The sequence below is a fragment of the Chelon labrosus genome (assembly GCF_963514085.1).
Source record: "Chelon labrosus genome assembly, chromosome: 6".
NCBI lineage: Eukaryota > Metazoa > Chordata > Actinopteri > Mugiliformes > Mugilidae > Chelon > Chelon labrosus.
In genome coordinates this window covers 15429080-15499763 of record NC_140342.1, presented here as the reverse complement: position 1 = coordinate 15499763, position 70684 = coordinate 15429080, and the positions used below count along the sequence as shown (strand labels likewise).

The 70684-nt window shown below is 41.1% G+C and overlaps 6 protein-coding genes across 9 annotated transcripts in view; 1 reads left to right on the top strand and 5 right to left on the bottom strand.

Moving 5' to 3' along the window:
* The window catches only part of foxf2a (forkhead box F2a), a 2601-nt gene extending 553 nt beyond the window's left edge, over positions 1-2048 (bottom strand). Inside the window, exon 1 of the mRNA XM_084546400.1 lies at positions 987-2048. Within this exon, the coding sequence (XP_084402526.1) occupies positions 987-1956 (970 nt within the window). The 5' untranslated portion in view covers positions 1957-2048. The remainder of the gene's footprint in view (positions 1-986) is intronic.
* A 1962-nt stretch (positions 2049-4010) lies between these two features.
* foxq1a (forkhead box Q1a) lies at positions 4011-5737 on the bottom strand. Its single transcript, XM_084546402.1, has one exon. It carries the CDS (start codon positions 5284-5286, stop codon positions 4453-4455), a length of 834 nt encoding a protein of 277 aa, XP_084402528.1. The 5' UTR covers positions 5287-5737; the 3' UTR covers positions 4011-4452.
* Positions 5738-37728: 31991 nt separating this feature from the next.
* On the bottom strand, positions 37729-43967 carry irf4a (interferon regulatory factor 4a). Of its 4 annotated transcripts, none has more exons than XM_084546396.1 (8): positions 43354-43967; positions 42977-43163; positions 42095-42189; positions 41818-41986; positions 41107-41187; positions 40344-40742; positions 38966-39078; positions 37729-38138 (listed from the first exon to the last, which is right to left on the bottom strand). In XM_084546396.1, exons 1-8 carry the CDS (start codon positions 43549-43551, stop codon positions 37989-37991), a joined length of 1392 nt encoding a protein of 463 aa, XP_084402522.1. In that variant the 5' UTR covers positions 43552-43967; the 3' UTR covers positions 37729-37988. The 4 variants fall into 4 exon arrangements, with proteins under 4 accessions (XP_084402522.1, XP_084402523.1, XP_084402524.1 ...); XM_084546397.1 differs by having other exon boundaries at positions 42095-42180; XM_084546398.1 differs by having other exon boundaries at positions 42143-42180.
* Positions 43968-44308: 341 nt separating this feature from the next.
* On the bottom strand, positions 44309-50036 carry dusp22b (dual specificity phosphatase 22b). Its single transcript, XM_084546259.1, has 7 exons — positions 49602-50036; positions 49156-49189; positions 48977-49059; positions 47836-47885; positions 46948-47022; positions 45543-45714; positions 44309-45403 (listed from the first exon to the last, which is right to left on the bottom strand). The coding sequence occupies exons 1-7, from the start codon at positions 49620-49622 to the stop codon at positions 45263-45265; spliced, it is 576 nt and encodes a 191-aa protein (XP_084402385.1). The 5' UTR covers positions 49623-50036; the 3' UTR covers positions 44309-45262.
* A 2424-nt stretch (positions 50037-52460) lies between these two features.
* On the top strand, positions 52461-60180 carry ripk1l (receptor (TNFRSF)-interacting serine-threonine kinase 1, like). Its single transcript, XM_084546050.1, has 11 exons — positions 52461-52516; positions 52849-53014; positions 55622-55778; positions 55939-56076; positions 56187-56418; positions 56552-56701; positions 56999-57075; positions 57178-57262; positions 57384-57983; positions 58100-58243; positions 58839-60180. Exons 2-11 carry the CDS (start codon positions 52851-52853, stop codon positions 59126-59128), a joined length of 2037 nt encoding a protein of 678 aa, XP_084402176.1. The 5' UTR covers positions 52461-52516; positions 52849-52850; the 3' UTR covers positions 59129-60180.
* Positions 60181-64486: 4306 nt separating this feature from the next.
* On the bottom strand, positions 64487-70402 carry opn7a (opsin 7, group member a). Its single transcript, XM_084545911.1, has 5 exons — positions 70167-70402; positions 68734-68896; positions 68283-68410; positions 66454-66788; positions 64487-65393 (listed from the first exon to the last, which is right to left on the bottom strand). Exons 1-5 carry the CDS (start codon positions 70267-70269, stop codon positions 64755-64757), a joined length of 1368 nt encoding a protein of 455 aa, XP_084402037.1. The 5' UTR covers positions 70270-70402; the 3' UTR covers positions 64487-64754.
* Positions 70403-70684: the final 282 nt, after the last annotated feature.

The following is a 70684-nucleotide window of genomic DNA, read 5'->3' as shown; positions in this document are numbered from 1 at the left end:
CGTAAACATTAGTAACTGAGTTTTATATTAATATATCAAGCCTGCAGTTTATCGACATGCAGTTAATAAAAACATTTTTGATCATTCGGTCATTTTTTTTTAATAAAGAGGAGGGGAAAGCAAATATCTTGACGGAATATAATCGACGGATTTATTACTTAACTAAATGTACTTAAACAACTTTGTTAATCATGAATACATTCCTCAGTTATGGTCTATTTATGAAAAAAAAAGTGGAAAATTAAGAGAAAATGGAATCGACTAAGAAAAAGAAAACTGCATAGCCTAACCTTTGACTGTGGGCAATTTTAAATTTGCAATTGCAGTAAAAAAATTAAATAATAAATCTTAAAATTACTAAAATATTTTATTATATTATTAATGTTTATGACAACTGTTAAATTCATTTTCGTCTCTCATCCACGCATTTTGTTGCTACTGTGAATTTTTTTATATATATGTATAAAATCTAGAGGCCTCTAAAAGGCTTCTGTCAAGAGGCAGCCTAATTCAATTTAAAGGCACTAAGCTTTATATGGCACAGAAAAAATGCGCACAACTCACACGCAATGTTTTAATGCATGATTAAAAAGAAGAAATAATTCTATTTTGTTGTTGTTGTTCAAGTGTACTACTCTGATAACTTAAAATTAATTGCTGAGCTTGGCGTTCGGAGGTAGGCCTACATACTTATATGTATTTTACTGAAACAACCGGTTGACATGCTATTCAAAAAATAATTTGCATGTTCTATTCTAAAGCTACTATCAAATTTCTGTAAATCTCTAAAAAGAGTTTCAGTTACGTTTAGCCTGAATGCCTATTTTGCGTTAAGAGCTGTGACATGTTTTTTTGTTTGAGGTTAACCAAGGCCTGAACTGAATCTAGTTAGTCATAATGCAAATAGTAGTAGTAGTAGTAGTAGTAGTAGTAGTAGTAGTATCAGCACAGCTAATTACACAATGCATACATAAGTGAGTCTGTACCTGGGATGTCTGCAGAATCGCGTGCATTGTGGTGCAGGTATCCTTGATCCAGAGAGTACGATGACATCCCCGTGTGCATGGCCGAGGAGTTGGGGCTGCTTGATGCCAGAGACTGCTGTTTGATGTATGAAGACACCCCAGGTGCACTCCAGTGTGAGGCCGCATTTGCATATGGAGACTGGCAGTCCAGAGTGCTCACCATCGCTGGGGGGGACTGAAGGGGACTACTGCTGCTGTCCGGACAGTAGTCTGCGTTAGAGGCAACTTGACATGCAGCCATATACGACGACCCGGAGCTTGATGACATGTGCGAGGCGTGATGCCCTCCACCGAGTCCCTCGAACCCACCAGGGACCGTGTTGCCCATCAAGTCCAAGTTGTAGCTGTTGTGGCATGCTAGTGACCCCGAAGGTGGCTGGAAATCAAAGTTCTGCGGCAGCATGGACGCACCAAACCCGATGCCATTCATCATCCTGTACATTGGTTTCAGAGCTTGGCATTTCCTTCGAAATCCCCGGGGTCTTCGACGAAAGGAGCCCTCCTCGAACATAAACTCACTACCCGGGTCGATGGTCCAGTAGTGCCCCTTGCCGGGTCTTCCCAGACCTTTGGGGAGTTTTATAAAACATTCGTTCAGAGACAGATTGTGTCTGACGGAATTTTTCCAGCCCTGGTATGATCCCCTAAAGAAAGGGAATCGAGCCTGCAGGAACTGATATATTTCGCTAAGAGTGAGCCTCTTGGTCGGAGAGCTTTGAATTGCCATCACAATCAGGGCGATATATGAGTAGGGGGGCTTTTCAGGTCGCCTCAAGCCCGAGTTTCCCTTTTTGCCTTTAGCTGATGCATTATGCGCGCTCTCCATCACTGGCTGTGCGCTCAGCAGAGCTACACTCAGAGCACCGGCCGCTGGGCTGGAGCGCAGAGGATTAGACGGATCCAAATGTTGCTGGGAAATCTCGGTCGTCATGGTTGCGCTTCTTTTTTTTTTTTTTTTCTTTTTTTGGATTCGCACACTGCGGGATCTTTACAACACGTGGGCAAGTCACTTTTCATGCGCTATTAGAGACTTTCTAATATAATATTTAAAGAGGTCAGCGTCTCTTTGCGATGCTCTGGAACCAAGAAACCGCGGTTGCTCCTTCCTCTCTCTGTCCATCGCTGGCAATAATCCCAAAAGAGAGGGGAGATAAAACTCCTCGACTTTGCTTGCGCATATCCACCCGGCCAAACACAACTCGACCACCTATCAGTTCTTAAATCTCTCCCACTGCCCCTCTATCCCCCCAAATCCCTCTAAGAAATCGCCAGGAACTACTCCCTCCCCATCTGGCCTGGATCCAAACTAGAAGCCGGACACGGCGCAGTGGAGTAAGACGAATCTCCTCCCACGAATCACTTTCCAAAGCACCCCTGTCCACACTTGACAACCCAATATTAGGCACGGTTGCCTAAACCATATTGAAAAAAGTGGTAAAGTTTGAACAAATCATGCAAGAATCTGCGCTCACGTGTAGCACAGTCACTGACGGCGCCTGCTGGCTGCTGGTAGCTTTAGACTGTAAAAAAACAAATGTACGACAGGAAAAGTACTGCGTCTTGATTTGTTTAGGATCTGTTCAGGGTTAAGGCTCTGACATGAGAGGAAGCATGCTTTTTCCATCAGAGTGTGCCAACATACCACACACAGCGCGCAAGTGTCGGCATTCCTCTTGTGGCATGGATCACATTCCCCGGAGAAACGAATTTATTAGAAAGGCATATATTCAAATATAAGTTCTAAAAAAAATGAATCACAGAAATACATGTCAATTTAGAGCGAATCGTCACAAGTCAGTTCCCAGCACGCTCTGGCCAGCGTGTCAACAACATCAAACCTGCTGCCCCGCTGCGTCCAGGATGCACAGCTGCTTTAAAAGGAAATTTACTTTCTAGTCTCAGAAGAATAGGCCGACTTGGAGGACATTTCTTCCTATTGTGGATTCGAGTTCAGTCCGTTCAGGATGCGCTGTTTGTGTGAACCCTTTCCTGCGCATGTGTGGTGACAGAGGCGACAGCTATTTGCAGGGCCAGACAGAAAAACATAAATATTGGATGCCCCTATCCGGCAGCAGCGAGTTTCATGGACGCTGGAAAGTAAATACTAATATGGCAATTTCCTTTGGCATGTATAAAATGTAGATACAAATGATCTGACCTATTATTATGTGTTATTATTATGATTATTGTTATGATTATTATGATGATTATTATTATAAGCAGTAGTGGTAGTAGACGCAAAGTTAATAGGTTTAGTATTAGTTTACAAATTGTGTGCAGCCAGGGCCTATAGGGGACACCATCTAGAACAGGGGTGTCAAACTCATTTTAGTTTGGGGGCCACATAAAGCCCAATTTGATCTCAAGCTGGCCGGAGCAGTAAGATAACTGCATAATAACCTATAAGTAAAGACAACTCCAGATTTTTTCCAGTTGTTTTAGTGCAAAGAAGAACAAGTAAATTAGGAGAATGTTTATATTTAGTAAACTATCCTTCAGAAAAAAAAATAAATAAATAAAAAATGAAACGTCTCAAGGAAAATGAGTACAGTTTGGGTACATTGCTGTCTGATGTTTAGTCCAGGGTCTCAGTGTTGTGTTCTCCTACTAAAACAGTGGACATATTAAAGATAGCAGTTGTTTCCATTGAAAAATTGCAGTCTTTTATGTAACTTTCGCAAATTCATTCTGCGGGCCAGATTAGACCATCTGGTGGGCCGCTTTGGGCCCGCGGGCCGTATGTTTGACACCAGTGATCTATAAAAAAGTCATAGAGAAATCTTTAGACATCTTAAAAAGCTGCAATGGCAATTCAGCACATGGTTAGACTTACAAGATGAGGTCTGTGTAGGAGGCCCTTCGTGAACTTTCAACCAATCCGTAGAATTTTGCGAGGTGGAGTCATGCGAACACACGCCCTGAAAAACATTACCCCACTCTAGCTGCGTCCGTAACAGGTGTTCAGACAGGTGTCAGTCTTACACTGCTCCACGACAACCGTCATGACCGCCGCTGTGTAATTCAAGTCATGGCTCACAACAGAAAACGCACACAGTTATCCGCATTAGTTAGTTTTTATTTCACTGTCAAGAGCTTTTGAAACAGACACACAAGGACAAAGTGCACATTTTAACATTTTAACGTCTGTTGAACAAATAAAGTGAATGATCTGATCAGTAACATTCGCAACAAACACATGTCTACCGGAGGATGTTTTAAAGGGAAATAACCAGTGGTACAAAAAAAAAAATAATAGTTTAACAACATGCAACAAAAATACAATATCAAGTCCAAGTTTATTCCCCAAACAGAAGTAAACGGGTTCTATTTGTCTTTGGTGTTCGCTTCTTCCTCTGTATCCATCATCAGTGCACAATGACTTTTTTAAAAATCAAATACCAAATCAGACAGATTCCTTACAGGCTGTCTAAAGCATCCCACAGCCATAGACATTTGCCACATGCGCTGCACGGGAGTCCACATGGTAAGGTGCCTTTGCGTATGGAAATGATGCAGGTGTATTTAAATGATGCATCGTTAGTTCAGAGTACCATGGCCAGGTTACAGTAGGGCGCAGAGGTAAATGTTCCTTGTTTAAGTCTGCCTTGAATGGCTTGCTGAGGATGCTGTCGATAGCAAACGAACTGGTAAACTTGGGACAGGAATCAGTCTTGCTGGCCGGGGCAGACTGATGGACGCGCTGCGGCTCCTCTACGTGCTGGGAAACCTCTTGCTCCATGTTGAACTTTTTGTTGATGCGTTTTCTTCTGCGCCGGAACACCCCATCAGCAAACGTGTATTCGCTGTGAGGATTGAGCATCCAGTAATTGTCCTTTCCCCAAGGTCTAGAGGGGTCCCGGAGCACTTTGAGAAAACAGTCATTCAGAGACAAGTTGTGTCGAACCGAGTTCCTCCAGCCGGTGTAGCTGCCCCTGAAGAACGGAAACTTCTTCATCAGGTAGTCGTTTATTTCCGCCAAAGTCAGCCGTCCCGTTGGAGAATCCCGGATGGCCATGGCGATGAGAGCGATGTATGAAAACGGGGGTTTGGGTCTCCGTGTGTACGGCTTGGATTTGCTGCTGCTGCTGCTGCTGCTGCTGCCGTCCGGAGTAACAGGTGAAGGGCTGTGCGCCACGCAGTCCCCATCCGACCCCAGCTCCTCCTCAGCAGAGAGAAGAGATGGCACATTCCCCTCTGCATCAGTTGGCGCCTCGAAATGCTTCATGGCATAGTGGCTTCCACAAAACACTTCCAGCTTCATGCTTATTCTGGCGTTGAGCACAATCAGTCCTTCAGTCTTAAGCTCTTTGCGTAAAAGTCCGGAACGGTTCGTGCGTCAAGACGCGGAAAAGTACACTGAGGTGAATCCAGAGAAGTGCGTCTTTTTAATCATACCTGCCAGAGCACCGAAGCCCGCCTTACCTATAATCTGAGTGAGCAACAGTTTATACTCACCTCAGGACCAACCCAAGAAGGCGGGGCACGGATTTCAAAAGATTTCAAGCATCACAAAACATCTTCACATTGCGTGCATGGCAGTCTTTAATAAAGCAGTCATCATAATACAAGTTTTCATAACCATATAATGTAGTATTAAGCAGTTAGTAAGAGACGTCGCTTACGCAGCATACCCATTCAGTGCAGCTGCATTCTGACACACCTGGGAGACGTGATCTATCAAACACCTTGGGACCGTTTCACCTGACACAACCAGGGGGCGTAAATTGCCTTTGTATTTCTAAGGTGCGGTGCCTGCAGGTAGTTTCATTTGTTAGGTACAGGAAGCGCCTTTAACGCAGCCAAAAGTATCCTTTTGAGTACACAGATAATTTTTTTAATATCCTCATTATGCTGAAAACAATGGTACTGCACTGCTTGTCTAGGTTTGGGGTGTAATATTTAAACCCTGTGCCTGCAGTGTTCAGACATCCAAGTGCCCTCAGGATCCCTCACATCAAAGCTCTCTGCTTAGGTGTGAACTTTAGATGTCCATGCCAACTTTACAACACAAATAGAAACCAGTGTTATTGTGTCTCTTATACAAATAGCGGGTCCTGTCCTTCCTGCTGCTGCTCTGTGCCAAGACAGTGAATTCCCCAAAGCAAATTACTTGTTATGATTTATGTTGTCTCCAAATTAAGCGTTGCGAGGTTTTGGAGGCCTTTTAGAAGATGGGAAGTCTATTGTGCTGCGATTCCAAGGAAATTGTGGCGCAGTCACGAGGCTAACAGATAAAGTCAATCCTTCATACCTCGCTCAACCGCCTGGTTCTCCTCCCACCCATTCCCCCGGGGTCATCTAGGAAATTATGTTCAACTCATCAAGCCACGTTGTTTAATTGACAGTCTTATCTGCGACAACCAATTCGCTGGCTGTGTCGCAACAGAGTCAACAAATACAGGAAAAATATTATACACCACCTGGAAACCGAGAGCTGACACCACACGCCACGGATGTGTTATCACTCTGTCAAATGGTTCAGCTTTTGTTTATGCAAACTGTAGCGTCGTGTGCGCAGGTTCCACACGTCCGCGCCGGTGGGACTGTTGTGATTTTTCAGGTGGTAATCTGTTTGTGTCGAGTGTGTGACACCAGATCCTGCGGTGGGGCCGCTGTTTTGAGTGGTGTCAAGAGCGGATTGCTGTAAGCTGACCACACAATGACAGGAGCTCAGACGGCATGTGTTCACCCTGTTCACTGCATGCATCAGCCTGTGAGGCCATCGTGCTTCAGTGTGTGTGTGTTCATGCATATATTGTCATCTGCTTGTATAGTCATGGCAATAATATTATTTCATAATTTCAGTTTAGGTTAAAAATGAATTAAAGTGCGCACACAGTATGAAAGAAACACTGTACTTTTAAAGTGTACGATTCACCTAATCAAAGTAATAATTCATTCTGTGATAATAGTTTGTAAACCCTTTGTGTGTATTGTGTACAAGTGTATTTCTGATTATTCTTAGGCTTGCAGGCATACTGACAAAAGCAAACAACCTTATGAATAGTTTAAAATAAAATCTGTCCCTCCCCGCCTCCGTTCAAACCAGTGATATAAGATTTATGAGCGCATTAGATAACTAAATAATGTGCCACCTTCCCTCTGACACTAGATTAGATAACGTCTTTCAGTTTTCAATAGCTACGTTTTTAGCACACATACCTCCAAGCTACGAAAACGGAACACTTCAGCAGTTCGTACACAGGCCAATTAAATCTCCCTCGTCACAGTGAAATTGATTTCGGAGCATGACGCTGTCACCGTAGCTCCGTCGTTCGGCCTTGGATGTATCATCTGTTGATATGTAGGAATGAGGAACACCGTCAAGTACATACCACAGTCAAATTTGATGCCTGATTATACAATGCTACACTGACACTGAGTTCAACAAGTGCAATAAACTCAATGTCTAGATTCAGGAATACAGTATAGTTGCTCGCAGTCAGTTTTTCTATGATTTTGGAAGCTAGAACTCAACTGGGCAGAGTGGCAACTCATGAACAAACATACTCGCTACCCTGTGATTTTCAAATAAGTTCGTTCTGTTAGGTTGTTTGTGGGGGAAAATAGTTTTCAGGTCATTTGTTGGCGGGCACGAGGAAGGGGAATAAATATTCTTAGTTGGTTGCAGGTGTAAAGAACAAAGCTGTGGCTAAAACAGCACACAGGAAGGGAAACATCAAATGCCGTGTGTGGTGACAGTACATTTAACATATGTCGAGCTGAAAAAGTCTGTCCTCACACTGAAACACTGCTGACGGCTCAGCTTCACAGACTTAGCTAACGTTACCGATAACTCGATACTGATGACAGCTTGTCCATGAACTTATGAGCACCATGAGACGACAGTTGACATTGCCCATCAGCCACAACATTGAAACCACTGACAGGAGAAGTAAATAACATTGACCATCTTGTGACAATATGATGTTCTGCTGGGAAACTTTTGGATGTTACTTACTCATGTGGATGTTACTTAGACATGTACCACCCACCTAGACCAGACCAAGCACCTCCACCCCATAGCAATGACACTACTCCTGCAGGATGCAGCCTGACACAGGCAAACACACACGAAACAGTTTAGGAACAACTCAAAAAACACAAAAAACAGCACAAGGTGTTGACCTGGCCTTCAAATTCACTAGATCCCAAACTGATCAAGCATCTGTGCCATGATCCATAGAGGCCCCTCCCCTCAACCCATAGGACCCAAAGCCCCCCCACTAACAACATTCTGTTGCCAAACACCAGAGGACACCCTCAGAAGGCCCATGTCCATTCTCTGATGAGTCACAACTGTTTTGGAGGCGCAAGGGAGGCCTACACAATATTAGGAAGGTGGTCATAATGTAATGCCTGATCGGTGTATATTTAGTTTTGTCCAACACACAAAATTTGTTGTGTGACTGATCTGCTGACTGACTAACCTGGGTAGAGACGTAAACTGAGAATAAGAAGTTCACAAAGAATCTCACCGTATGAGACAAACAGAGCTGAAGTGGTGCGAAAAGAGCCAGACTTAGATTATGACACATTTTTAAACTACACGAGAAAAATATTTAAACTTCGTTGAGCATCTCAGCAATGTAAACTGATGCGGCAAATTCCTAAAAATAACCCTGTGAAGTCTTCAAACTGACAAAGATTAAGTTTGCATAACTTCCCCTGAAGGCTTGTCTCTCTCGCTCTCCCTCCCTCTTTCTCTCCCTGTCTCTCTCGCTCTCCCTCTCCCTATGAAAACAAAAGGCTTTCGCGTGCAAAGCTGGAGATCATTTAAGATGTTCAGATGTCTTGCAGATGATCTAACTGCTAAGTGCAAAGATGTGGGACGCTTCAGATTCAGTGGTTCAGAATACAAACAGAGTTTTGCTTTGATTACTCGGCATTTTCTTCATGCCATTTATAGAAGTGTTTATTATGCCTGTACAGTATGTCCCACCTCAAAATAGTTAGTCAGTCACTAATTATAGTATTCTGACAGCTATGTTTACGAACCAGTGTCTCCGTATTTAACCTGAGCATTATGGCCTTGCACAATCATGTGCGTGCCCTTAGTCATCAGGCTTTTTCCATTTATATTTGGCCCTACAAGTTTCTTCACGTACATCTCAACCCACCGTCTGAATGCACACATCCTGTCTCTTATGTATAGGTTAGACGCAAATTTAAAGATGACAGTCAACTAAATTCAAGTCGTCTCATGTCTCTTGACAGGAAAAGTAGCCATTAAAGGAGGAATGAAAGCAGGCCTTTGCCTGTTGCTGGTTTGGGGAGTTTCTATTTTGGTCTCGTCACTTCAGAGGTGAAGTGAATGAGCAGGCAAACAAATGGGAGGGGAAAACGTATTGAAGAAAAAAATAGCAATGGAGCTACAGGTGGAGAAAGAAGGAAATATTCTGGAGTTTATATTATTGCTCTGTGCTTTTACTTTCACACTGTGTAAATAAAAGAACATTCCAGGGAAATGCTGTATATTTTGTTGCACCATTTGCTCAACTGAAGCAAGTTAGAAATTGGCCCTCGTGTGTTATTTTAAACGTCTCCTGTCCCCTGCAAATATCCCGAGTTTTCACCTGTTAGATGCCCTTTTTTTCCATAGTCTCCGACACATCTTTACATGCGATCTGTGTCAGTTACGGCCAATAAATCCATATTTTTAGCAATAAACTCTCAAGCACTTTATAACTCTTTATATCAACTTCAGTGAAAACCATAAATTATACCTGGAGCGGAAGCCACATGCAAAACATCCAGCCAAGCACAATGGTGAAGGAAATATGGTTTGCAAATGATTGAGTCTGCAAACTGGTGGCATGTTGTTTTCCAATTTGACAGTTAAGACTGTTACATGCTTCCTGGAACGATGTCTGGTTGGCAGGTTAGACATTATGAAGAAGACCTCGTTGTAAAAGCACATACGCATATTTCTTTGAAAGCCTTCTGCGCGCGTATCCGACTGACCTTTTCCCCCATTTTGAAACAAAGAAGGAGGAGGGAATGAGGTAAACTCTGCCAAGGACACAGCGCCCGAGTGTGGGGCTGAGACAGGGACGCAGTTCAAAATGGGGAAACAATTTCCACACTGAATGGGGCTATAACGTCATAACAGCGTGAGGGATGATAGTGAAAGCATTGAGAAAAAGGAGTCGATCCTCTCTCTATTTATTCTCTCTGGGGTTCTGGGCAGCGAGGTCTGCGTTGAGGCCTAGCGTGCAAGCAGACAGGGTCTCATAAGCTGTTACTGACGAGCAGCAGGGCTACAAAACTGTTAACTTCATCACACTGTGGCAGAGAGAGAGAGGGATGCCAGGTAAACATTGCAGTCTGAGTGTGTATGGAAGGCATTTGTGTAACTCAGAAGTGGGTGGCTCAACTTCTCACTTCTATAATACTTACAAAGTGTTACACAAGTTATTCGCACAAGTCCATACAGTCTAGGCAGAAGTGGTTCCCCACTTTTACAGCTAGGGCAAATAATCAAGGATACTACAATTATCCGGGTCACCCATAATTTGTTCATCTTCAAAGAATCTCCAAAGATGTATCTTACTTTTTTTTTTTTTGTCCACGCTTTATTCTCTTTTTACCTTGCACAACGTAAATGTTATTCGCAGATTAATCCGGCAGCTGTTGAGCATTTATCATCTGTCCTGATTTCACAGTTTATAGACACAGTGTCCCGGAGAGAAACATAAAATGAAATACGCGCATTGATATGATTACAGTTCAGGTTTAATCATTACAGACTCACAGAGTTTTGCGCTTTCATAATTCGTTTTACTGACTGTCTTTGTACTGATGATATGCAGTTTTACAAGAGGCTAATGCTGTCCTGTTATGTAAGCTATATGAGTTCTAATGCTTTCTAACGTTTCCTTTAAAACGCGCTTGCTATAAATGTATCTCCCTCTCTGTGTGCTTTTTATTATTTTTTTTCTCAGAATAAGAAATCACAGACTTACACTGTGCAGATGTCAAACAATACACCACTGTGGAGTTACAAGCTGTCTTGTTTCACTTTCCCCAACATATATAATGTCGTTTTTTACGAGGGAAATAATCAGGTGCAAATATCCACAGCCCTGAATCAGCGCAGCCAACAGCCTCGAGCTTTTTTTTTTTAATTTCCATCTGTTCTCGTGACAAAAGATTCAGAACATGGCACCGGTAGAATAGAAATTAAAAAATAAATAAAGCTGAAAACAGGCAGAGGCATGTTCTTAGATTTTCTGCTTGTGCGTGTACTTATGTTGCCACAGCAACTAGTAAATTCTGTCAAATTCAATCACATTAAACACTGAGGTTCAAACGGGAAGCTGACACCATCTGAAAACACAGAGACCAAAGTCAGGCTGTGGGAAAACTACGATCTTGAGGTGACTGTGCGCGTCTTTACACTGAGTCACTACTATATGTTTACTATATTAAACTTAAATTTCCATGATATTATTTCCGTGTGACTAAGGACATCAGCTGCTCTTCCTTCATTGGTCGCGTGTTTCTGTTCGGATGCTGCCAATTCAGCAGTTCCGTGGAACTGCAGCATGAAGCTGAACCAAACTGAAACAGCTGAACAATTGGCCCTTATTTCCCGCTCATACAAAGCTGGTTATATTCAAGCTGATGCCGCAGCTACCCTGAGGAACAAATGTAAAACAGACACGTAAACATTATGACATTCCTTATTACTAAGCTGAAGTAGAAGTTCCCTTGAGTTTTATTTCCTTAATGTGGAACCTCATTACTTCATTGTATTCGCTTCCATGTCATTTTTACATCCGTCTCCAATTAGTTTAGACAATTTTGCAATGTGTGATTACACAAAGTTCAAATTTCTTTTTGCACCTTGTGCTAATTTTGCATCTTGAGATGTTCAGGAAACCAGTTCCATATGGTTCTTAAGCAAACCGCAATAAAAACAACTGCCTACATATCAGAAAAAATAAATTAACAGGACATAATATGATTATCCAAAAGAAATAAAGGCAGCTTAGCTAAACACATGTAAACAAGTCATAACAATCACACATCATTACCTGTGCCAAGCTCAACTTTGGTTGTCCCTTATCTCTGGACAGAAAGGAATGTCTTGTTTTAAATATGAACTGTTTGCATCATAGTATCTTCAACGCTGGTTAGTGTGTTTTTCTTTCCTCGTTACAAACAAGTACCAGTTTGACTACTGGCCAGAAATCTACGACCTTTATCGGCAAGACAATAGTTGCGTGAGGCCATGCTCTGCTGCCCTGTGCCTAAACATTTAAGGCAGCTTTCATAAATCAGCATGTGGGATCTTGATAAGAGTCGTGATACTATCAACATCTTAATCACACTGTATTTGAAGTCTTTGTTTTTCAAGTTTTACACACTCACGACCAACATAGTGCAAGATCACCTCAAGCAAAAAACGCTTTAGTCATTTTAAATCCTCATAAAAAAAAAAAGGACAGTACTGTTAAACAAACGTGTCAAATCCTTGACCTTAACCGCTGCTTATTCAATGTACAGTAAAGAAAATTTCCTGACGCATAGCGTGTGTAACCAGGTGAAATGACTATTTACAGCAAACTGTAAAAAGAATTAAAAAGCTGTCAGCAGGACTTAGCCTGCCTCAACCGTGTTTAACTTGTTTTGACTGCCTTCAGGCCTCCAAGACTCAGTGAAGGCAGGAAACAAAAAAAAACAAAAAAAACAAAAAAAAAAAAGAAATCTGTGTGTTGGGATCCCCTTCAAATGAAGTATGCTTAGATAATATCACAGTTACTACGTCTACAGGACCTGTTTGGGTTATTTTCATATGGGAGAAAAGAAGACAGGAGGGAAAAAAAAAAAAAGGCTCACGGCACAGACAACAAAGGGCCCTGCGTGCAAATGGGAGGAGGAACTCCCTTTACTGCCTGTAAAATGTTGGCTTTGCACGAAACCAACACAAGTCTACCTGCACACACCTTATTTACACCTACTCAGTAAGGAGTCAATCAGAGGGCAAATGCCATCCTGTCAAAAGGATTGAATGTAATAAGGATCCAAGTTGATCTTAATCTTTTTCATCTTATTTATTTTTTTTGGTGTGTGTGTGTTTGGTTGCCATTATGTATTTGTTTGTGTTTTGTAACCAAGGCTGTCTTCCCTAATTTAATTCCTCCAGCTACCACAAAACAAGGTAGATATAAAAAATATTTACCATTGCAGATCAGAGACACAGAACAGTAAACCCGCGGCAGTGTGTTTTTATGCTTGTTTACGACAGCAGGTTTCTGTCACTGATCACAGCATGACTGTGTAATCCGCGTTCCCCAGTGGCAAAACTATATTTTGGCTTTAAATAAATGAGGCTATTTGGATAAAGGGAAATAAAAGTGACGTCTGGTTCTCATGTGGTCTCTGTTGGGTTCCATAAACAGATCTCCCAGGTGGTCTAAGTGTGCAGGGGACGAGTGTGCACACACTGCTTGTGTTCCTTTGTGAGTGGTGGTTATTGCATGTTAAGAGCGCGTGCATGGACGACAGCCAAGCTCCTATTGATGGTGGCACGCTCAGCAGAGCCAAATGCAATCTGACAGCTAAGTTTAATGATATTTATTTCCAAGCAACACGCTTCCAGACCTGTTCTGGATCTGTTCTCTCAACTGGACCTCAGCTCCGTTCAATGCTTCAAGCCTGGTATGAGTTTACTCGTAATGTCTGTGAATGGGGAATGTTTACAAAATGTTTGATGAGTGTGTGTGTGTGTGTGTGTGTGTACGAACTACATGTGTGTGGGCGCGCAATGCCTCGAGTATGTATGCTGGATACTTGTACTGTCTCTAAAAGTGTTGTTGCACACATGCTGACAGCAGTAATGGATCTTTTCTGACAGTTTGGATACACACACCATCCTGAAGGTGAATTAGCCTGCTCCTACCTGCCATCCAAAGATAGATTAAACATCTCGGCTGCAGTCCACACATCTCTGCTGCTTTGGCCCTACCACAGAGCTGCATCAGGTCAGCACTCTGTTCAATGTTAGCGCAAGATTAGACCCAGTCTCGCAGACTGGCGTTGCAACAACAGTCGCCATTTTCTCGCTGGTAGCACGGCCCTAAGTATGACAATGGTGGTCAAACAAATTCTTTACGGGATTATGTTTTAATATGAGCCAATATTTGAGGAAAACATTAGGTGATCTACAGTACATATAGTAAATTAATTTAGACACAGCGGCAGCCTCCAGGGTTGAAACATCAAACAAACACACAGTCACTCCAGGCTGGCTTGAAAAGCAAGTTTTGGTCACCATAGCTAATTTCTCTATTCATGACAACTGTACAGGTTGTGAATTCACCTAATTTGAATGATACTGAGACAGTTTTGGGCATGGTCACTTTGACTGGGTGTGGACTACTAGCTAACCCGCTTCACCTCCACTCAGACTCCATTTTTGAATTAGCCGGGAGTTAGGCAGAGTCAGACGCAGCCAACACGGTGACGCCCAGTGCCACCCACACCGAGCTTCTAAACCACTCTTCAGGAACAACTACGGATGATGTCACAGAGTGTTCATCAAATAGATGAATAGACTCAGTTAAGACCAGACTTCGCAGTTGGTCTATATTTTGCCAATGTTTTTGTTCATTTTTAAGGGTAAAGTTAGGAGCTATTTTTACATGACTAACATTTTATTGCCGTTTACCGGTTTTTCAATGGCTGAACCAGTCACCACACACTTATGCCATTAAAGGTTCCTCTTATAATGGGAAAGAGCCTACCCTGAAATAGGTGCTAAAATGGATCCTAAAAATGGGAGTTATAAGAACTATGATCATTCTCAGTTCCTGCTGGGAAGACAAACAAAAACTTGGGTCATTTACTAACCTGCATAGGCTGCATAGCCTACTAGAGCTGTAATAACTCGTGTACATAAATATGTCAATTTGCGCTGGACCTACCAGCCAGAAGGTAATCAGTAGAAAGACAATGCTGCTTTTCCAACTTACAACAATAGACCTGTTAAAATCAAACAACATACATTTCTATTAAGATTACACTTGAAGTGGGTGTAAGCAACCTTTAGCAGGGGTTAGCATCTCAGCATGAAGGTTTCGGATTATACCCGCTGGTCATCTGGGGCCTTTCTATGTAGAGTTTCCATTTTATGCTGTACCTGCATATGACACATCCATGTTAGGCTAACTGATGATCCTAAATTGGCCATGAGTGTGCTCCGAGTGTGAATAGTGACTCTGTACTGGATATTGCAGCAGCATTTCTAATTATAATCACTGATAAGTTAAATCATACTCACCACTATCCACGTTAATTGATAAAATATATATTTTCTAATTGCACTGAATAAATGATAAACATCTGATAAAACTTTAAGTTTTAAACGGGTTATTCAATCCTATATTTGCTCAGATGTGTCATTATTATGTTAGAATAAAAGTTATTTTTATTATTTAGTAGTTTACCTAAGGATTAATCAACTACTCAGAAAAAAGTACGTTATTCAAAAATAATCAATAGATTAATCGACTGAAAGAATATATATAGTTTGTTTCTTTATATGTAACTATGTAAATACTGAATTTAAAGTGGATATATTTTGTGCCATTTTAATTTACTGGAAAACATTTTCCAAGATGACACAATATTTACTGAGGCACCATTCAGTCCTGGTCTTATTGCATTATGATCTTGGGTTTCCACGCACATCTGAAGTAGATACACATGGTTAACTCTCAGTGATATAAAAGGTAATCATAGTTTATGCATATAAAACAATAAACCTCTAGGTGTGTAGGTGTTCTAAAGTACTCTTGTGTTGATGTAAATTTTATTTTAGGATTTTACCAGCTTGACCTTACACTGTTTAATGTTTTCTAAGAGAAATCTGCAGTGACTCATCAGTAACAAATTACCTGCCTGAATTGCCTGACCAAAATGCACTGGACAGATGGAAGGCTGAAATCTCTTTGTGAGACAAGTAGATTGTTTCACTGCACCAAATATCAATCGATCGATGCGGCTCCATTTCTAACAAAAATAGTGGACAAAGATTATCCTCTTAGGAACAACACAAGCAAAATGGTTTCAGTTTCAATAGTTTCAATCTTAATTTTAGGAAATATTGGTGTAGTAAAAGTGACATACTGCACATATTCTGTATGTTACCAGAGATTTTCCCCATAGAATAACTTTTCTCATCTTTTAGAAATAATCTACTCCATTAAACTATCTCAGCAAGGCACAGCAATGTAACAGTGACGCAGCACAAAAACCTTATCTATAAAACGTCTGCAGGTCACTTTTCAACATAAGCAGGTTTGAAATGTAAAAGAATTGTCACGCTTATATTTGTATGTTCTATTGAAGAGTCATTATGAGTAAGGTTATATAAAAATATCTGAAAAAAATAATGATTCATGAATTGGTATGAGTATAAAAATCTAGGCAGGGAAGCAGTCTTAAGAACTGTTTACACGTGAGGATTTATATTATTATGAAGCAGCTTGTCAAACAACTGTCAATTGTCAGTGAAAGAACATCCCCACACCTTATTTGTCATCCTCACAAAACAATGTTTGCCGTCAGGCGGCTGATGTCATTGCAAATGTAATTTAAAAGAATGTCACTGGTCCAGATGTCTCACCTTTTCTACGCACAGATTTGTGTAAAAGGATCACGCAGACAAAAAGTCAAAATAGTTTAGCAACCATATATCTCACCAAGAAATCAGTCCCTTTAGAGCAGTGGACATTTTTACTATTCAGCAAAGCAAGTATGTGTCTCGTATGTGGTATGTCTACAATGAGGAGAATGTAAACTGTGCTGAAATGCGATCCGATCCTCGCTCTCTTATGGTTTCCCCAGGTTTGGAGATCAGAGAGATTAATGCCACACACAGAGTATTTGAAGCCATCATGTAAAAGCTAGCCCCACCATAGCTATGACTGCTATTAATTATTTCCTAACTTAAACTAGAGGTGTTTGTTTGTTTCCTGCAGACAACTAGCAATCATGCCCAAAGGCTAACTAAGGACAGATAGCCATAGATAATATGGCTTTCAAATATATTTCAAGGACAAACTTGCACAATCATCCAAATAGCTAGTGCCAGTCAAGGTGCGTGAGAGACTCTGCTCCACCCCTTTTTGTGAATCATTCCTCATCTAACTGATCAGTAACATCAGATAAAGCAACATAAATCAGCTGTCTATATAAACATTCCTGATTATGACTGGTGAATGTCAGTGGGTGAAAATGAGCCAAGTCTGTGCATGATTCATGTGGGCAAGGCTCAAACCAGATGACAGGATCATATGAATTGCACCCAGGATCTGGTAAGCTGGAATTCAACCAGTGTAAATAGAAATGTCAAGTCTCATTTGATCTTGTTAAGAGTCCTTGTTGCGTAGTAGATCCAGAAAATTATAGAGTCTATTGTTCAGGCTTTTGAACGCCATAATTCAGAGGGTACATTATTCCCTATTATGAGTATTTAATTCACAAAAACAAAACCTGAAAGAACAACTGAGGCATTCACTTAACCCTTTGAGAGTTTATCTCCATCTCTGCAACATTAACACAACACGAGCCCACCTTAGATAAGTACATCCTCAAAGTATGCTGCAACTGTCAATCTATCCAGCATGTTAAAATATATTACAGAGGAGTGAGGGAATAAAAGACAGCTACATGGCTACATTATATGTGATGTAATGGGAAGAAAACTTGAAAAAATTGAAAAATATACCCACAGAGACCAGGAGGTCAAGGTAAACGCCTTTTATTAGGTTTGGCTCAGATAGCACAAGGAAACAAGGCCGACCCAAAACAAAAATCTAGATCCAGACTTTCCAACAGAGGTCAAAAATCAGGAAATAATCAGGGAAAAGTAGCAGTCAGATAAAGTGCACAAAGGCAATGTGGAAAGGGTGAATCGTGAATCGTTGTTATACATGAGGAGACTAAAGAAGGAAGTGGATGCAGGTGAGTGGAGAGGTGGGGGAAAAGCTGGGGAAACAGGGCAGGTGGGAGTAGCAGTAGAAGTGTTAGTACCTGGAAAGAAACGGACAACCAGATTGGATGGACTTACTTAATAGTGAGCAGTAAATTGAGATTTTGGACGCTTACTACTGACGCTCACCGTGTATCCCCATCGTGTATTTTATTGAGATGTTATTTTCACACACAGAATGCAAACTTTCACAAATTGGCAGTCAGAAAATGCACTATGTAACCATATATGCAAATGTGATGCCAATCACTAACAGTATACTCATCTGACGCACCAAACTTTAACCATGAACCCAACAGAACAAAGCAAAGAAAGTTGTAGAAACCTTTGAGCTCTGCTGCATGATTTTATTTGTTCTCCATCCCGTCTGAGAAATAACTGTGACTGTGCTTCATAAATAACAGTGAGCATTAAACCAGCTTAAATTAGTAACATTTGAAGAAGTACTGTGCAGCTGGCTGCATTCGAAATAAAAGAAATAAAAAATTATCTCAGATTAGGCCTTGTTAGGATGTAATTATTGACAGAATGGTAGAAAAGGGTGCCCTAAAGGGAAGTCTTCTTACTGTACCGCTCATTTGCCAGCATGTGACACAAATAACTAGTGGTATTTTGCGTTTTAGCATAATTGAGCCAATAGGGATGCAAAGACAAACAATTTTTACTTGCGTAAAATTAATGCTAACACCTGTAATATAAAGTCAGTACTACACATGCTTGTCAGCCACAGAACATCTTGGAAGCCATCGGCAGCAAACCTGTGTGCACGTATGTGCTTTTCAGAATCAAGGCAGCAAATAACCACAAAAATGAATAGCTTTCTGTAACCTTAGAAATAGGCGGCACAGTGGTCTGGTGGTTAGCCTGGTGATAAACTGGCGACCTGTCCAGGGTGTAACCCGCCTCTGGCCCAATGACAGCTGGGATAGGCTCCAGCCCCCCCGCCGCCACTGTCCAGAGACCGAGCGGTTACAGAAAATGAATGAATGAATGAGTAACAGTTCCTGGATATAGCTCAAGCTTAATTGTATCTGGGTTGTAAAGTAGCTAGGTCAGCAATTGAAAGGACATAACCGAAGATCAAAACAAGCTTTTTCTATGTACTTAATTTTATGACGGTTTATGATTGGCTTTTATTTGTGCTGTGATTTTACATTCAAGATTAGGCGAGTGTGATTTATTTTCCCTAAACTGGGTGGGGACATGCCACAAGCCAAAGTTCCCAGATTTACCGGGCTGATGAATTGTCACCGATGAATACTACGATGCTCCTAGCAGACTAGACAATAAGCTACTAGCTTAACAGCTCTAGTACCTCACAAACTAGTCCTGCGAGTCAAACACCAACTTGCCAGCACAACACCAATTTTCTGGTGTAAGCCTTAAGAAAACATTTCAGGGGGAAATACAAGCCTATGCTCTAAAAGGAAGAAAAGGACAACAGTTTGGTAAACATAAACAACAAACATGTAGACCAAACTTCTTCTCAGTGAGTAATCTTCAGTGTGAATCACAGTTCCTGGTAATGAACTGCCACCTGTTGATGTTCTGAGACACTCTTCTGAGACTGGGTATACCTTTCTCAGGAAACTGGCAGTGGAACAATTCACGAAAGGATGTTTTCTTTGCTACACCCCATGTTTGTCAGGTCCCGTCAACTCTGAGGTTATGATGAGGTCGAAAAGGAGCTGTGATGAATTGTGATTCCTGTTTCAGTCACAGTGACGAACAGAGATGTCTATCCTGTTGAGAGTATGTGGTCTGTCTCTTACCTTTGACCTAGACAATGTCATGACATGACAGAAGAGGAGTATCCAAACATCTTTGTTATGCCATGATTGTAGGTCTTTCTTTATTGCCTAATATGCGATAAAGTGGGAACTCTCTGAAAGTGTGAAGCCCATAAACAAAGGACCAGGACCAGAGTCAAGGAGTCAGACATGATGAAAGCATTTCCCGTCCGTTGGCCTCTTGTCATTCTCAGCCTCCCTTGTTATGGAGGCAGATCAAAACAAAGGCTTTGCAATCTGATCTTCATTCAGCATCAAACAGTCACTGCCAACAAAACAACAAACAATGAGGTAAAAGGGCACAAAAATACTTAAAGAGAGGGCCTCAACACAATGCCATTGAAAGTGTAAAAGGAGACTCTGGAGACTGGCATTTTGTCCGCTTTTGGAGACACCTTTTTTAATTTTTTCCATTAATAAAGTCTTCACACAGGTTTGCAATGAGGCTTCTGATTTGTTCAAATGTCCTCAACAGTGCAGAAATGTTGATCTCTCAAACACTTAAGGGAGCAATTAACACAGACTATCAAGTTACAAGAGAGCCACACAGAAAGACTGGGAATAGCTGAAATTCCTCACAGCACAGATGTAACCTGTCTTAACTAAAGTTACAGTGTGTAAAGAAATCTTGAGGCTAAAAGATTTCTTTCGTAACATCTACCTCCAAAATATGTTAAGCAAAGAGGTATTATAAGTATTTCATTATATAGCCCATTGAAACCAATGACTAAGAATCAAGTTAAATTTAGTGTACACATAGTACAAGAGTAAAGACGTTGAGCTTTTGTTCTGCAGAATGATTGCAGTGGGTAAACTGGCGAGCACTCCCTGAGTGTAGGAGGCGGTGATGTCCATTTCGAAAACCATAAACACAGTATGACTCATCATGACACATAAGACTGACTGTGGAAAAACATTTTTTCAGTGGCTTTCCTTCGTAGGCAAACCATTCATAGTGAAGGGTGTTGTTGTGTGACATGTGAAAAGAAGAATGGGACAATGTGCACGGTACAATGACAGCAGTGAAAATGCATGGCTTTTGAATAGATGCTGTTTTTAGCTGCTATCGAGTAACGCCAGGTAGCATTGTCTGTCTGCGTATTGTTACACCTGTTGTGGCACATTAACCATAAGTATCTATGTCCTTAAGGTTACAAAGAGTCAACGTCCCTAGAAAAACAGGCATCAAATTTCATAATAGCTTTTCTTTTTGTACTTAACCGCAAACAAACTAAGGTGTTGCTTCCCTTCTTAAGATCAGTAGCTAGTAGTAGACTTAATATACTATATAGTGTTTAGTTCCAATGTCAAGTAGTTATAGGGCTATATAGTAGTTCTTAGACAAAGTAAAAGGTAAAACCGATGTCAAAGGCTGCATGGTTGAATGTCCGTGGAAAGATGTCAACCAAGTGACGTTAAATCCTGCATACACCTACATGAGGCAAAGATCTGAGCAAAACAAAACAAAACAATGCTTCTCCAGAGGCAGCTTCAAGAAATTTCAAAAGACATAAAGCAAGAGGGAATGAATACAAAGGGTGTGTTCTGAAATCAGTCAGAGCTCAGCGTATACAGACTAGGATAGCTAGCGTAAAGCTAACGTGTGTATATTTAGAACACTGGCATTTTGTGGAAAATCCTTTGTGTGAATAACAAAATATACAATTCAGTTTCTGTCCAAGCACACCCTGAGATATTTGAAGACGTCACCATTACTGAAAAGAAGCCAGACACGTCAAGAAACATTATATAACACTCTAGATTAACCCAAAGGTAATGAAAAACTCACTGTGAACTGCACAATTATTATCCAATGTGTTTGTCTATCACATTTTACATAAAAATAAACTCATTGGTTAAACTTTAACCTACTCTGCTTATGGTAGTTGTGTATGAATACAGTTATCTTGCCAATTGTTTTTGAGACATTTTGGGATAACTGTATGAGTGCTTATGTTTATTACCCCTCTGTAGATCATTGTAGTAATTGTCGCCTTTTCAAATATCTTAAAATACGACCATGAAAAAAGTGAGATCATAACTGTTGGAAATGATAGAGACAGAAATGAGAAAGGGACAGAAGACTTTAAATAGAACTGAAAACACTTTACTTCCCATTAATATGATCCTCATAATGGTACAGCATCGGTGTCTATGGAATAAAAGCTCTTTGGAAACTTTAGTCACTGCTGTGCATGAGCAAAGAATGATATTTTATCACTGTTTTTAAAACACATGTGTTAAACACATGCAGCAAAGCAACTACCCTTAGCTGAACAAAATGAACAACTTGTCATTATGATCTTTGGCAAAGGGTGACTGTATTCAACACACCCTTTTAGCATGCAAGGCTATATTTGATGTGTCATAGTTAGCTTTATCTTTTACTGTAAAGAATTATAATTTTTTTTCTAATTTCTAACACAGTTTGCATGTCGGTCGGGGAAATTAAACTTGCCAAGCTCCTGAGCACTGGCATGCTTTCAGCGGTGACACTGAAATAGTTCCACAACAAAAATCAGCACTGCTTGAATGAAAGCTGTCAGTTTGGGTGAGGCTCAAATCTAAACAATGTGAAGAGAAGCAGCGAGGCACATGTATATACAAACAGCGCCGAAATTCCTCAGTGTTCTTCTGGGGATTTTAAAGCTTACTTAATAAGCTAGCTGATGAGTATGACACAAAGTAATGACACAAACAGTGCCTATAGTAAATAGTAATGACTAATGTCTCTATGGAAGGGAATTCTTTGCTTTGGAATTGGTGTTGACATGGGCGACTGCTGTCTGGCACGCGATGTGGGATTAAGGACATAAACAAACCTGTGTCTGGCTCCGCCCGAGGTGCACATGCCCAACTTTCCTCATGCAGGAATGTCCAGATACAACCGCGTACGACCTATTTGAAACCCCTGTCAACCCAAAGGGACCTTACAGAGACTGTTGAGTAATCTTACAAATCAACAGCTGGACGGAACATGCTTTATACTTTTTGCAAAGATGATGAGGAAATGGAAAATAAAATCACTGACTCTGATCCACCCTCAGCAAAAACTGACTGAGAACAGATTTTGTTTGAGAAATAAATGTCCACGTCAGTGGCAAATATATCCATCCGTCTTGATCTTTGGTGGCTCTGGGAAGTTTGTCCATGATTTTTCAGTGTGCAGTCTTTCTAAATACTTATTGGTAGTATTCCAATTAACTGTTCCTTGGTGTTATTTAGTATCACCTCATTGCTTTGTTTTTAGGGCCTTAAAATTCATATTATAAATTTAATCTGAATGTTTTAAGCTACCGTTTTTGGCTAAAAATCTTGCTAGCTAAGGATTTAAAAGCAAACGAGCCGGATAGACAAACCCTTTAGGGCAGCTGCAATTAACATCAAACGTATTTGATATTCGGGATTTAAAATCTTGATGATTATGTCAATACTTTTACAACAGCCAATTAAAAAAATTCTACAAGGACACAGAGTAGCTGACAGGTGTTGTTAGCCAACAGTAAACATGCTAGTCATTGAGGCTAACGTTAGCTAGCATACTATTGCAGACAGCTATTAAAACTGTCAGTTAAAATCTCACCTCGAGGCCTTGCTGTGGAATTGGCACCAAGTTAATCACATCTCCACAGTCGCTTGGCTTTCTGCTTTTGTTTGTTTTTCCCACTGCAAAGTTTATGTAACCACCGCACGTTGTTGCCTCATAATCACCGTTTCGTTTAAATCCGCTTCCGGCGAGATCACGTGAGGTGGTGCATTCAATGACCCCTGATCTGGCGCGACAATTTGATCGATGTTATTTTTAAATCCTGCAGTGTGTGCAAGTTTGTGATTAGACAGAAAAAAAAAAAATAGAATAAATAAATTGTGATTTCAAAATCAGGTAGGAGTTTAAAAGACATAGACACTTTGCCAAATTCCACGTTACTTTGAGAGGGAAAAATTCCCATGCGTGGGATAAATAAACCTTATGTCTTAAAACTCTTTTAGTCTGGACCATAGACTGTAGATGTCTGGGCCCAGCTTAACTCCAGTGGGAAGATTTCACTTGAGATTAAATGTGTGGTGAATGATGGGTGATTTATGATTGTTTTTCTCTTTTGCATCACATTTTATGATCGAGTCTAACCATTTTAATTACAGTCTGAATGATATGATAAATGGGCGTTAGCCTTCGATAAACTTTTATCGCATTCATTTGATACTGGACAGTAATTTAGTCATTCAGTGTTTGGTACAACGATGCTAAAATTATACTCCTTTTATTGCCCGTATCACAAAACGTTAACAATGAAATTTTGTATGTGAAAGTTGTACAAAGCACCTAGCATGTATCTTTTGTTTGTCAAGATGTTGCTCCAAAAATCTTCTTTATATATATATATATATATATATAGTCCTATATTATATTCGGTATGACTAAAGAATATATGTTTGAATATCAACTTAAGCACTGTCACCTAGTTTATGTAATGTACCTGTGATCTTCCGTATCATGTTATAAAGGTGAATCTTGACTGCATTTACGTAAGCAAATGCAATAAGCTTACATGATTTATTATGCAATGTACTATATTAGTTAGCTACGGTGCAGCCCTTCCTACATTTACGATACCATTTCAAGTTTTACAATACTATGAATAACTAAATGATCCTATGTTATGGCCAACTGTTAAAATAAGCTCTGGGTGTTCTGTTCACATTCAAATTATGCTTTTATTGATACAGCAATCTCTGATATGATCAGGATTTATTCGTCAAGTCACAAGAAACAATATTGCAACAAATCTTTCTCTGTGTGTCAGTGTGGGTATATATGTGTGAGCGTAAGAGGCTTCTTGTTAACTGTTTTTGCAGCTGAGAACAGCAGAGAGGCCTTTCCACACCTCTTGACAGCTGCGTTCTGCTCAGTCACGCACAGCAGTGGTCCCCACCTCTGACTACAGGGCCCTCTAGAGTTGGAGTTACAAATAAAGAGCCTCACTCTCGCATGAAGAATTCACCAGTTGTGACCACTGTGGCACCACGTCGGGCAAAATCCTGCAGATCTGATTGTAAATCTCAGTACAGAAAGTGAGTGTAATTCCTTGTTTTGTTGTTCTTTCCTATTCACTTCTGAGTAATGGACTGACCAAATGGAAACCTATAGGCACTACTAACTGACTAATAATGTCCACATTAGAAAGGCACAGCTGGCAGAACACTTAATTACGGCTGTCATAATCATATCAAGACATTACGTGCATTTGTGACCCACCCAGTGTATTTGATAAGGTGATTAATATGGTAGGCTTTAAAGTCAAGGCTGCCCTGCTGTCCTTACATGGCAGAATTAGCTGTATGATAAATGATTAATAATCATCAATCAATCATCCTGCTGAGCAAGGTTTTCTTTGTTATCAAGTTAGAAAAAACTGCAGAGAGAGCGATAGAGAGAGAGAGAACAAGAGAGAAGGTTTAAAAACAGTGTAGAAAACAGTAGCTGCTTGATGTTTTTTCTTCATCAAAGCTTAAAGCTTGAAGGAGGATGTCTCTGACTGTAGTATGTTTGACTGAAGGTTCCACAGAAGTCATAATATTCTGCCATCACAGCCCGTCCAGGTTAAATTTTGACTTTTTTACTGAGGAGATAAAACAAGATCCATATACAGTCGGCAGCCACACAGGAAATCAACTATGAGAAAATGAGTAATCAGTAACATTATTACAGGCAATCTATCAGTTCATAAAACTTTGATTGACCTTGTTTCTGGTTCCTTAAGAATGAGGGTGTGAGTTGTTTACACCCTCCTTATAAAACGTCGATAATGTTCTCTCTGTTGACAAAGACCATTTATGACTAACAGCTAACTGATTTATTTACCCCAAAAGGTGGAGCTTGGACTTGTATTATAGAGCATTTCTATGTAGTTTAACGCAGTATGGTTCTTTAAGAACACTGATTAGCATTAGGTGAAAATACAGGCTAAAGTTGAGATTCCTAATATGTGATTAATGACTGTATTTACATTGGTTAAGATGTTGTTTGCACTGCAAATGTTTGGTTGTGGCAAGCGAGTCATTTACATTTGCACTACTGATAGCTCAGTAGCTTTAAAAATATACTTTCTTCAGGAAGACTTACACATTACGTAGCGCTTACATTAAGTGCTGCGAGGAAGCGGAATATTAATCGTAAACACGGCAAATTAGGTTGAGCAGACTGTATGGTTTGGCCGTACAGATATTTATTTTTCTAACTAAAGGCAGTGTACTATTTTGTAAACCAGAAAAAGGTCAAATTACAAACCTTCCTTAGTAGCTATGTAGATGATTGGATTTGCTCATTGATTTATTTGATTTTAATGTATGTCCGAAATTATTTAATTTTGTTGGCAGTTATCATACCCTACAAGGTGAGCCATGATGGAATTTATTCTAATTTCATCTGCATCAAGTGGCTTTGAACGTAGATTGATTACTAGTTAATTAAAAATGTGTGCAGCCATCTGGAAGGCTTTGCTTCGCGTCCAAGCCATTTCCAGCCTTACCGTAAAAGATCTCTGGGTACCGACACTGAGCATTAGCGATGTGAAAAAGGGGAGCAGACTGGAAAAGTGAATAAAAACACTGTCATGGCGATAAAGTATGTTTCAGAGAAAACACACCTTTACTCATCACCTCATCTGTTATACAGCGCGGGCCTAAAAGTATCATTAATATGAGGAGGTGTTGATGACAATAAGTCACAAGGATATTAGCTGCAGAGTGGATGATGGATAAGCTGCAAACACAGTCCTTCCTACTATATAGAGTACACAACCCCCCCATATTCTTTCCCACTGACGAGTTCTTACTTTTTTACTTTTTAACCACTGAAGGGCAGCACAACGCAGAGTTTTCTGTAAATTCCATGTGATTCACGAAGCAATATTTTAGTGTAGACTCTACACGAATGGCAAATGGCATTAAACTTGACTTGTTTATTTGACTCACTTTGAACACTTTATATATGTTTAGTTAATTTTACTAAAACATTCAAAGCTTATATGGCATAAGGTCTCTCCAATAACAACACAAACAATGTGAGCTCAGTATTTATTTTGTCGACTGAACTCCAATAATTAGTTTTTTTGTTTTTCATGGATTACTTGCTCAGTAAAATGAAAACACTTTACAAAAAGATCTGCTATTTTTCACTGAACAGTAAAATATTTCATCTTTTTACAAAGGTATTATTTCCTACATGTAATTTAACACATTTTAGAAAACAAGATTTGTTGAGCCGACAAGAAATTTCCACGCATATAAAGGGCGTACAGTTCACTTTATGTCAGGTGTGTTCGTGTTTTCACTTAACTGAGAATTTGGTTCCGGCAAACGTTTAAGCAGAGCAAGTGAGGAGGGATTTACATTGTTGGGAGAAACATGAGAAGAGCCTTCAAATTTGTCCGTGTTGGACAAAGTGTTTTGTAAAAAGAGACCACTGCAAATGAGCCTGCGAGTTCATATCTGCAGGGTCAGTCTGTGTAAGTGAGTTTTATTTGGCAGAGGAAGGAGTGTGACTAGTGAACAGATAAGCTTCATTTGGGCCAAAGCAAGGCGGGCACACGGTGGCAAGGCAGGGTCAAAGGTCTGATGCTGTGTCCAAACTGAAAAGGCACACACACACTACTAAGGAACATTGATGTTCTCTATTTATTTATATAGGCATTATTACACATCCCTTATTTTGTGAATTGTGTCGTTTATTGTGCATATCCATTCAAATTATGCAATTCCAATATCTGTTCTTCTCAGAAATAGAAATTAAAAAAACATATTCTTTTTTTTGTTGCTTCTGGCTAAATGGTAATGTGTTCAAACATGCCCCCTGCTGGGCACAGAGACAGGTTGATTCCGTCTGCCCTGGTCTGAATCTGCATTTTAAAATCTGAACCAAAACGAGTTCGATCTACTTCTCTATTCCAGACTTCCCTGTACTTTCTCATAAAGACAAAGTACCACAAATAATGTAAAAACAAACTGTAAAATATTAGCAATCAATGGTGTTTTAACCACAGATGAACTACTTTTACAGTGTTTTTCATCCTGCACAATATGCATGTAATGGGCTATGTAAATAAAAAATAGTAAATGGTAGGGATGTTATTTATGAACTAAAACAAAATGTGACCAAATTATGAATGCACTAATTTCAAAAATTAAAATGTATTAAATGTCAGCTCCTAATTATGAACCATGTGAAATCAAGGAGCAAAGGGAAATCAGGTTGTGTTGATCAGGTGTACTGCACCATAATGTATTATTGCTATGTAGCATACGGAACATTTCATACTCACAACTAGGATATTATGGGGATAATAGTCTGACATGGATTGTGTAGAACACATAAAAAAAAGAAATGCAGTAGCAGTGTGTCCTGTGATAGCGATGGACCTGGCATTGTACATTTAAATTCATTTTTGACCTTTTAAAATTAAAATTTGGTCCATATTAAGACATTATGTGAGCATAAAAAATAATCTGAAAAAGTAAATTAAATTAATGGTGTCATAATTGTTTTGAAATGTTTTGCCCTGTCAGTTATTTACTCTTATGATAAATGGAGGAAATGTGCTAGGTTACTTGATATTTATTTGACAAAGAATGAATAATTATTGGACAGTTTACTGTGATTAGTTCAAAAGAAAAAAGTTTATAGTTCCATTTGTTGTAGAACACACGTCATAGGCTGGAGCTGTGATTCATTTATATTTAATAAACAATTTGAATTCTAAAGGTGGTGTGAAACCTACAAATTATTGGTAATGGACACATTTTCCCCTGGATGGAATTGTAAATGTGTGACTAAATTAATGCCTTCTATGGTCACAGCACATGCATGCACGCTGCATGTTTTTAATACCCTTAAAATTGTTCTTCTGGCTTGTCTAGACAACTTGATGCATGTAGTAGCAGTGCACCATCAGGGAGCCAAAATCACAGCTCAGACAAGACTGACTCAAACAAATCAAATTAAAACTGCAGCCTGGCACACAAGAGCTCCATTCATTTTCTTCTGACAGGCCAGCTTGTCGCTAATCTTTATTATCACACGGCAAATGAATATTGTCTAGCTAAATACACCTTGGTGTTGTTCCCACTGATGTTCAGCAGGCCATTTAATCCAGCACCGGGGCGTTTCCCTGATTTACCAGACTGCAGCATGTTGTTCTAACCGGGGTTGTTAAAACCACCGTACTGCTGTTAAAAATACATTCCCCAGAGGGCTTGCAGAGGTCTTAACGTTAAAGCGGGACAGAAAGCTTTAAGTCTCATTTAATGGAAGGTCAATATTTGTGTAAAGGTTTGCAGTGTGTCCTTTTCATTTTTACACCTTCAAGAACGTAATTGCATCGGCGCATTAAAGCATTAATGCTGTCTTATTGTGTTTTTTTTTTTCTTCCATACTCTGCATTCAGCAAGGCGGTCTGAACCCTAACCGCTGAAGAAAACATGGACTGTACGTATGTCAGACTTTGTTCACACGACCCTTAAATCTTCAACCTGTGGTTTACTTTGCAGTTTCGCAGATGATAACGCATTTCAACTTTTAATCCGTTGCTAACGTGAACTTTGTCTTCCATTCGAGCTTTTACAGCCACTGCAGCCATAAAATTTTATATGGACATTTATTCCTAGAGGAGGACTTCTAAAGACTGGAGTTTTCCTCGAGCACCACCAGTAGGCCGGAGCTTTCAATTTTCCAGTGCAATATCTTAAGATGGATTACTGCAAGTTTTTGTTCCCTTGTTCCCAGATGCTAACTTTCCCCCCCGACTATGGCTGTGGCGCAGGCATGATGTTAACATTTAAGGTTTTAAATGGAATATCTAGCCAAAGTGGAAATTTAGGTTGCTATGAAAATCAAGATCCAATAATCTTAATGTTCAGCCCCATCCTCAGACCAGAATTTTTTTTGTTCAAGAACAATTATTTGTCAGTTATACTTTGATTTCAAGAAATGTTAACGTGCTAACACAAACTAGATAGATATAATAAACACTAACAAAACAACTAAACGTTAGAATGTATTCACACTGTGAGTGTTAGCATGCTATTGTTAGCATTTAACCCCAAAGCTGCAACAGAGCACAGGATCTATTGCCATGTTCACTCTCCTGGCTCAGATTACAGAACATCAGAGAAAAATGGCATGATACGAGAAATGCATTAAATTACAGCATGCAGAATAAGAGGAGACCGCTGTATTCCCGAATCTGTTGCTCTCACGAGACACTGGTCGAACTGCTGCTGGAGCTCAGCGTTTGAAAAACCTTTCCAAAATGACGGGCCAGTGTCTCTGTTTACATTGGGGTTCTGCAGCTCAGAGTCGAGGCAAGAGAGGATCTGCTGAGCCCTGTGTTTATACTGTGTGTTTCCTGTGTGGCTGTTTGGGAGCCTGCGAGGGAAGAGTCACTGCAGTCGGAGACCAATCAAACATAAACACTGAACAATGGATGATGGGCGGAAGAGGATTTGCTGCGAAGACGCAGATTTGGGGCATCTCTGCCGGTGCCATCCGCAGACGACTTTATGTGATACAGTGTCGAGTACGGGGTAAATCATTACCTCAAGGCCCTTCCCTGAGACTTTATCTAAATGAGCTCTGCCCATTCCGGTTGAATTATAGTCATTAGGGTTACAGAGTTGTATCTGTTGCAACCATATCTGGAGTGAAAGTGACTTTCATGACACAGCTCTTTGGCTCTCTGGGGTAATTACACTAAGTTGTGTGTTTATGTTAACTAATAGGCCCCATGATGTTTGCAGACTGACCACAGCTGCAACAGTGACCCCCAGTCACATTTCCAGTGCCAGGAGAGTCCGTCGTATCAGACTTTGATCGGCAATTATCAAGGAAAACCTCAGTTCACTATCAAAGCACCATCTCTCATTAGAAAACGCTTGATTTTCTTATCACATAAAGGACCCCGCGTCTGCTTTTCACAACTGGACCTCATCGCCTGGGTGGTCTCAGGGCTTAGCTGCATAATAACGGTGTCTAGTTGTTCCAAGAAGATGTGGAATACAGTGAGAATGCCTCATTTCAGCCAGATAGGAATCACCCCGCAACCTTGATGGGGCTGATAAGGAAAGCTGGGGTAAGACTTGGTTTCTCAGAATGAAGTACATGAAATCATTGCAAGGCAGAGACACGTGAACCAAAAACAAAAAAATTCTCCTGCATTACCAAGATTATGGTGAATTTACAGGTTTGGTCCCATGCCCATATCTGAATCCCGTGGAAGTCCTACCCTTTGGAGAGAACAAGAGCGGGAGCACGGTGGAGATGGAACGCAAGAACGGCCTAAACGCTGGATGCAGTGCTTCCCGCCGTGTCCGCGCTGCCACCGTCCCATGTCTCTGACCTGGATCTGGACCTGGACTCATGTCAGGAGCGGAGGATCGAGAACAGAGGTGTGGTCTCCTCTTGTCTACCCCATTTCCTGCAGTCAACACAAGCTCTAATTGGAAATTTGGGTGGCCTTGTTTATTTACATGGTTGAAATGCGGCGAGGTTGTATTTATATTTTCATGGCGCGTTCTCAGCAGTGCCGCATTACAAAGTCTTCCCCTGAGATCGCTGTGGGAGAGAGAGAGAGAGAGAGAGCGCGAGAGAGGAGCGGAGAGTCGTGGGGTAAGCCCAGTGAGCTGAATATATGTGTGTGCAAGAGGGTTAGAGATGAAGGTTGTATGAGGTCTGATTTTCTTCTCTGTGAATCTGCACTTGATGAGCTTAACATGTTGATTTTAAAAGGCTCCCCCTGCAGACACAGCAATAAAATAAAACCTGAATGGTTCATTTGATTCAATTTTATTATTAGCATACTTGTCCAAACATCAACAAAAAGTCAAGATTTAATCAAATATTGGGCAAATGTGATTAAAAACATACTCCCATAAGAATTATTAAGGTTAATTTACAATATTTATGATGGTGTGGTGTTACAGGATGAGCAAAAATAAAAAGGTAATCTATGTTCAGTGGAAAAAATCTGCAGAAGCATATTACTGAAGCAAAAGAAAGAGTGCATACAAGGCTAAAGTTTCAGAAATTACACGCAGCCTCTGACCTAATGGTCTCTCAGGTCCCAAAAGTATACATGGACAAAAATGATCTTTAGATGAGCCATGTCAGAGTGGTGGCAGTGTGTGTTTATCTTCCAGGCCCGATCTGCTGAGTGGCAGAAGGCACAGCTTTCGGCTCGAGCCACAGGCTACAGAGAGAGACAGAGAGAGAGCCTGGACCTGACTCCGGATAGAGTAAACACATGAGCAGCACACACACACACACACACACATGCATGCACACACGCACACATGTGCACTCACAGGGCTCTCCCGGTCCTCCTCCCTGCCCGTCAGCTGGAGACCACACACCCAGACCACACAGAGTCTGAGAACAGGCCGGCTCACTCTCACGCAATAAGGCCCGCGAGCTGTCACTCTGACCACCTCTTTCTCTCCGTCAGCGCCGGTCCTGCGTGTCACGTCAAGGCAGAAAATCCACGAAAGCTGAACCTCAAGAGTTTTGCTTTTGTTCGGAAATGGTTTCCAGGAAATCCAGGCGGCTTTATTTGATAATGTTAATGAATCCAAATCAATTTAGGGGAACACATTTTCAAATATGTGTTAGGGCCATTAGATGGGATCAAAGGGTTTGTGGATTCACTGATTACTGTAGGTCAATCATCCAAATGTGTGGCCCTGACGGCACACAATTCCACTTTCTACACAGTCAGCAGGCTACCAAACAATGATCATCATCACTCCCTGCTGGTCATTTATTTCACTACAGCTTCATCCATCCACAGTCACTTGGTGAGGAGCTGTTTTAAAGCTTTCAAATTTTCATTTTCCATGTTTATTCGGTGTCTCTGGAGACAATCTAGATTATGATGAAAACGCTGCATTTCCTACTCTGTCTAATGACGTCTTAGCGAAACGTCCTTTATCTTTAAAGCATCTGCAAGTTGCCAGCCAAACTAAATAGACAGCGTGGCCCTTGCCTCGGTGCCAGGTAGTCCACCATATTGTTCGGCTTATCAACCCTTATCTGTTTACTCTCACGTCCGAAGCCATCTGATGATTGTTTTCCATTACTCTGCTGCTCCTTATCCGACAACTGTTATTGCTTTCCTGCCATCATAATGTATCGGGACAACGGTATTGTTGCCCGAAGACACTCGGATAAACAGAGACATCTGAAAACAATTCAGACGAATTGATTGTGCAGATAAAGATTTGATTTCCTGACGATGGGAGCAGCTCTCGTGCCTCCAACAGTTCACACTCAGATAATTAATTTAAAATGTATAAGTGATATAATAATAGGTTTTATAGAATTAATAAAGAATCCAGAAGGGGTGCTGAAATAATAATCTGTCAACAGTTTCTAGGAGTATTTGCTCCCACTAGGACACAGCATCAGCAACGGAAGGGAGAGCGATGACTGGTGGACTCGCAGTGTCGGTTTGAAAGGTCAAACTTCGTAAAAAGGAAAATGAGGTCATCACCTCCCAGCCACAGCAGCAAGCAGGATTAGCCGGAGTCAAGGGGGGTTAAACGGGCCTGTCATCATATCCTGGACAAGGGGTCTGACCCCAAACACTGAGGTCAGCGACTCTGAGCCTCGTGCAGAAATACCGCAGGTACGTTCACAGGGGAAAAGGTTTGAGATGGGAGTTTGATTTGCAGCATGCACTAAAAGGTTGTTCTTAGGATTGGATTTTTCTGCTGTATATTAAAGGCAAATATCACCACGGTAATTAAACATCATTTGTCTGATGACTTCTTTGATGGGAGGTCTTAATCCTCAGGTTACGAGCCGCTGTTCCATGCCACAGCTAAAGCCTCGCTAACCAGCAGAGGTCAGCAAAACATTGCAGGTTCTTTAGACAGATCTTCATTTTGAGCCTTATTCAAAAATAAATAGATTATGAAATCCGGATTGTTTTTGATTCAAAGCGTGTTCTCAGTCTGAATCACTGTGAAATATGACAGGTGTTCAATATGTAAAATAAAAATAAAGATCAAAGTGGGGGGAAAAAGGTGACTGCTGTAAAAGGTCACACTAAAACCTCCCCGCAATAATAGTATGGTATCAGTATTACACACAGATTTATAACAAATAGAGTACTGTAATGACGGTTGTGACACATACCTGTATTATTTTTAGACATATATCAAGCATTAGGTTTGACATTGCAACGTATTGCACTCACAATGTTTCACAATCAGCCAAATTACTCCAGACGGAACCAACATAATCACAAAGTTTCGGTTAAAGGGTCGCCACTGTTATGTTGTCGGTGGTTTCATTTTCTCTGAAGAAACCTTTTTTTTTTTTGGTAACATTTGGAGCATAAGTTGACTAAACTGTCCGCTGACTCGAGCGGAGGGCGCAGACGGTGTCACTTGGAGCAACGGCTCACGCAGGCGGAAAAACTGAAGCCTGACTACAAATGATGTGGCTTCCTGCAGAGGGGGAAACACCATGGCAAACGTGTGAATGTGTTTTTCTTTTCTTTCTTCTTTTTTTTTTTTCTTTTTGGTCTTTTTCTAACCAAATATGACTCTCTCATTCTTCCTCCCTTCGCCTGCAAACGCGGGGAGAGCTCAAAGACGAAGCGAGCACAAGCAGACGTGTTGCACATGAGACTTTTATTTCAAAACAAATCGGCTCGAATGGCGGCTTTGTACTGTAGGTCGAGAAGAACCTCTGACAAATCTAAATGTCTGGTCTCTTTTAATCATTTGTACAAGAAATTTTGTGAGGAATGTTTTACTGTAACTGTAAACCGTGATGTGAAATAGTGTGTGTCTGCGTTTGAGTCACTGATGCTGTAGGTGGGGGAGTCACATGTTTTATCCAGAGTCCATAAATGTCAATTCCTGATAACAGTAATACCGCAACTGTGTGACACAGACGTACCCGCCTACACGCAGACACACACCTTTACTACACACACACGCACACACCACAACAGTGCATCGTACATTTAAGCTGACTGATTTTGAGTGTGTGAATGTGAAGTAATGTGAAACTTAATTTCACTCAGCAGAGAGTCAGGGGGCTGACTAGATGTTTGAGGGGAAAAGGGATTTATGGTTAAAAGTAAGAAAAAGAAAAAAAGAAAAATATTCCTGTCCGTGATTTTGGTCAGACTTTTGAAGCCAATGTGAAAGTGATGTGGTTTAAGTGTGAAGGAAGTAAATGCAGAGATCGAAACTCTGGACCACAGAAGAAAAACATAACAAAACCTTTATCCCTACTATATCAGCATCAACCTTTAGGACTTCAACAGCACAAGGAATTCCATTATAATCATTCTTGGCGTTCCGGGTCCTATAATGCGCACGCAAGTCGTAGCACATTCAGAATGAGACTCTCGGGACGGCTTCTGGTGACCTTGTCTCCACTGTGCAAGTATATGTCAGCCATGGGAACCAGAGAGCACCCCCCTGTCTGAACCTGCATGCAGAACGCAAAGGTAGTTTTCCTTCCCATTTGTGAGGCCACTAGTTTCGGGTCAAGAGGAACAGGTACGGTTTGCCTGCAAGTTACGGGATGAGTGTGTTTTTCCAGTCAACTTCCCTCAGTCCAGATAGGTCACGGCTGACAATCAAAACCGTTGACACAGGCCTCGAACCACAAGTTAGTGGGTTTTCAAATCAGACTGTACATTTCTTTAAAACAACTTTTTAGAGACGTGAATACATAAAGCAATGCAATATTTCCCAAAAAAGATGGAATGCTTATGGAAAGGTCCCCTGATTAAACATGACTACATACAGCAATTAAGAAAAAAACATATATTTACCACATCTGTAATCAGCAGGTGAACTTTTAAAGTTGTAAAGGTTCCAGGCACTAGTTTGGGAACAACTGTCGTGAATGCATTTCTGTACATTGCCGTTTTGTATACATGTATAGGAACAAAATGAATGTTTGAAAACTTCTTAACTTAAAAAATAGGTTTGATTTCTGATACTAACAATTAAATACGCATGTACACAAGCTTGTCAAAACTGTCAGATTAGATATATAATACAGTATACAGTATAGTACAGTGGGATCGAGTCATTGATTAGCAAGTCACAAGTAAATTGTCAAATGTCTCCACTCAAGCCCAAGAAAAGTCCTAAACTTTGTGTCCTAACAAGTAACATTTGTCTCCAAATGCAATGGCACTAATTGGCACAAGTATTTCATGTAAAAAAATCATGGTTCCAGCTTTACAAATGCAAAGATTTGTTGCTTTTCCTTAAAGTTAACTTCAGTATATTTTTTTAATATCTGTGACCTATGCACTGTTGGTTGGACAAAGCCAGCATTGTGAAGCTGCCACTTTGGGTTTTAGGCATTGTCCATTACTATCTGAATTTCCACAAATCAGTCCATCAGTTGAAATTAATGAACACAATGCTCCGTAATAAAAAGAATCATTATAGAAATAGCTCAAAATGAACTCCACCTCAACCTATTACAACGAAAGCAAATGTAACATTAATATTTCATTGCATAATGAATCATTTTACTCTGAATACTCTACTACAGATTATACCTTTACTCAAGTAATATTTCCAACACAGGACTTACAGGACTTGTACTTTTACAGTCCCATACTGTGGGCTATGAGTACTTTCACTCACTAAGTAAAAGATCTGCATACTTCCCCAATCCCTGCTTACAGTCCTGTGAATTGGTATTTGAAACCAATGTTTATCACTCACATTACTGATTTCACTATTGACTTTTTATTATCCCTAACTTTCACTGTTCACTGTTTCCCTGTTTAGTTACAGTGATATAAGTGATATCAATGATGATGTTGTTTTTTTTTGTTTTGTTTTGTTTAGGAGCAGCAGTAACGTTAGACTACTCCAGCCATTTATCAATGACCGTCTGACATTTTATTTTCTCATTGTTTATGAAAACCAACAGCCACCACAAAACATTTAAATAACATTTCGTTAGCCTCATAGCATAATTGCCTAAGTCCTTTTTTGGCCACTGTTACAATATCAATAAAAAATACCAACGTGCTTGCTAAAAATTGTGTTTTTTCTTGATTTCCGGAAACGTTAAAATGTGACTTAGGCAATTATGCTATGAGGCTAACGATTTTTTAATCTTTGGGGTTGTTGGAAGGTATCAGTTATTTTCAAGGCACAAATCATTGGTGTTTTAGTTCAGTCTAAAGTCATGAAATCCTGTGACTCGAGTCCAAGTCATTTAACTCTAGCCCGCACCTCTAGCAAATTCCAGTGTATTAGTCTTTACACACAGCAAGGAGAAAAAGAAATCATTACCACCAAAAAAAAAAAAATAAAATAAAAAATCTGATTTTGTTTCATCATTCTGACATAATTTAAAGGAATCAGATAATTTAAGAAGCTGATCAGATTCAGCAGAAACTGATTTTTGTGTAAGTACATCCTGTAATACATGTAGCAGCCAAGAGGGAACCAATAGTAACAACAGCTTCCTCTACTACACCGCCAGACCAGTGATAATATCTCACATGGGCTAGTTGTAGCTGCTCTCTTGCAATGAAACCCAGAATTTAGAAAAATAAACACAGACATTGCTCACACTTCACTTGCTCATCTAAGCGAATGTTATTATTATTTTTGCATGTCAGCCACACAGAGCAAGCTGTGTCAAAGGGGAAAGTTGGTGACTGTGTTCAGTGCCACTGTTTGAGTGCAAGAACTGTTACCTGTGGATAGTAAGTATTCATTCATACTGCTCGATCCCTTTGACGTATCAGTGTTTGTCTTAGGGGCCATTCTTCCTGTGCACCTGTGCTAGTACTTCCTGCCTCAGTTGCCCTCCACTCCCCTCAACCCCCCACCCCCCACCCTCAAACCGCATCCTTCGCACTGTCACAATAATATTTGTAGAGGAAAAAAAAAGAAAAAGAAAATACTTAACTCCACAGTCGCAGACACAAAGATTGCGACGCATAGGTGTGCAAGTGAAAACAGGGTCTTCCCCATCTCTACCCCTCAGTACCGTGACAGTTTCTACCACTTACAGTACACAGGACTGCAGTCACAAGGCATGGTTAAAAAGTCAGAGCTGTACATTCACATTTACGCCCTCCTGTGTGTGTATATGCATGTGTATTTGGATGCTTGTCACTCCTGAATATGCTGCAGAGGTCTCTGAGAGGGATAGTCAGCTGTTGGCGGGGTGTTCTGTTCCTGGATGTGATCATAAGCCCGCAGGTAGTGACCATTGTTCTGCTGGTAATAGTACACCAGTTTCCTGGCAAACACTGGCTCCACCTAAAATGAAATTATGTCTATGTATGAATGCATGTTACTTAAATCTGTGCCCCACAAAGGCATAGACCAATAGGCTACCTGCTGTTTAAGGTGGCTAGTGAACTGTTTAACAGTATCATGTCTTTTTAAGCTCATTATTTTTCAAAAGAACGTAATTAATCTGGAACTACTGTATGCAAACAGAGGAATATGCAAATAAAGTCTGTCTCTGTTCTTGTCCAATTTAACTTATTTGCTTACTCATTCAGCTAGCCACAGCTCTATGCTAGCGAGCTTTAGAAAGAGTTAAACTGCGTTTTTCTCCAACTGAATTGATCTAAGGCCTTCATAAATGTAATAATTACCTGAATAACCTTCATTTAAGATTATAAAAACTATACGACTATATCACAGTTTCGGCTAAACGCTACAGTAAATCAGCGATATTTAGCTTTAGCTTCAGCTAAGGCTAACTAAGACTAGCTGTAGCTATCTTGGTGCGCTTGCTTTAGCTGCATTTAACGTTATTAGTCTACAGTGTATTTTAGTTGTGTAGATAGAGTTTTTAAAGCTGTTTGCACAAAAAAATGCACATTTCCATGGTTTCAAATGTTTTGACATTTGACAAAACTGATTTCAGAAGTCGGTCAGGTCTTAAGTCGTTTTTTAAACCAATATTTAGGCTACTGAATGCCCACATTGTTAGGACAGTGTAATTATTACCTATTTTGGGGAATAAATATTGTAATCATGTTTTCACCACCTAAGAAATAAATAGTTAATTTGCTTAAAAAAATAATAAAATGCATTAATTTACCATAGTGTGAAAATTTGCTGAGTAAATGTACCTGTGCTGTGATCAACTTCCTTGGACGCTGCGGGTCGGGATACTCATCTCCAAAACACAGCACCACCTGATGTCTCGGAAGATGACGACCATTATGGGCAAAGTCTTGAAGCTCTGAGAGGAGCAAAGAAAGATGTGGTTTACAATATAAAGATTTTAAACACTCTGAATGGTTCAGCCCTATCAAGCTCCTAAACAAGGTGCTCAAACGTTTCACCTCTCATCTCGCCCGTCGGTTAGAACTGAAGAGGCCTTTTAAGTAGATGAGAGGTGTAACAACTTCAAGAAACCCAAGTTTGTTTTAGCACGTAAATAAACCATGACCTGGATGACTGCGAATCTTCAAGCCTCAGGCTTGCCACATTTAAAACATGCAGTAATAACAACAACAACACATGTTGCCCTCATCACTTTTCTGGAAACTACTGATGAAGATGATGGAAATTTAATGTGAAATGGCGCAGCAAGCTCAAATCTAGTCATGTGGTGCGTTGGACCACAGGAGGTGGGTGGGGACTGCACACGCTTCGGCCCCCTGCTGAGAATGTGAGAGGCTTCTTTGTGCTACCTCAACACTGAGAGAGGGACTTACCCAGCTAAAGCACCTGCAGCATGTCCTTCACCATTATCATCTCCATAATAGCAACCATTACCAGTTCGACCTCAGCCATTGTCATACTGTAAATAGCTGCTTCAGCATGTTTAGAGTTATTCTTAGCGCTTGAATGAATTAGTGATAGCCCACGCTCTTATCTAAAATGAAGAGCATCTACATACAAAAAAAAAATATATACACAGGTAGCATTTTGGCAAGAATATCCAATCTTCTGTGATAATCACTCTTCACTGGAACTTGTTTTTTTTTTTGTTTTTTGTTTTTTTTGCAATACGTTATACATCTGCTTTACTGGATTTTAAGGGTAAACATTACACTTATCAGACAGCTTTAGAATCTGATTTTACATACTAAGTGATGCATCATCATAGGCCAAACAACTGAACTGTAGATGAAGTAGTTTAAACAGGCTCCATCCAGTAGGTTGCTTGCACGGTATCACTTACCATGTCCTATTTAGAGTTTACAACTAGTATATAGTCATCTAAATGGTTTACAACCAATTATACTATAAATCTAAGCAGGTTCAAGTGTTTATTTCTTCCGTAAGTGCACGTTGGTGTATTCTGGGGTTGAAACTAATAATGAGCAGCAATATAATAAAGCCAACTCTTGTACTTGCACTTTAGTATTATTCTTCATTCCCGTAGTGTTACTTTTAAAAGGCCGTAATGTATGTATGAGCCATTTGAAGCAATGGTAATCTGTGACTTGTACTGGACCGCATCACGTTGAGACGGTGTACAGCTTTATTACTGCTTACCAATGAGGAATTGCTGCGTGTCAAACAGCTTGCACGGCTGCTCCTTCTCCAGCTTGTTGGGTTTATCCACATATGGAGCCAGAGGTCCTTCCCAGTACACTCGTCCCTGGCATAGGCGCTTAGCGTACAGCCCGTCAGGTGCCATCCACAGAAGGACCCCCTTCTCCAGCACATTGGGAAGCATTTCGGCACCCTGTCTCTGAGACTCGGGGTATGGGAATGGAAAAAGGATGGTTTCCGCCCCGCTGTGAAACTTGTCCTCTGTGCACGGGGAGGAAGAGGAAGAGGAGGACGGAGAGGACGAGGAGGAAGAGGTGATCCGGCAACCCTCTGCGCTGCTGGTGGTGACTTCCTTCACCAAAGATTCTCTGTAGAAAAGGGCCACATGCAGGCTAAAATCTGGAAGATAGAGGCAAATTTTTAGCAGATATATAGAAGGAAGTCTCCACAAAATCATGCTTGGGGCCTACAGCTTCATCAGATGGATGCAATGAAATGCTTGATTCCTAAAGTCTTTCAATCTTGGCATGTTAGGTCACATCACGTCTCTGATTATTTCAAGAATCTTTTCAACCACTTCTTTTTTTAATCATGTGATATAACAACAAAAAACAAATCAATAACATGACCTGAGTTACAGAATAGGGAAGTAAGTTAGTGTCGTGTGCGGGCTGTGTAGTCTGTAAATGCAAATATACTGTTTTGACCATAATAAAACAAGCGTGTGTGTCTGTATCTGTCTCAGTATGAAACAGCTCTCTACCTGTTATGGCATTGTTGTGCTCCATTGCATACATGGGCGGTTGAGACTCTGAAAAGTAGGTGTGGAAGGACAGCTGAAAACCTGCATGGAACAGATCCAATAAATAAGGTAAATGCAGTAGTTAGAGGATCGAATGTGAAAGTGCAGAAATGTGAAAGGGCATTCTGCCACTTCTTTGCAGGGATGAGGAAGTTTGTCCAAAACACCATATGTGTGCAAAACTTTGCAGCTAAGTTTTTCTTTACAAGACGATCAAATTAATATATTTCTACAGGAGGAAAAATGCTCTGCTTAATATTGTTCCACACGTCAGTTTTTTGGGGGTTTTTTTTAACTGAGGGCGCGTACATTTATTTTTGATTGAGGAAACTTCATTGAATTTCGAAGATAAAGATCAAACCTGAAAGATTGTAAGCTGTAGGTGGAATGTGTTAACTGATGACGTTTTAAATTTCCTTATAACTTGCCAGGTCCCTGATACTGTCTCATGAACTTTAAAAGCCTCGGTTCATAAATGGGTCACAGCGTTGCAGAAATAAATAAATAGGGGTAACCACAAGAGGTCTATATATTGTTTGCCGTCTTTGTTTGTATCTCTGGTTTGCCTTCCAAATTGATAACCAAACTGATGGCATTGGCCAAAAATGAATGCCATTTTCGGTAAAGCACAATTCATTTCAAATAGTTTTACAGTCTGGACATGCAACTTACCATTTTCTGTGTGCGACCCAGGCCAAGGCCGGCCGATCGGTGATGGGTAGTGGCACTGACCATACTGCAGCTCTGTATGGTGATGTGTATTAGGAAGAGGCTGCTGTTCTGCTGGTGCATGGTAATCTCTCCAGTCCCTTCTCTCCTGAGAAACCACAAAGCTCGGTATCTGAGGAGACAGCATGGAGACGGCGCCTCAGAGAAGTTGTCATTAAACCAAGACTTCTTTTTTTTCTATTTTAGCTTATAGGATGCAGCAGCAGCAAAATCTGCTGACCTGGCTGTGGAGTGACGTATATGGAGGAATATATCCGAGAGCATTTACATGTGATGATGGATCCTCCCCGCTGCTCATCTTCATTCCTATGAATGCTCAAAAGCAGAAATACATTTATTATTAGTCCACTATACTTTCCATGCATTTTTATGAAAGCCTTAACCAAAAAAAGAAAAAAAAAGAAAAGAGGAACTAAAATTATTAAGAATAATCCAGAATTTAAGCGGAGTTTAATTTTAAAGATGAACAATGAACTGTGAAGGTGCGAAGTGCGACATTCTGTGACGCTAACTAATTCCATTTATTGTTCACAGGTTCAAACTGCGAACATGCTTTGTGACCCTGTGAAGTTTTCTCTTTTTTCTTTTTCGTTCGAGTGACAGGGTGATTTGCACAGAAGGCCGGGTTCATCTAAAACACGCTCATTTTGAGAGTTAAGTGTTAGGCCAGGAGGCAAGAACTGCTCTGGTGTGACAAAAGCTGTTGTATGATGGCAGAGACTTAGTTATGCAAGGCTGGAGGTCTTCTGGTTGTGTTATGTGCACCCTGCGCTTACTAACCGAAGCCCTCTAAAAAAAGACTACGGCCTTTTTGGTACATGCTTTGGCTTCCTTTGTGCTTCCTGCCTCATCAGAATCAACTGCAGTGGTGCATTTGTATGTGAAAAATCACCAGTAGTCTATGCGTAAGCAGCTCTGTGAAACGCAGCAGACTTCTTGGTATGCACGTGAGTGGTAGCTGTGGGTTTGGATTATTTGTAATAAATATCCAACAAATGATTTTACTCGTAAAACTATGTTGCAGCTGTGAAATGCAACTCTTTCTGTGATGTAATTCTTTGCAAATGTACTGCATCTTGCATGGACAGTGCTTAATTCTTACCTTTTTTGGCTCCTTCTGGAATGATTCTGTAAACTTTGTACGGTTCTGATATGTCCAGTTGGCTTCTTTCTACTAGTTCATCGAAGTCATTGCTTTTATTAAGGGCACAGCGTAGTCTGGTTTTCCATGTGGGGGGATCTGGTTTGTCCACACCTTCCTTGAACTTTCCCTTGAACACTGCCCATGCCTGAAACAATCATTGAATAGATTATTTTTAACACATCAGTTTTAGTCACGACAAGTTTGGACTTTCAGAATAATGTTTAAAGAGTAGCCTTTCAGAAAGAAAATACACTCTGAAGTTTTTTATTTTTACTTTTTTCAGTAAGGCAGATGCTTTAGGTGCAGTGTGCAAGAGAGCGGTCGGATGGTCTGACCTTGAAGAGCGCAGCATCCTCCTCTCTGTTGTAGTCTTGTTTTCCCGCATGTTTCCACGGAATCCTAAAGATGGTCTTCTCGTCGTTTTCCCACACCAGGCCGGGATACCTCCTGCTGTCGATCTGATCGATCAGCCACTGTCTCAGTTTGCCGTTGCCGCAACTGACTGACAGGCCGCTGTCCTCATCCAGGTTCATCTCTGCACAATAGAGTAGTGGACACAGTAAAGAGTAGTGGACACAGCGAGACGCATGTCTAGTGTAGTTTTAGATTTTCACGCCGAGATTCTGCCCTTCCTCCTGAACCCCAGAATCTAAATTTGTGACAAATGTGTAACTTAAAACAGTTATTGTTAAAATTGCTTTCCAAATGCATGTATTTTAGCAATAACTGTGTTGAATGGCGGTTAGTTAGTTAACTGAGCACCACATAGCCTGTGCTCTGCAACCAAAGTTGTAATATTAGCTATCACTTTTCATACATTTTATCTCGCCATCAAATTTTTACACTTCTGGCCATACTCATTTACAAAAAAAATAAAGGCGCAAGGGTTGAACTGAGTAATCTTAATCACGTTTGGCACGGTTTGTCTTTGTCAGAGAAAAGAAATGTGACTCATTTGAGAGACGTGCATGGCTGATATCATGAGCAACAATTCCAACACAAGGAAGTTTAGAAACAACAACAGTTCATGCAGTTCATGCTGGGGTAGAATATGCTTCAATGAGATTCATAGTCAGTCTCCAGAGTGGCAACAATAAAGGTTTTAGTCAATTTTGATGTCGAAAATGCTGTCGTTCATTTCAAAGGAACCGCTGTCGCTTACCTTTGAATATGCACGGTCCTCCGCTGAAATCTGGTTTGAAGCTCTCGGGGTCCTATTCTTAAACTCTATCACATCTTGATTTGTAACAGGGAGGAGCCTCTCGAGGAGATGCGCAGCAATCGGGCGTTCAGTTCTATGAAACTCGTCGCCCACACAGTGCTGCGGTGGGGAATCCCTCTAGTGACACCCTGAGCAGACACCGGGATGCAATGGAACAGTTACCGGTACAAAAGCAGCCCATTACCCCACATATTTTTTTATTTGTCTAAAGGTCTAAAATCCAACCTGGTTTCCGTTGGCAGAGCTGCTCACTGGAAACCTCTGCAAAGTTTTACACTTGTTTTAAGGGAAAGACTGAATTTGGATGAAGACATAAGGATCCAATGTCAGAAGACATGCTTGAATTCAAAATACTACACATTCAGAAAGAGTATTTTTTGTAATGCTGCCCTCCAGTGGTAATCCATGCCTATCTCTAAGCTACTTAAGTTTGTAGAGAAGTACTATATGTAAAATCTCACAATGATAAAATGGATTCATTTCAGGTGTTTAAGGCTCTCTAAAGACAATAGTGTAGAAACAAGTGATAAAAGAAAGCGATCTTGGTGTTTTTGATTCCACCATGCATGACCTCCCTTGCACATTAGACAAACAGGAAGAGAACCAGGAAACAGAGCTGTAAACAGAGTACAGAATGTGTCTTATCACCTTCAGTACGACAGCCCACCGACCGACAACCTCACAAAGCACATGACTTTACTGCTTTTATTTATCAGTTTGAAATCGTTGTGACGCAGTGAAAAACACAGTTTTACAACATGTATAAGTTAGAAAAACAGCACGAGAAACACAGATCAGTTGAACAATGATAAAAATAAATGTGTACTGTAAATAATAATTGTCTCTTCCAGCAGTCAGGTCCACGATGTTTAAAGGATTATTCCCTCTGCAAAAAAAAAAAATTCAGACGGCAGTCCACCCCAGAGCATAATAGACCTCCAGAAAAGTCCGGACTACTTCAGTGCTTCGCAAAAGTGTGATCCTCCAGGGTGATATGCAAAAGATCTCAGCAAAAGATCTGATCAGATACCTCCAGGTGGGGTAGATGCACATTTTTCTACCTCCTCACCACCGACTTTGGAAGCCCTCGCAAGCAAGTCACGTATATCAGCCTCATCATTGAAGGGGTTGTCCTTATATTCCTCTTGTAGCCAGTCTCTGAACTATATCAGAAAAAACAAAAAGTCAGTCTATTGATGTAAACAATTTTACAACGTGCAAAAGAGTAACTGATGTGCTAGCCTAATCATTTCATGTGTTCACGTTCTCCATTTACCAGTGCACATCACTTAAGTTAGTCACCTGTTCAGCTTGCGTGGTCTCAAACTCCTGGAGCTGCCGCTGGAAGCCCAGGTTTGGGCCGGCACAGGGTCTGGCCACTCTGACCGCAGCCAGCGCCTCCTGCCAGCCCAGCCCTGTCACGGTCATGATGTAAGCCACAACCAGGGTGACGCTACGGGACACACCCGCCAAACTGTAAGAAGAGAGGGACGGACAAAGCAACAGAATTACTGCCTGAAACATGCTACTCTGAAAAGGAAATGAAATGTCGTCATTTTATTGTTAGACATCGTATTAATTCTTGAGTTACGGCCAAAAATGTGCTTTGGGAGGCTACAATGCTGTTGATGTACAAGCACCAAACACTGTTCAGTTCATCCCTGAATCAGAGTGAAAGTTTGCATCAGATTTAAAGAAATTCCCTCAAGAGTCCCTGAAGTTCGCAAGAATAGGGGACATTAAAGGGGCATTAAATTGAAACCACTTTCCCGCAAAACTTTTAAATATATCGGTGTAAATGGCTTTCTACTTGCATGTCCCACAACTGGAGTTACACAGTGGTTTGTCGGTATATCAAACAAAATAATTCTGACAGCGTTAGCAGGGTGGATCTGTTTAAAAGCTAATTTTCCATTTTAGAAAAATGAAAATCCAGAGAGGGAAGTTAAATCTGGCGCGCCGTACAGCCTGAGATGTTTGTTGCCAGGGGCGTGAGTAACTAGGTTCTTGATTTTCAGTGTAATTAACACATCCAAAAAGCTAAATGTGTAAATGTGTAATACTAGACCCAAGTAAGGGTAAAGGTTTAAAACACTTAAACGTAAGCTCATAAGATTCTCAGTGGCAGAAACAGTGGGTGACACTCTAGGCTGAACTAACAGGCCAAAGAGACTCACGTACAGTACGGATAAAGAGTAAAATAAAAGCACTTCACTGTAAACAGACCCCAGACTCCCACACTGTACACTTCCTATCTGAACAAATTTCATTTTGAACGATTCCATGGCGTCGTATTTCAAAAGAAACTTTAGTCGTATCTTATAAATAGCCAATTGTATTTCTGAGAAGACCCTGTGTCTAACCAAATATAACTTTACCCTGAACACATGCTTAGCTACACACTACACAAACGACTTGTTACTGTACTCTGTTTTGGGAAGTTCAAGAATAGGCCTTCCTTTATCATTTAATCTCTTCTGCGCAGCAGTTACACATGAGTTCACTTGTACATGGCGATATCAGTGCTTTTTTTCCCCCTCAGCTCTATGAACTGTACGTTTATGTCTCAGTGTGTTTGTGATTGTTTAAAGCAGATGGAAGAAAATCTCTCTAGTTCAGTTAGTTAAAAAACAGAGCTTCTCGTTTGAAGAGGTGGCGTGCATGAGCGTTGGCTTCCAGGTGAAGGCTCAAGCGATCTTGCTCTCACCAGTGAACGAGGCAGCCTTCTCCCTTCAGACGGGACTCGTGTATGAACATTATGCTTTGTTTAAAGTGTTGAGTCCTGCGGGGGACAGGAAAATCGTTGTTACACTGGGTCATGAACAAAGTGAAGCAACACGAGAACACAACGAGACCTGCTGTAAAAACTGCGACTGCGTGCGATTATTTCATCTGAGAGCTCCTGCGAGGATCCAACAGCGTGTAGATGTTTTTGTTTTTTGTTTTTTGCGCACATGGCAGGTGTGACGTTGTTGCAAACTCTTGCTCATCCTGGACACACCAGGATCAGGGTGTGTTAAACCCAGGTTTGAAAGAGCTGTCGTCAAACACTATTCTCTCTCAGTCAGAGGCAGTTAAGGGCAAAATGTTGACACGTGCATTGGAGTGAAAATGTGTGCGTGTGTGCAGCTCTGTTGCAGTTATAAATACACAGCATAAAAAAAAAAGAAAAAAAGATCTGCAACAACCATCATGCAAGCTGCAAGACTGCTTGAACACTGCTTCAAATAAGAATATGGGTGACAGGCGATTGTGATAAAGATGCGGCCTTTAAATTTTCTTCTCCAGGTTGTCATAAAAAAAAAACAAAAAAAAACAACTGCATGTATTTTCACATGTCACATATTGCCAAAATAACAGCCTCGCACCGAGAGCTGTATCCAGCTGCGCTGCTGCGGTCTTGTCAAGAGAATAAGTTCACAGGCGAACGTCGCGCTTGTGAAAGCATATCATTTACACGTTAGCTTGAAGAAAATGAACCTCAGACGCCCACGCAGTGCAGCCTCAAATGGATGTGGTACTCTCTCCGTTCGCCTGAGCCTTTCATTGTTCTGTGCCGCTGTTGCCGTGCCGTGCTGCACATTTCGGTACTTACAGGTTTTGTGTGGGCAGGTCAGCAGCTGAAATGCAGAGATAGGTCATCTCCTGGTGGACAAAGCATACCGGTTAGCCGTCAGCAGCCGCTCGCTCTGATGTGTCGAACACAAAATGGGTAAAGAGAAGCAATCGGCGCAAAAAACACGCTCACCGGCCACTTCATCGAGTACTCTAGTGAAAATGAAAGCGTTCTAATATAAGAGTCAGGGTCTAAATCTTCAAAAGCTTAATGAAGGTTACGGCTTTCAGCGTTTGCTTAAAAAATTAGCAGGTTAATTTTGGAGGCTGTGGTTTGTGGTACTATTGAGTTGTATTGTATTGTTTCTATTAATCAGTGGGCCATGCTATATAAAAGAAATTCAAAACAGTTTAACAATACCACAAACTACATCCCCCAAAATGATCCTACAGTTTGAACCGCCACCTCTCTTACGGTGTTTCAACATAAACTAGAACAGTCATTAAAGAGGATTTAGTGCAGGGCTGTTACATTAGAACGCATTTGAACTAGTGTACCTTATGAATTGGCTAGTGAGTGTGGTTGTGGTAGAATCAATTTTAAGCACCCAATGAGAGGTCCAGGTGATGAATGAATCATTACCATTTTTAAAACTGTGAAACCTGCTTCTGTGTGTTTCACTTCTAGAGCGGCTTCAGATCCAAATCAATAATCATGGGGAAAATAAATAAATAAACAATGAAGAGAGCCTGCACGGTCCACACTGGCTGGAAACAAGAACAACCGCCTACTAGAAACCCACGCAGGCACACCGCTCAGCACGCCGACGCAACCAACTGCTGCTGGCTGGCATTTTACGTGATGCTCCGAGCATCACATGAGTTAAAACAATCCCCCTGCTTATTGCTTACTCACTTGGGAATGACAACTGTTTGCACGAGATGATGCACAGCACCGGCCGGCAGTGTCGTGCTTCCTCTTGAAAAACCTGACAGACCGGTCTACGGGCTGTGCCAGGGATCAAGTCACGCGCAACATGGACCGATAGTCTCAGACAGTTGATTTGCTTTGCTCTATTTGTCTGATCACTCTGCTAAAAGATTCATGAGAAACTTAAGACTTATTTTTTTATATAGTCTACGTGACGCCTATTATGAAAAGGGAATGTGAAACTTCTCACCTGGAGGATAGGAGCTGCACTGTCATGGATGGACAGGATGTGCGTGATGTTGTTCCTGGCTAGCTGTTCTCTGTCTCTTGCATCTAAGATTTTAAAAAAAAACAAAAAAACACCACAACTGTAAGACTAATGGGTATAATGTGCATCCATGTACGAGAACCACATTGAAAATAGCAGACCTTTGAAATTTCCCAAGTACAAGTCAGGCAGGACCTGTAGGGAGGGGAAGCAAAACGACAAGGTCAAAAAGCATCATTGATAATGAGGCCGCATGACAGCTGAGACCCCCAAACAGCTGACTCAAAGTGACACCCTGAAAATATGAAGTTATAATTAGAAAATATGCTTCAGATTTAACCATGAGCTCACGGTGACTGGATAAATATTCAAACTTCCAAATAAATCAAGTGTTAAATATTTCAAGTCAGACCATTTAAGTTTATATCATTCAATAAGCTGTATTTAATAATTTCTCTAAAAAAAAATTTTTTAAAAAAAGGTTTTAAAAATATTTTAAGACTCATTTTAGGATCATTTGTTATTTATCCTAAAATGGTAAGTAAACACCGAGCGCCACTCATGCGAAAAGTAAGCTGAGGCGCATGGAGCAGAATGAAAACCCTACCTTGTTGATGCCATTCCCCATCCTGAGAGCCCCCGTCTGGATGAACAGGAGCGAGAAGAAATGCCACAGTGCGTGTTCTCGCTGTTTGGAAGCGCTTATCTGGCGACTCAACCGCTTCCCAAACCCACCGTAGGGAAGCAAAAGCAAGCAGCCTCGCGTCCGAGAGAGCCGAGCACTGCTTCCCCGAGCTTCCCGCGTTGAATTCTGGGAGTAGTAGTTTGTTAATGGTACCGTGGCGTAAACTCAGTCGCTCTGAGATTGCTGGACAGATATTGAAATATTAGTACCTTGCTTTTTGGAAGCGCAGACACAAACTTTATAAATACAGCAGAGGGACATTATCTCGCCCTCTGTCTGCTGTTTGAGACAGAATACTGAAAAAATACAGAATACAGAAAACTGTTTGAGAGAGAAAAAGAAGCATATGATAAATGAAATGAGGACCCATTTCCACAATCTATGCGAGATATTATAAGACTGAGCATGATTTGGATCGGATAGGACCTAGAAACTATTACTTCATTGAATAGCAAATAACTTTTTTGCACACATTGTATAAAGTTTGTGTATTGGCCAGTGCCAGGAGCTAGTCCAGGAGTTGTTGTTTTTTTTTTTTTTTTCCTGCAGACATGCCAGTTTTGCACAAAGATTGGGTATCACAAGTGATTTCTTGATTCTGATTCAGTTTAAATTGGATCTGGCACCAATACGTTTACACTTACATTGTAAATTGTACAAGGAACCCTCTTTCCGGGTGCGTTATATAACATATTAATATTACTATTTATTTAACACAGATAACAGGCGACTCTTTACGTAAGCACTTAAATGCTCAAAACTGCCAACCATCTCCAACACTAAGTCTGGCTTTCTGCGACACAACACAGGTACAGTGTGTGGAAGTGCTAAAACATCCACCACAATGGATGCTCTCAGAGGCAGAGGAACACACCTGGTGGCAGTGGTTGGGGAGGAAATTACACGTTGGCCACATATGTTGTCTCTAGCCAGACTCTCAAAAGCGTCCCATAGAGAAGCTTCCAAGCCTCAGGCAAAGAAACCAGGCAAAAGGACACCACTCTCCTATAGGGAGTCTTTAAAAAACACAACAGGAGCAAGGCACTTGAGAGGAATCCTGTTACATTACCCTCTTCTGGGAAGTAATAGGGGAGATGGACAATTGTACCAACAACCTCCCCTGAAATGAGCAAACACCTGCAGGCCAAGAATGTTCAAATGTGACATTTTATGTGGGCTTTACCATAAATTGTAGTTTTAAGGATGACAAGACCACACCTACTCTATCATACCATTATCTAGTAGGAACCTCCTCTTTTCTTAGCATCCTGTCTGTCAGAAAACCAACCTGACCAGAAAACCAGCAAGACAGCTCAAGCAGACATCGAGAAACCAGTCACAAGGACAGGCATCTACAGCGTCGCTATTACAGAGAAAGGCTGGCACCTGGCAGCTTTGTGCTGATTATTATCTTGATGGCAACAACAACAGGAAGTGCTGCTACCCACTGCCCCACATTGACAGCTCCTGTGCACCACAGGCACCAGTTGGTTTGACTTCCTGGTGATCTGTTGTTCTATGTGGGGCAGCGTGTGACCGCCAGACTTGAATGGGAGGAGGTGTCTGCGGCAGATACGCGAAGCGGCAGAAGCCTTCTGAGTAGTCCACTCAACGTGTTGTTGCTCGAGTGTGTTATTCTTGCCTCAGTCGTACTGTCTCTATTCCGGGCGTGAGATTTACATCTCAACACTTTAGCGACAAATTAGTCTAAAGCTGTAATTGCTTCATAGCTATCTAAAAATATTTCATGGCCGAGTGTAAAGACACTGTCCATATACCGTCTTGACTGAAGAACCTATAATTATGCATAAACAGCTACTTCAGGTCATCTAGATTATTCTGCAAACTACTGTTATTGTAATTTATATCCAAATAATGTACTTTAATTTGACACAGTGCTCAGTTACTGTCACAGACAGCCGGGATTTTCTTTTCTGCAGGGTGCTGGGTCTTAGTGACCCAGCACCCTTAGTTACCAGCAATAAATGTGAATGACAGAAAAAAAGAGAAACGTGTAAACCAGTAAACGGAGACAATACAAGACAGGTAAATATGATAGTGCTTTGTTGTGGTTTTAGTGTGCAAAAGGAGGAATTTATAGTGTGGGCGTTCACAGATAGGCTGCCCAAAATGTAGGTCTGCATGTCATACATCGCCCACACTGTCAGAGGCTACAATACAGGTGGTTTCCCACTTTAGTTTCACATAAATGCTTGTTTTATCAATGAACTAGTATTTTGTTATTTTTTTTTTTAGATTAGGCATCATTATTTATATATATATTTTTGGTTTGTCGCTGTAATTCCAAGTAAATGTCTTTTGACAGCTTGCTTCCTCATCCTTTAGCTTATGTAAAGTTTTTTTTCTCTCTCTCAATCAGTAGATACAACCGAAAAAGAAAGCTAAACAAATGTGTCATAATCACCATCAAATCTGACAAATATGCAATCCACCAGTTGATGCAATTGTCCGCAATAATCAATTTAACCATCTGATGGCAGCAATGTCACACGCCAAGATTTTCAATGGTCAGATTTTTGAGTAATATTACACCTAACAAATATCCATTAAATTTAACAAAGTGAGAAATTAGACATAAATCCTTTTTTAAAATTGTATAATTTCCTTTTATTTATTATTATTTTTTAAGCGTTTAGGACCATTTCAGCCACACGACAGCTCTGAATCGACTATCCATCCTGTTTCGTATCTGTTATCGACTTTTAGGCCTGCTTGTAGTTTTGACGGCTCTTTCACTTTTGCACTATAACGTCGAGGAAATCCCGGAAATAGAAAAACAATAAAGTGCTCGTACGCGGATTTCGCAGTCCTTCTCGGTAACAGTTATATTCCAGTTTTGCTTGATATCAGGAGCGAGTTGTTGTGTTTAAAGTTGTTGTTGTTATCCCGGTGGCGAGTTTTGTCATGAAAGCGAAGTTGGTTTTCTCGGCGGAAACTTTCGTGCGGTGTTAGCTTACCTTCCCGAAGCTGTCAAACGTGTTTTGGGTGTTACGGATGGTTAACTCGCCACTTCTGCCATTCATTTAGTCTCCTCTGGTTATCTCTATGAATGCTAAACAGTATAAAATGTGTTATGGGTGCGTCTGAGCTGCAGAGCCCCTGTTGTTTTTGTGTTTTGTCTTTATGTTTAACTTTGACTTCTTTCCAGGGATGGCCACGGCGTCTGAACAGTGCTCACTTCAAATGAGATCGGCTGATCTCATAGTGAAGGAGCCCCTGGACTACGGGGGGTTTGGAGAAGTTTATCTTTGCTACCATGTAACTCTCGGCCAAGTGGTGTTGAAGACAATGTACACAGGCCCCCTTCGAAACGAGTAAGTGCTCTGTGTATTTGATACTGTGTGGACTGTGCTGGGGTTTCCCCCTTTGGCCTAATGATAACTTGAATCATGTGTCCACAGAGATGCTCCCCACACAGCTCAAGTGGGACATGGTTGAGGTTTCACATTAAAATTAGTCTCACAGTAACATATTCCATGATATATATATATATATATATGCAGACACATGCTATGTAAAAGAACATCTTTGCAGGCCTGATGCTGTTCATAATCAATCTGTGAAAAAGACACACACAGCTTTCTCCATTTGATCACTTCCTGTTCGCGTGGAGGAAAGAGGGATGTAGTTCTTCCAAAATGCGGATGTTTCGCCAACATCTGTTTTCATTTCTGTTTCAGGTAATAATTCCTACTTCTGCAGACCTCGCTTTAAAAAAAAAAAAAATATATATATATATATATATTCATTCATATTTACATAGGTACATGAGATATCAACTGGACGTATTTTCTCAAAGCGTGTTTGTGTTTTGAGAATAAAACACTAAACATTTAGCACTAAAAGTAGCTCCTTAAAAGTGGGGACACACCACACAACTTTCTCAGTCTTTACGGATTTTGAAAAGACTACGAATACACGCTAATGGACTGACTTCAGATTTTTGTGCTGGCCCCTGTTGAGGGATCACAGATTTATCAAAGTCAAGTGAAACTCTCGCAACAGTTGTGGTATGCACTGCAAAACCAACATTATTCACTGTATCATGTTATACAACTCGATTAATCTCTTCTCCATTTCTGTGGTCCAGGTTCGCTTCGTTCACCACTACCGTCCGCTGCTTCCCCTCATCTTATGACTCAGTTTCCGGTGTCTCACTCTCCCTTTTTCATTGGGTCTCATTGCCATTGGGTCAGTAATCAGTTCACACTACCCGAATGTGTCCCGATTCAGCTCAAAAAATTCAAACGTGTTTGACTTCCTGTGGCTGAGGTCGGGTCTGTTCCCTTCTTACACTAACAGATTTTTGTGCCAACTACCCATGCTAACTGTCCCCAGGTAGTGCACACTGAGCCCAACAGCAAAATCATATAGTGTGTCCTCAGCTTTAGTGTGTTCTCCTTGTCTTATCAAAATCTCTAAAGACTGTGGAAGTTGTGTAGTGTGTCCCCAATTAAGACTTCTGTCAAACCTGTCCAATCGTGCGAGTTACTCATCTGTTCGCTTACAGTGAACACTTGAAAGCAGGATATTTTTATAGTAGGATATATTTAGCATTCAAAAGATTGAAATGGCTTACCAGCACGTCAAAACACTCTGGTAGTGTTTGCACTATTAAAATCAATGTGCAGCACAGAGGAACTTGAAATGTCTTACCCAAGCATTCAAGCTATCCACCTGTCTAAATATCTGGGTGTTAATAAGAATGAACTCAGTGACCGATCCTAACCTGTCAACCAGTTACTGTAGATGTAGTAAGCGGCAGATAATGCGTTATTTAGACGCTGCGTTTCGGTGCCCCAGTCACTCCCACTATATGGATATGCGCTGATCTAATTATCTCCCGAAGGAATACGAATTACACAAAAGTTATATGGGTGAGTAAACGACTCGTATTTTATGCCAGAAATAAGGTCCAGTTCACTAACAAGACCACGGCTCTTGATATTCAAAGAAGTTTATTTGACCAGGTTAAAGAAGAGGATAGATCGAACAGAAGGGTCGAGGGGATGGGAAAGAGAATGGAGTAGCGACTGATGGTGATCCTTGAAAGACTGGACCCAGGGAGAGAGATTCAGGGTGGGGGCATATCTCTGGAGGCGTCGGCTCCTTGACCCCCTGGTTCCTGCGAAGAGATTGTAAAGGAGAAGAGAGAACAGAGAGGGTTGGGGTGGAGGGGTTTGAGAACTGAGTCAAACGGGCGAGGAGAGGTTAGGTGCGCTTATATAGGCAGGTGCGGGTAATTGGGTGTTTGAGGCGCGGTCCTGTTCCTGAACCTCAGTTATTTAACTTCATGTTGTAAAAAACAGTAGTTCCCCTTTAAACCGGTTTGCCTTCCCTGTCATTTCAAATCAGATTTTCTCCACATGTAGGCTATAAAGCGCTCGAGAACTCTGCGAGCCATTATTCAAAGCAGGGGGGTGTCTCTTTATTCCAAACCTTAAGAATAGTTTTCTTTGCAATGAGCATTCCATACAGGATCGACATAGTTTTCCGACTGTTTAGAGTTTCTAGCTGTTGTGACCAGCCCAGAATGGCCGTTTCTGGATTAGGAGCGAGGCCATGTCCATAAACGTCTGAGTAGCAGCACACAGTGGTTAGCACTGACGCCTCGCAGCAAGAAGGGTTCTGGCTTTGAACCCGCTGGCCGGCTGGGGCCATCCCGCGTGGAGTTTGCATATTGCCTCTGGGCCTGCGCCTCCCACAGTCCAAAGACACGCATCTCAGGTTAACTGGTGATTCTCAATTAGCCATAAGTATGTAAGTGAGCGTGAATGTTTGTCTGTCTTTTTGTGTTAGCCCCCGTGATAGCCTGGTGACCTGTCCGGGGTGTCCGACCTGTGCATCTCCATCTCCTGCCCGTAAGCCTGGAAAATAGCCATCCTATGTCGCCCTTTAACGATGTGCTCTCAATTTTCCAGAGATAATAAGAGGTCACTTCTTGAGGAGGGCAATATCATGGCTAGCCTGAACCATGAGCGAGTGGTCAAGCTGCTGGGTGTCATCATGGAGGACAGAGACTGCTCTCTAGTCATGGAACTCATCCCCAGAGGCAACCTGTTGGTCATGCTGGAGGCGGTGAGTTGTTTAAAATCTCTCTCATAAAACGCACGAAAAGTTCCTGTAATTCCCGTCCATCACGCGCGCACGTGTGTGTTTGAGTAACCTTGAATAACTCAAATTATGGGGTTTTAAAATGAATTGAAAGATTAATAGACTCGATTTTCTCTGCTCTTAGGTCAGTGTGCCAGTATCCATCAAGGGAAGGATCATCTTAGAGATTTTGGAGGGGATGGTGTACCTCACAGAAAAGCATGTCATACACAAGGACATCAAGCCAGAAAACATTTTAGTGGATAAAGATTTTCACATCAAGGTACATTACACTCCGAGGCCACATTTATCATTCTGAGAGCATTCATTTCCAGTCATGGTATTTTTTTTTCCCATGTTTTTTTTTTTTATATGTTTTATTCATTTTCTTAGATTGCAGACCTCGGCCTGGCCACCTGCCAGACCTGGAGCAAACTCACAAAGCAGGAGTCTCGCAGGAAGAGTCGTAAGGGGGACACAGCTGGGACCAGAGGTGCCGGCACGCTAAGCTACATGGCTCCAGAGCACCTGGAGAGTATACACGCTGCCTCCACCGAGAAGTCTGACGTGTACAGTTTTGCGATCGTTCTGTGGGTCATTCTCACGGGAAGGGAACCGTACGAAAGTGAGCCTGCATGACTAAACATGCCCTGACTAATAGACAAAATGTTTCCATTCGCCAGATTAACAATGCAACGGTGAGTCACAGTTATGCAGACATTGAAAAATTGTTGTGGTTTTTTTTTTTTTATGCGTAGATGCAAGGAGTGAAGAGCAGCTCAGCCAGTGTGTTCGTAAAGGGGACCGACCTGATGAGAACCTTATTCCAGGCGACACACCCGCCGAGATAGTTCAGCTTATGAAGAGATGCTGGGATCGCGATCCAGAGAAACGGCCGACGTTTAAAGGTATACTTTGTCAGCTTCTGTGTTATTTCAAGTTTCATTTGTTGTTGCTGTTTTTTTTTTTTTTTCCAAGGCTCACAAAGTCTGATTTATCCCAAAGTTCAATTCTAGTCTTATATTTGCTGAGTTGCTAAGAAAAAAAAAACACATTTCTGCCCAAAAATAATTGAAACATTTTCACACAAAAAGCCGGATATTTCTTGTGTTCATTTTGTTCTTGAGTGTTTGCCTCTGTAATCCTGCAGTTCAGTGTGTGGACGTTCTTCTCATCCTCCTTCTTTTTTTGCCCCCTTCTTGCAGAGGGCTACGACTACTTCCTTCCTTTCTACACGAAAAAGCTGGAGCCACGAGTTGAGAAAGATGTATTAGAACTGAGGGTATATATGTATATTTCGTTTAAGATTTGAAACGGCGAGCCTTATAATATGAAAAGACAGCGAGCTGAAAGTCTGACAGAATTCTCTTTGACTTTTATGCAGGAATCGTATGAAGGCCCAAATGAACTCGTCGAGAAGATGAAATCCTTGTCAGTGACGCCTCCATGCTCGTTCCAAAGTTCGCGCGGTTGGTAATCTGGACACACTCCGATGTTCTCCTTTGCACGCAGTACTACATTAAATGTCAGAAATCTTGGAAAAAAAGACTGAGCAGCAGTTTTAATCGCTTTCATCTCCTCACCTTGCAGACAGCCCGGCTCCTTTGGTGAGTTCAGAAAGAAGTGTGCCTGAGCCAGTGGAAGCCAGCATTGAGGACCTGCATGGCATTGATTACGAAACACCTGAAGGGTCTTTTCAGACAGATGCAAGGGCAACTCCAGCTTCAGCGTTGGAGGAGAAACTGGAACGGGAGCTCGATTACCACAAAAACGGCAGCTATAATTGCGAGACCCAGCATGACACTCCCTGCAGCTACCATTGCTCAAACCCATTCCTGCAAAGTCCCTTCAGCGTGTCAGACTGCAGTGTGAGGCAACCGGAACAAGAGAAATCCTCTGTCCATTCCTGGGGAAAAGCGGAGGCAGTGCAGCCCATCGGTCACGATGCGACTTGGTGCCGCCCCACTGTGGGTCTCTACGATTCTATGAATTCTGGCTTACATACTCCGTTCCCATTGGCGACGTCTACCAGCTCGCCTTCTCTGTCCCAGTTCAACCAGCTGCATCCACATTCCCACTTTGACCGGCAGCAGTCCTGGCCGGCGTACCCGATCTCTGATACTTCTGCCCCTGTAATGACTCCAGGGCGTCTTCAGACCGCCTCAAAGTGCGGCTCGCTACAGGATCCAGGTACGTACGACACACGCCTGTTGCAGTAAATTCTGAATCTAGACGCCGCAAGTGTTCACAGCTCCCTGTTTCCTCTTCCATGCACTGGAGTGAGTGTGTTTTATGCTTCGTTCCAGGATCTCTTTACATTCAGAATGCCAGTGGGATCCAAATCGGAAGCAACAACACAATGAGCATCAGAGGTTATGACTCCTCCCTTTTATCTCCATCTACTAACGGCTCCCCTAACACCCCCATCCAAGAAGGCATTCAGAAATATGGTAAACCAAAACATTTTTTTCCTCATCCAACAGATAACAATGGTGTGTCTCTATGCACTTTTCATTCAGTCAAGTTTGCGGATGTCATCATAAATGATCATAACTTAGAATATCTCTGTGAAGAATTTTCCTATTTCTTGTTTTAGCCGACCAACAGTTTTCCGTTTTGTATGACCAAGAAAAGGATTGGATCCTTAGATTTCCAGAAGCTTTAAAGTAGAGATGTCCCGATCCGATACTGATCTTTTAATACCAAGTGTCGGCCGAACCAAGTTTGGATATTTATCTTAAATAAACGAAATGTCCTCTAGAGGAGATTAATAAAGGCTTTTCTTATTTTCCTTGTATTCTCCAAAATCAGATGTGCACCGTTCAACTGTGTTAAGCCCAATAAATAGGGCTGTCAATGATAATGTAGTGAGGAGAGGGTAGCTCATACCTTGGCTCCAGAAAACCGGTGTTCTGTACTACAGAAATGGGCTGGACATCCAACGGCATGAACCCTGTAACTAACAGTGTTAAATATAGTCTGCTTTTCTAGTAGTTCTACGGGAATCGCCTCATCCATAATTAATTTCTCTTTTGTTTCATTTAGAGGACCACACTGTGACTGAGGACCATCTGGATCTGCTGAGGGACAACATCGGCGCCAACTGGAAGCGCTGTGCGCGGAGCCTCGGCCTGTCCAGTGTGGAAATAGAAGTCATAGTGCATGACTACCACCGCGACGGTCTGCCAGAGATGGTGCACCAGATGCTGGAGCGCTGGAAAATGAAGGAGGGATGCATTGGCTGTACGATAGGGAAGCTTTGCCGAGCTCTGGTTGGAAACGTGAAAGTAGAGGTCATCCAGAAAATACTGGACCAGTGCAGCTCTTCCGGGTAGACGGCACAAACCGTTGTAACTCGACGGATTTGCCTCGTTCCCTATAGGAACGGGGACCACGTTTTCTGAACCGTTCTTGTGATAAACAGCACAAAGGATGAGTTTTGGTTTTACGTGCTAAGGCTTTATGAAATCGTCTTGGTTGCACAATAATAGATACATGACTAGAAAATCCGCACACAGAAAAGTCAGCTTCACAGCTCCTGCATTCTTTTTTTTTTTTTTTCAGAGATGATATCTTGCTTAGTAAGACAGTTCTAAAATGTGTTTATTTCGTCATAGTTTATGTGCATCACAATAATGAGAGAGCTCACTGTCAAGTGTTTGCTTGAGGAAACCGTCTTTGGTAACTTACTGAGCGCTGTACGGACTTACTACTGTGATATCCATAAGTTCAGAGTGTATTTGGGAATGACTGCATCACTTTTTCTGCCAAGATTTTTCCAATAATTCAATTTTAAAACTATTGTTCAATTTTGTGATTCGCTCAGTCATACCCCATATTAGCTTCTAACGTGGAGATGAAAAAATATTTTAATCATAGTATAAGTGACATTTTTGTTTTCTGTGACGGCGTCATGAAAAAGCCTTTTATTGTGTATGCAGCACAAGGAATCCATATTGAAGGATTGTCTGATGGCATGTTGTAATCATCTTTGATGCATAATGACTCCAGTCATCAAACAGGTGGAAGCTTGAAATAAGCTAAAAACATTAGCAGAGCGGTGCAGTATTAAAGTGATATGAGTGTGCAGCCACGAAGAAGTCAGGCTCCTTGAATTGCTGCAGGTTACGCGCTGCCACGACTGTGATTTTACCTAATTGCAGGAAAAGGAAGTGCGAATGAATCCGTTTGTTGGTTTGACTGTTGGGCGTGTGTGGACTGACTGATGTACCAAAGTATTTAGAGTTACAAAATACTTTTTTCACCTTGGCATATGTCGTCTTATTGTAATCGTTACAATCGTTGTCAGTGCTAGGCTCTGCATATGCACATGCCGTACCAAACTTCATCATCTCAAATGGTATTTTGACTTTCAGAATAAAATGTACATATGTTTTTAAAATTGTGTTTAATAATGTGTGTTTCATTATTTTTATAGTTCGCGGAAAATGACTTGATCGGTTGATGCTGAGTGTTGTTTCCTGCTTAGCGTTTCAACCTAATCTTATTAGTTATCGCCTACTAATAATTGTACAATTTACATACATTTGAAAACATGACTTGCAGGGATGAAAGTCAGTGTCTGACAAGTCACACCCACGGTCACACCAGAACCAAACCAGAAACCAGAGTTTGACAAGTCACACCCACGGTCACACCAGGACCAAACCAGAAACCAGAGTTTGTTTTTCAAATTTAAAGGGGAACTACTGTTTTTTTACAACCTGGACCTTATTTCTAGCATAAAATACGATCGTTTACTCACCCAGCACTAGCGTATCATAACAAAATATTGGCAAAATGAACGAGTTTTGCGGCGGATAACGTGTTATTTAGAGGCTGTGCCCTGTCACTCCCGCTGTATGGATATACACTGATCTAATTATCTCCTGAACGACTGCAAATAACACAAAAGTTATACGGGTGAGCAAATGATCGTATTTTATGCTAGAAATAAGGTCCAGGTTGTAAAAAACAGTAGTTCCCCTTGAAGCTATAATCACAAAATAGACTGTAGACAGTTTTTCTTTTTTTTTCTAAATACATAAGATTTACTTAAGTGTAATTATTGAGTGAAAAATTTTAAAACAGGAAGAGTGAAATCACATTTTTATGGGCCTTTTAATCGGTTACAGGTGGGATAATGGTGTCATTTTGCAAATCAAACAGACATTTTTTCCTCCCCCCTTGGTGGGTGAAATAATAATCAGTATTAACCGAACAGAAGAAATGTAATCGCTTCAATCCACAAAGGATTAACGATAACATTCAGAGACACAAATGCAGGATTTCTTAACTGTAATTACATCAATTTTCCATCAGATTTAAGGATCATGTGTAAATGGCACCATGTGGAGAAACAGACACTTTTAATCAGCTAAAAGGTCCGGCAACACAGGACATCACAGGAGAACTGGCTAAAAAAGACAATATATATATATATTTTATTTAGATGAAGATGAGGATCAGCTGAAGCAGATTAAAGCTGCTTGAGATGCTGTCAAACATAGATTTGGTCCTGAGTTGTTGCCCAGATCCTTTTCCAAACGTGTTTTCTTTTTACTATGGCTTTACGTGTAACAATTACAGACAGCATGAATTTAATCCACCAGTGAATGGATAGTTCACCAGGATAGTTTGGCTCATTTCATTTGACTTTAAATGAATATGATATTGTTAGGCAATAAAGAAACATTTCATTTTTTATTGTGCACAAATTAAAGACTGACTTGTACTCTGCATGATAGACACCAACGCACCATATTAATAGTCTTATACAACAGTATTCTGCACAGCATTTACACAGAAATTTGATTAAGCACCATCAACCATATACCTGCAGTTATCAAGTGTAAACAATAAGTGGGCCAGCATAGTAACTTATGTTTGAAACGCTTTTAAAATTATATGGCTCTCGGTTGTCATGTAATTTTTCTGGCGTAATAAAAAAACAAAATAAATGAGAGTCCCCGGCATTAAGGAAACCACAGAATACATGCTATACCCCTTTCACGTATAAGAACTGTTTCAATATATGTCAACCAGCCACAACATTAAAAGACACCTTCTTACACTCCCTGGCCAAAAAAAAAAAAAAAGTCACCCACTATTATTTTATTGGACCGCCTTTAACTTTGATTACAGCACTCATTCACTGTGGCATTGTTTCGATAAGCTTCTGCAATGTCACAAGATTTATTTCCATCCAGTGTTGCATTAATTTTTCACCAAGATCTTGTATTGATGATGGAAGAGTCTGACCACTGTGCAAAGCCTTCTCCAGCACATCCCAAAGATTCTCAATGGGGTTAAGGCCTGGACTCTGTGGTGGCCAATCCATGTGTGAAAATGATGTCTCATGCTCCCTGAACCACTCTTTCACAATTTGAACCCCATGAATCCTGGCATTGTCATCTTGGAATATGCCCGTGCCATCAGGGAAGAAAAAAATCCATTGATGGAATAACCTGGTCATTCAGTATATTCAGGTAGTCAGCATAATGTTTCTGCAAGAGACGTTTTCTCTGCTTGATGCATGCCAATGATTTGACCCTTCTCAAACAGACTAACATCTTTGCCATGACCACGGGATGTGTCTTCAGACATGGTTGTTTAAGAAATGAGAAGCTACTCATTGATCAGTTGGGGTTAAATAACTTGTCACCAGCTGAAAGATAATCACCCATGCAGTAATTATCCAATAGGAGGCTCGTATCTATTTGCTTAGTTAAATCCAGGTGGCGACTTTTTTTTGGCCAGGCAGTGTATATTGGGTATCTAGGGTAGCCTAATTGGTTTGAAACCCCATACAAAACAAACTGATCTGCTGTGTGCTCCGACACCTTTTTATCAGAACAAGCATTAACTTTGAGCCTTCGCTCCCCACTCGCATCAGTGTGTCACGGTTTCCGGTGAAGTGGAATCCGAACCCAGGACACAAAGAGGGCGAAGGTGTCGGAAACCAAGTGACTTTAATAAAAATTCATAAGCTAGGGAAGAAAAGGCGCTGCAGGAAGGGCAGGGTATCCAAAAACACAGCTTCAAAAACAAGTAAGGACCAAAACGAGAAGAAAGGAAACAGAGGACACGAGGAAGCAGGTGTAACATCACAGCAGTAGCAAAACACATGACTTGACAGAGGGGAAAGGGAAAGGCAGGGCTATATATACACATGGGCAGAGGGTCGAGACACAAGTGAAACTAATGAGGGGAGAGCACACAAGGAGAAACCAATCCAACAATCAATGAGGAAACACAGGGAGTAAAACTAGACAAGAAACACCAAGGAAGAACTAAACAAGGTCCCAGAAAATACTCAAATGACACGAGTGAGCCTTGGCTGTCCACGACCCTGTCACAACGTTCACTGCTCTTCCTTCCTTCGGTGCTGACCACTGCAGACCGGAAACACCCCACAAAAGTTGCTTGTCCTGGAGATGCTCTGACCCAGTTGTGTAGCCGCCCCCATTTGGCCCCCGTCAAAGCTGCTCAGATCTTTCCACTTGTCCATTAATACTGCGTCTAACAGATCAACCTTGAGGACTAAATGCTCACTTATCCCACCCACTGACGGGTGCCATGATAATGAGATTATCAGTCTCACTCATTTGACCGGTGATTATGCCCAGGTGGTCATAATGTTGTGGCTGATCGGTATAATAACTAGTATAGAAACTTTAAAACAATATCGCCCAATATAGCAGTACTTTTTCTTTTTGCAGCCGGTTCAAAGCTTCTCTTTCTTTATTTACAGCTCTCCAATGAGGAAATACCACAGACAACGGTTATCCGATCGTTTGTTCTCCCCGCGAGGCTTGCTTTCTTCTGTAGATCATAATCCTTCCTCTGAAAGCAGAGTTCTTCTTTTCCCCTGAGGCGTCAATAACATTTTTTGGATGCTTACACTCTGTTTCATTCTTCCTGACCGCCCGAGACAATTCACAGAAACTTTGTTACATTTATAACCTCCGTTTTCCTGCCATAGGCTTTGCCACGTGCCTAGTAACCGCCTAGTAACCACCTCCCCGGCTCTGGTAAACAATCACCGCTGGTTCACTTAAACTTGCGTGAACTAATCTGGCAAGAGCTTGAATTAACAGATGTTAAGTTCAGCGCCGTGGCTTCGATTTCCAGAGGTCAAACTCAGGTTTTGCTAATACTAGCAGAAAATAAGTGCTAAAAATAACATGAAGCAGCTAAGGCCCGTAAGTATTCGCACAGGATTTATCATAAGAACATCAGAAGTGCAGAACGCCAGCTTAACTTGTGGTATTGTTAGTCATAGGATCAATACAATAAATATAACATACAGTACTATTGTAAGTCTGAGACTTTTAAGTGAATAGTAAAAACCAATCTGACAAGTCTGGTATTTGAATTCAAATTAAGTCACGTTGAAATTAGGTCCAGCACCTAAAATTGTAGCCATGGGGTATGAAGATTTTCAAAGCACAAGAAATAGGCTACGAAGGACTGGCGCTAATAATTAACAGAGTTGGTGGACGACCCCCAAACTGTCTATTTTAAACCCATGTAACCACTGACACAGTCAAACAAGCCTCAAAAGCCACAAATAAGACTTCAGAGTTGATTCAAGTAGAAATATTAGAAAGGCAACATTATAATATTGTGATGTTTTTGCACTGTAAACTTATTAAGTCATTGCAGCATAGATATATTTGACAACTCACTTAAAAATTAAATTCAAAATTACCTGCTGCCTGGTTTAATCTGCCATGCTGCCTTCTATGACATGAGCCGAAATAATGCACTGCAGGGCCGTAACTAGGAGGAGAAGGAGAATGGCTGCTGCCCAAACAATTATCAAGTACATTATTCATCCTTAACCTGGATTTCCTGAAAATATAATATAAAATATAAGTAATTGCACATCTTGACCAACAAAACCTGCAAACATGTTCAGAAATATTCTGTAAACAATATAAATAATAATGATAAATATCACGGCCATGCCACTTTTGCATGCCCTGGAACCATCTCTAAATTAATGTGAAAGTTTTCTGTTTCTGAAGTCCTTTTTGCGCAAAGTGCAGCAATCAGGGATTTCCTGGGGCACGCACATTCACCCTCCCGCTTATGTATTGGTGAAACTGGACTGTCTAGATCCTTTGACGAGTCTTCATTGGCCGCCAGGTTAGTGACGCCACACATTTGGGGGTAGTGTCGGAAGCATTCAAACGCATCCTTGCACCTCTCGCAGCTGTTCTCCTTTAACGCCGCTCTTTGCGGGTGAGGGGACGAGTCGAACGAAGGGAACTGCGTGGTCTGTCTGCGGAAAGTGCGAAGTCTGACCCTGATCTTTGGCTTTGAGCAGCACTTCGCCGGGTCCCGGAGGCAGAGGCAGCCCTTCAGACAGGCGCGGGACAGCGCGCCCAGGTCTCTGCACATTATCTTGCGGAAGTTGGGTCTCAGCATTAGGTAGATGATTGGGTTGTAGATGGTGGAGGACTTGGCAAACATGGCTGGCATGGCAAATGCAAGAGGAGGGATGTTTTCAATGTGTCCGAAGGCGGCCCACATGGAAACCACAGCGTAGGGGCTCCATGCCGCAAAGAAGCCAATGCAGACAGCGACACTTAGCTTGTAGATGGAAAGAAAAAAAAGAGTGCAGAAGAGAAAATTGTAATTTACATAAATTTAAAAATACATACCTGCACATTTGAAGAAGTTACACTTCCCAAAATAAGAAGACTAAGTATCCTCCAGAGTTTTCTTTTTACAGTGTTCAAGGTAATGAGGTATGGAGTCATAGGCGTGCCACAGAAAAAGAAAAAAAATCTGTAAAAGGTAAAAAAAAAAAAAAAAAATGGTATAAATGAAAATATAAAGAGGAATACGTAAAAAGGACAAAATAAAAAAGCGAAATAAATAAAACATATTTCCTTAATTTGTATATTAAAAAACGCTTATTGTATTTTATTTTTTATCCCTTTATTTTTCCTTACTCTATTTGTATTGCTTTTGCTTTTCCCATTAAGAACCAAGCCATCATTCAATTGACCTTAGGAAGGGCTTCTTGTCCAGACTAGTCCCGACTGAATGTCATCATTTATCTTCACAACCTGAAAGATTTAACCAATATTCTACAAGGTGGAGTGAGGTTTTTTTTTTTTTTTTTTTAAAAAAGGTTTTCTTATGGAGAGGAGTATATGATGATGATGCAGCAAAGGCAGCAGCGGCTTCCCATCCATCACGGTAAAACCCGAGCCAATTCCCACTAATGAGAAGCTGCATCACACGGTGGATCTATTGAGGTCACTGCCAGTTTCTTCAACAAATGGAGGAATAAGGCACTCTCCAGAGGACTCTTGGCTCTCTAAAGAGGAGCTTTAATGTGTTACCCCATGAACCCTGGCCATCCAATCACCACACTATCTGCATAACCACACTGAACCGACTGGCATCGAAAATTAAGACAGATTTGCAGTGGGGAATCACAGATGTGAGCAAAGGGTTCTAGCTCCTTGTTAAGTTTCAGATTTAGCACAATTATGTTCTGAGGGTATTTCAGTGTAGTTGAAATTGCGCATAATACTCTCATGTGGTTTGCAAATCACATGGACACACAATCATGCTGAAGTCAGTGTGCCGGTAACAGTGAAAAGAGACAATAATTAGGTGGTTGCCACTTTTATCCTACCTTCACAATAATTGTCTGGATGCTGCTCATGTGTGTCTGCCTCGACGCGTGCTGCTCCATAGTCTTGCGGGACGCGTTCACCGTGACCAGAATGCCCGTGTAGGACGCCAAAATAACACAGCACGGAAGGATGTAGCAGAAGACGAACAGCACCACAGTGTAAGAGCGCGCCGTGGCGTGCTGATTGGACAGGCGCCAGTCAATGCAACAGGCGGTGCCATAAGGCTCGGGCCCGTACTCCCCCCAGTGGACCAATGGGCAGCAGGCGAACAACAGGGCGTATACCCACGCACAGGCAATGAGCAGACGGCAGTGAACAGAACTGAAACTGTTTCCTGCGAAGACAGATTATAAGTGTATATTAATATTCATGCATTTGAACGATTCTGGCACAGTTCTTAATTGAATAGTCTCCAAAATACTACATTGTGTGCGTTTAGTAGTGGTTATCGTCTGGCTATTTGATAACCCTGGTTCTCTGAGTTCCACATTCTCTTTTTCCACATTCTAGTTCATACATTGTGTGGTATGACCGCATCTTACATCTTTACAGCTTCCTCCCAGTAGATACAAACACAGGAGATGAGCCACAAGGCGCAGGGCTAGTGGTGTAGTCTTTCAGACAGTCTTTCCTGAAAGGTATTCCTCATATTTCAGTAATTTAAATTGACGGACAGTCATGAAAGTGGTTTCCCAAAGAATTTTAAAAAGCAGCACGACACAAAGTCCTCCTCAGCTTGATGCCCTGACAACATTATTGTGCCTTTTATAAAACTTTCTGCATATTGAAAGTGTGAAGGCCAAACAAATCCTCTTCACTCTGACCAGAATCGATGCAAACAAACTGTAACTGATGGAAGCACAACCTTCTTTGACAGCTGACAAAGGCAACAATAGGCACCATTGTCCGTTTTGTCACGAACATGACGATTCTCAAGAAATGAATAAAACTGGTGATGGCGTGCTTGAGTCTCCATGCGGTTTTTTTTTTTACATAGTGCATCACGTCTTCTCAGATAGAGGAATATGTTATCTAAGTGATGCAACTCGTAAATCTGAACAAAGAATATATATGTATCCACTTTGGAGCTTTGATATAGCTGGTCCTTGACTGACTGTCTTGCAGAAACATGGACTCTGACTCGCCCACAATGAGTTGTTTTTGAAATGCTGAAGTTGGTGAGTGCTTTGGTCGTATTTTTGTGTCCGCACACGTAGAAAATGACACCGGCCTGTCTTTAACCGTGATGAGAGGCAGGTTGGAATCGTAAAGGAATATTAATTATATTGATTTATAATTGTCAAACAAGCTCAGGTGCTAGCTGGCAAATGGCTAGTTAACTTCAGGTGACTGTAGGTCAAGTTAGCCTGCAGCAATGGGCAAAAGATAGCTCCTCTGAAGCAAGAAGACTGAATGATGACTGATGTTTTGTCAGCCTAATATACAGTACATAGACATCCTGACAGCAAGATGTTAACAAATACATCCAAAAACAGCTTATTTTTCTTACAACAAGTCAGCACACCATTAAAATATTTTTGAAGCCGTCATTTTAAGGTCAAATTGTGACATGAAGATGCTTTAAATGCTACTTGAGGCCAAACAGACAACCTAATTGCACTGGATTAACCAACATCACAGGTAATTCTTATCGAGTGGAGGCCCCTTGATTCGTCAATCAAAAAATGAAAGGCTAATGCGCAGTCTTTCAAAGAGGGATTATCATTCCGTTTCTTTTCACAGATAAATCAACAATCTGCCACTTAGGGGTGTGATGGCTTTTCCTGTGCCGTTTCACTGAGCAAACATAGCTTCTCTGAGGACTTACCGTAGAGTGGGTAACATACTTTAACAAAGCACACCACGCTCAGCAGAGTCAGTGTGGTCAGACTGCAGATGCCAAACAGCATGCCACAAAACGCGTATATGGAGCACACCGTTTTCCCATACAGCCACCTGTGTGGGAGGCAGAGGGGGTGTGAGAAAAAGGACAGTGCAAAGCAGAGGCAGACGTAAGATCAATGAGGAGGAGGGTGAGAAAGGGGAGAGAAGAGAGGGGCTTGAGCATGACACTCCATATCTGTGAACTCACGAGGCAATCATAGCGCTGCTAACCAACCACATTGTTAAATGAACCGTGAAATATGAAAGGGAGTCTGATTTAGAAGCAATAAACATCTTCCCCCGTAGCATGTTACACTTGAAAGTATCCCATTCTCAGGCGGCGAGAGCGGCCACTTTGTCTTTTTCTTTTGATTAATTCTACAGTAGTTTAGTACCTGTGGTAGAAACTGGAAGTTATCGCCATGGGGTAGAGCGACAGAGTCAGGCCCAGGTCGCTGACAGCGAGGTTGATGATGAAGTACTCGGCAGGCTTCAGAAGGTGCTTCTTCTTGTAGGAGACGTAGAGCAGCGTGCTGTTGCCAAACAGTGAACACACGCCTGTAAAAAAATAAAAGAGGCTAAGAGCCGTGGATGTGAGCGAGTGCTGCAGGGACTTGGTGTGTGGTAATGTTTTAAAGCAAGTAAAACATTTAATAAATATGCTTCTTTACAAAACACAAAGTATATATCTTGTGTAGATTAAACTAAAGAGGCTGTATATGATAGGTAAATTGTTGAGCTTTAGAAGTACTGCTAGGCAGAATATGGTACCTTCAGACTGATCCAAGCTAGCTGTTTCATCATGCTGCTAAGCATGTACTGTAAAATGAACAACTGTTTACAGATCAGATTTGATCAAAGTACAGTATCGTACTTTATGTTTCAGTGACCATTCAAATTGCATTTATGACTCTCGACTCATTCAATTAGATAGGAGCCTCGTCTTGCCAAGAAGGCTAATATATGAATTCTTCCGTTGAAATAAAATGGAGCTATGCATGCCAGTATTGCTCTAGATGAAATACTCCATAAGTAGGTTGGCGTTTTGGCTTTGTAATTCCAATTTATGCCGCTGAAGAGAGAGGAAACGTACAGTATACTACCTATTTTACACAATTTGTCATGCCATAGACATGCTATGCAATGCAAATATAAAAAAATACGCTATACTCACATCTTAAACCTTTTTTTAATCAATATAATTAGAATATAAACACTAGTTGAGTGAATATGTTCAAACAATACAATGACAGAACCAAATGTGACATACTGGATTAACGCTCCACGACACAATGGCAGCTATTTTGAACGTGAGTCCTTTTAAACACAACCGCGCGGGCATAATAGCCGGATCATCTTTGAACAGCACTGTGACTGAAGCCAGTGAAATGCCGCCGAGATCAAAGACGGTGATGAAAGTTAACGTGGGCTTTTTTTACATATGGTGCAGCTATAGCATCAGGGGCCGCTATGTTAGAAGTGCACACAGTAAAATGCATGCACAGCTGCTTTACTGGGTCATTGTGACAACTGTACGCTGAAGGAATATACATATATACATTAAATGCAGATGAAAACATGTATACTGTGGGTTTTTGTTTTAGTATAATATGTGAAAATGAACTAAATAACAATAAAAAGAAAAGAAGAATTCAAAGTTCAAACTTGCAAGGCTGCACAGTGTGCTATCTTGCTTCCTGCTGTGATTCATTTCAGCTTGAGCGGAACTCATGAATAACTCAGATGGTGGTAATAACTCAATTGTTGGACTCTTCTGAAATCAAAAGAATGGGCAAAATAGGTTTGAATTTCGGAGGAAATAGCTCACCGAAAACGGAGTAGACCACAGCCACAGTTATATCCACTGGCACAGGTATGTTGGAGTGAAATGCAATGTCTTCAGCCAACAGCCCCATCTGAAAAGGGATCATTTAAGAGCAACGTCAGGAGATGTTCCAGCTGGTAATGTTTTTAATTTCAAGTCTTCATGTGCATAATTTTGACATTTCATTTCAGGCTCTGGCTTCTTTCTTTCTTTTTCAGAAACAAAAAACACATTGTGCGCAGAAATGCATGTCATTGTAGTGGTTTGTTATAGAAAACCTTGCAAATCAATACAACGACAATGTGGAAAAGAGCCACTGATGGTGAGAAACCCTTCAGAGAATTAACTTAACTCCAGATTTCATGCAGCTTTATAACTTAATTGTGAGTTTCATCTCGTTGTTCAGCTATCGTCAGACTTAGCCGTTTTGGTCCACAGCAGACAAACGTTTTCAGATAAAAGCTCTTAAAAACACCTTTTCAGTACCTAAAGAGCCAGATATTCCGGCTATTCAGGAGTTT

Coding starts and splice junctions, on each gene's coding strand:
- foxq1a (XM_084546402.1), bottom strand. CDS start 5,286: ATGAAGCTGGAAGTGTTTTGTGGAAGCCACTATGCCATGAAGCATTTC.
- irf4a (XM_084546396.1), bottom strand. CDS start 43,551: ATGAACCTGGATGAGGACAGCGGCCTGTCAGTCAGTTGCGGCAACGGC. Junction 39,079..40,343: donor CACGCAGCAATTCCTCATTG/GTAAGCAGTAAT, acceptor TGCTCCTCTCAG/AGCTTCAAGACTTTGCCCAT. Junction 38,139..38,965: donor GGAAGTTGATCACAGCACAG/GTACATTTACTC, acceptor ATTTCATTTTAG/GTGGAGCCAGTGTTTGCCAG.
- dusp22b (XM_084546259.1), bottom strand. CDS start 49,622: ATGGGGAATGGCATCAACAAG. Junction 47,023..47,835: donor GACCTGCCCACACAAAACCT/GTAAGTACCGAA, acceptor TGTCCCCCGCAG/GACTCAACACTTTAAACAAA. Junction 45,404..45,542: donor AGACCACGCAAGCTGAACAG/GTGACTAACTTA, acceptor TTTCTGATATAG/TTCAGAGACTGGCTACAAGA.
- ripk1l (XM_084546050.1), top strand. CDS start 52,851: ATGGCCACGGCGTCTGAACAGTGCTCACTTCAAATGAGATCGGCTGAT. Junction 56,419..56,551: donor GGGAAGGGAACCGTACGAAA/GTGAGCCTGCAT, acceptor TTTTATGCGTAG/ATGCAAGGAGTGAAGAGCAG. Junction 57,984..58,099: donor CGGCTCGCTACAGGATCCAG/GTACGTACGACA, acceptor GCTTCGTTCCAG/GATCTCTTTACATTCAGAAT.
- opn7a (XM_084545911.1), bottom strand. CDS start 70,269: ATGATCCCTTTTCAGATGGGGCTGTTGGCTGAAGACATTGCATTTCAC. Junction 68,411..68,733: donor ACTTCCAGTTTCTACCACAG/GTACTAAACTAC, acceptor CCTCCCACACAG/GTGGCTGTATGGGAAAACGG. Junction 65,394..66,453: donor TCCAGACAATTATTGTGAAG/GTAGGATAAAAG, acceptor TCCATCTACAAG/CTAAGTGTCGCTGTCTGCAT.